General features: G+C 34.8%; 2 protein-coding genes across 2 annotated transcripts; both read right to left on the reverse strand.

Moving 5' to 3' along the window:
* Positions 1 to 21,152: 21,152 nt before the first annotated feature.
* On the reverse strand, positions 21,153 to 22,240 carry LOC141721732 (uncharacterized). The gene is made up of 2 exons (XM_074524832.1): positions 21,972 to 22,240; positions 21,153 to 21,861 (listed from the first exon to the last, which is right to left on the reverse strand). Exons 1-2 carry the CDS (start codon positions 22,238 to 22,240, stop codon positions 21,153 to 21,155), a joined length of 978 nt encoding a protein of 325 aa, XP_074380933.1.
* Positions 22,241 to 22,311: 71 nt separating this feature from the next.
* LOC141721793 (uncharacterized) lies at positions 22,312 to 27,180 on the reverse strand. The gene is made up of 14 exons (XM_074524935.1): positions 27,024 to 27,180; positions 26,813 to 26,929; positions 26,625 to 26,726; positions 26,386 to 26,526; positions 26,139 to 26,228; positions 25,982 to 26,064; positions 25,590 to 25,821; positions 25,094 to 25,528; positions 24,365 to 24,823; positions 24,231 to 24,271; positions 24,084 to 24,180; positions 22,915 to 23,520; positions 22,591 to 22,775; positions 22,312 to 22,491 (listed from the first exon to the last, which is right to left on the reverse strand). Exons 1-14 carry the CDS (start codon positions 27,178 to 27,180, stop codon positions 22,312 to 22,314), a joined length of 2,925 nt encoding a protein of 974 aa, XP_074381036.1.
* Positions 27,181 to 72,089: the final 44,909 nt, after the last annotated feature.

Consider the following 72,089-nt stretch of genomic DNA (forward strand, 5'->3'; position numbering starts at 1 on the left):
ATTGTAATTTATAAATTTACTATGTTTAAATTCTCTAACTTTCTTAAGAGCAAAATACCAATTTTAATATTCAGATGTCATTACCAATTGTAGTATTTGTTGTTAAAATATTTTTTAGGTTAGTGCTTAATATAAATTAATTTGAATAATAAAGTTTGTAAAACCTTTTATAAGGAGTTAATATGTAAATAGTGCATTTTTAATCTGTTTCATTTAAGTGAATAAATACACATCTTAAATTTTAAATATAATGGACGTAGGTGCAAATAATAATTATTTATTACTATACGTAGTTCTTGAACAATGTATTGGTTTGGAAAAAAATTGAAAATTTTAAGTTGAAGATAATTGTTTAATTGCACTTTTTTTATTGTCATAGGAATAATGTGATTCTTTTGTAAAAAGTCTTCAGAATTTACATGATGTACTTACGTTACACTAACCAAACTACATGATTATAGTGTCGAAATAATTCTCCTTTTATGTATTCAATATATTCGTAATGAAGTACAATTAATGTTTCATTTTAAAAAATCTGTATAAAATTTTAATTGTATATTGATTGACATACTATTTTTTTGACATAACTGGAGCCATCATTTGTGGTTTAAAAATAATGTAATCTATGTTTTTTGTAAAAATCATATTTTTTATTTTTTATTCAATTAAAGTCACAATTATGTATTTAAATCAAAGTTATTATTATGTATTTAATTATTTATTATAATTAATACTGATTGGTTGAAGCGTTTTCATCTGCTACCTAACCATTCATCGAAGAGACACGCCTGTTAGATACCGTGTCTTGGTGAACACACAAACAGACCATTGCATGTGATACACCTGGACTATTCATCTCCCAAAGACCTCTATTAAAGCAGACTGCATCTGATTAGAAATGGTCCATTCGTCGTCACCTCTCACTCATATTACTATTTTTCTTCCGCTTCATTCAAGTTCAGATCAATCATAGCAATGGCCTCCACTTCAAAGAACAGGTGATTCTCTTAACTGATACATCTAGATACTTATGTGAATACTCCCATTTCTCTGAATTTGTACTCCCTTTATATGCTTTTTTGGGTTTTCTTACTGTTATATGATTTTCATATTATGCATGTCTTCTTCTTACTCACTTGCATATCTTCTACAACCTTTGTCCTCTTCTCACTTTCATGTGCTGTATAATAGGATGTCCACACCCATATTTGTGTAGATTAATGGTTCATACCTTGTGTTAAATATAGATTAACTTAGGCCTCTTATTAAAATTTGGATTCATGTGTTGTAAGTGCTAAACCTGTCACACCCCCAACTTAACATACAAAATAAATAACTTTTACGATATTTAAAAGAAAGTAAACTTGACCGAATCCAAGATCTTACAGTTTAGGGTTTGCAACAGCCCAACACTACCATCTATTACAACTGATTTTTTTTATCGAGTCCTCACATAAAACTATCTCTTATTCAACCTGAGCTCGGACATACGCATCGGCGTCACAGGTCTTACGTGCTGTCTGCTTGAATCTAACCATAGCTGCTAGCTGTAATATCAGGGTAAAGCAAGGAGTGAGCCAAATGCTCAACAAGTGCTAAATAATACGGTACAAAGCATAAATCGAGATATATATAAAAGAATGACAATGCGAAGACGTAACCAATATTAACAAGAGATAAAACTTTGAGTGATGGCATCAATTGCTTGAATCAAAACATTTTCAAAATCATAACTTAAATAAAATCATTTTATGACGCTACGGATTACAGCCGGTGATCAGCCGCGAAGTAATCCGGAACCTCGCTGGGTTCTAAAACATTAATAGGATCCCTAGGCAACTTTTAAGCCTATAATATAAGTATGGAAAGGACTCGCGTCTCAGTCCAGATCCACTATTCAAAGAAAACATTTATCCCCCTTTGGGACTGAAAATCCACATTTTAATTATTTCAAAAACTGATGCCGATTTATGATAAAATCTCTTAAGTAATAAACATTTTATCAAGGGATTATAGATCAACTTGAAACACTGGAAATATGTCACCAAATCTCAGGGCCATGATCCACTAGACTTTACTATATTAGGGTAATTGAAAGGTTTCCATATACAAGAACTTTGACAAGAAAATTTAGCGAGGCTATTGGATATTATGAAAGAGTAATGCCAAATTAGGCTTAAATCAATGGTTTTCGACAAGGTACAAGTACTAGAACATCAAGAAGATAAGCTTCATAAATACTAGGGGTGTTAAGGTATGAAGAAATGATCTTTAGCTCAAGGTATATCAGGATTGTCGAACTTTAGGGCAAGAAAAATGGTTATCAATCAATTAAGAACAACTTTAAAGAATATCTGGCTTTTAGGTATCAAGGTACAGTTTCTATTGGGGTTCAAACATCAGGGTGAGATGTCAATATTTTAGAAATCAATAGCATGTTAATCAAGAGGATCAATCAAGTATTATATCAATTCTTTATTTTATCATGACAATCCAATTACTTTAATATACTAGCGTGATACGATGTTTGATCTACTTGCAATATGTACTTGATGGTTCATGGCATTTCTATATAATATAAAGATAGATTTAAGAATCACTTGGTTCAAGTATATCAAGATAACTCAGCATAATCGCATCAATATATATGAACTAATTATCACACATTTGCATTGTAAACGAAAAACAGGTTGAATCACTTGCCTTGAAAAAGGCTGGTCTGGTCTGGTCTGGCTGGTAGGAGCAACTGGAAGCTTTACTCGACCTTTATGGAAATTTTACCCTCGTCTCGAGATCCTACACAATTAATAATAACCTCATTATAATATACTCTCACCAACTCAACCTATTTACAACCCGAAATTAAACACAAATGGCACTTAGGCCTATATGCACGAATTTTATAATCACCTCATAAATACAATAGTACACATAGCCACATATACTCACATACCATATTTTAATACTAAATAATATCACACACATCATAATGCAACACTAGGCTTGGATGATCTCGATCCCCAACTAAGTCACTTGATCGCTAAACTAGACAAAGTCTCCAAATTGGGCCTTCTAACTCGATGTGCCTTTACTTAACTATCCAAAAACTATTGACCCTCACTTGGGCCTTTAACTCTAATGGCTTTATACTATCTTTCAACCATAGTGGTCAACCCAAGTCTCACTCATAGGTGCTCGAAACTATGTGGTAAGTGAAAGTGCTCACTGGAGTAAATTTCAGAATGACATCTATGGTTTCTTGAGGGCATTAGACACTTTTAAACTACAATTTTACCTCCAAAACTTCTACACTAGACTCTTCTGACCATAAGGCATCTCCCAAACTCGATGTGGCTCAAGGGTCTAGCTTGGGCCTCCTTGGGCCTAAGCTCAAAGTCCATGGTTCCCCTGTTTTTCTGGGCAGAAAACGCCCTGACTTGAACTAACTTGTGACACATGGTTCTAACTCAAATCCTATAAACTATGGTTGGAAAAACTCCTCTGACACTCCCTCTAACAAAGGCCCAACAGGGCCTAATGAGGGCCTACCCATGACATGGTAAAAATTTCCTATTTCTATGTTGCAACAAAACTGTCCCCTGCTGGACAGATTTTGTGATTCCACTCGTGCACCTAACCAAACGACTTGCAATTCTCCAACAAACACCTAAAACCTTTTATATACTCCTAATTCTAGCTTCTGGTGGCTTGGGCCTCAAAGTGGACAACAATGACATGGTCAAAACTCACTCTAAACCTCAGGATACCAAACTGATTTTCTGCAGAAACTAAGACTCTCCTTTCTCCAAGGTTCTCACTTAACAAACCCAACCACCAACAACCAAAATACCCAAACCATAACTTAACTATGGTGATCTAATGAAATAACTTCCTTACACTCAAAATAGGCGTAGTGGAGATCATCCTTACCTAGGGTGCAACATAGCAAAATAAAGGAAATCACATTACACAAATTACAAGTCATCAAGTTTTCAAGGACAACAACTTTAACCCTTTTGATAAGTATAAATGAGATAACATCACATATTAAGGAGCACAATTCTTAATTAATATCTTAACTTAACTAAAATTAAGGTTTACTAGGAAAATATCACTTCGAATGATCAATAACTTCCAAAATTCAAGAGAAATCTACATGCATGCATGACTTCGAGTCTTTCAAACCAAAACAACATGATTTCCAAATAAATTTTCATTATAAATCAACATGCAAGCCTATCATGGATTATATCTAAATGACCACCTAGCATGCAAAGGTTTTTACCAAGATTTTACTAAGATTTTCATGTTATTATCACAAAAACACACAAAATGAAACAAAGCAACCAAAGCACCATCCATTCGGCTCCTATCAAGTCATGGCCGAATGGATTAGGGTGAAAAAAATTTTTGTAACACACTCATGTTTAGCCATTCTCAGCCCTATGATACTATAACTCATGGTGAAAGCCTTGAATTCACAAGAATCAAGGATATTCACTTTGAGTTTAACAAAAAACATCACCATGCAAAGTCAACACATAAGTTTTCTACTCTAAACTCTTGAGATACACATGAACAACATGTAAGGAGTAAGATTACTTGATTATAGGATGATTATTTGAGTGAAGAAATGAAGAAAGAAGGGGATGGGGACTTCGGTTTTGGAGATTGCCGAGAGGGAGGGGAGAAAGCCGAGAGGGAGGAGAAGAAGAAGAGGAGAGGGAAGTGGTGGAGTGAAAGTGGAGTGGTAATCACTTCCTTGATTTATTTTTATGTCTTGATTTGACTATAATGTGAGTGGGTTTGGGTAATGACAAGAGTAACCTTCTAGCTAGAGTTAGGCTATCTTGCATGCAAGGTCAAGGAGGTAATTTAGCTAATAAATCATGAGTTAGTGGGTTTAGAAATGTCTTCTTTTCCTTGAAGAGTATAGAAAGGTGGTTTGCATGTAAGGGCTTCCTTGTAATTTGCTAATTATTACAACTAAAATTTGTAAAGATTTATTTTTATAAAATAAAATACAAGTTCAAAAATTATAAAATTTATACCATAAAATAACTTGGATTTTCAGAAATTTTATAAAATCACTTTCGAAATTTGTGAACAAAATAACTTTTAAAAGAAAATTTCTCCAAGGTTTAGAATATTCCTTATAAATAAAAAATAAAGGAAATAAATAAACTTTAGATTTGAAAAATCATATACTACATAAAGAAAATTTATAATGCAGAAATTTTTATTTACACAAACGTACAACCATTAAGTATATTTACATTCGGCTCTAATATTATACCAAGTCCATAAATAATATTACACAAAATGCCGGTCGTAACAAAATCGGGGGGTAAAAGTTTGTAGTTTTTCTGGGTTGGGTTCATTCCTCATACTTGTCATATGATTTCTTTCCCTATTATTTCAACTGACTTATGACATTCTCATCGTTTCATTTCCTATTATTACATTATTGGTGAACTTAGATTTGATTTTTTTTATTTTACTCCTATGATATAGCCTTTGTAATGTGTCCTAACAGTGGTAGCAGTTTCGATGAGTGCAAAAGTGCCAGATATGAGAACCGGAGATTCATCAGGTCGGAGAATATGGAAAAAAGCATGATTAATCTCAATGTTAACCTGGAAGCTGTGTCGTGGATGGTAGAGGAGCTGAGGGAGAGCCACATGCAGTTCACTGGGCACATGACGATGCAGCAGGAAGAGTTCAACAATAGGTTCAAGGCGCAGCAACACCTTTTGCTTGAGGAGATTAGGCTTCTGAGGATTGAGCATGGTGAGATCCGCATGAAGATGAATGAGTGGTTTTGAAGGCTTAAGATTGTGGCTGGTTTTATGTTTATTTCTATTTAATACGTTTTAATTACATTTTAATTTTTTGATGAACAATGCCGTTTTATTTTGGATGATCGGATTCAGATGTAAACATATTTATTGGTTTACGCTAATGTTTTATGAATGTGGTTTGTTTCTAAATGTTGTCATTCATTTTCATTTTATTTGAAAACTAATTTTATTGTGTATTACCATGGAAAGGTAATGCTTCATTACCTATCTTTAAAGTAGACATTACTTAGAGTAGGACTACTTGGAAAAATAGTGTTTAGAGGCATTTGTAAGTAACTATTAGTAGGAGGAAGGCCTATAGAATGACGTAATTAGTAAGGCTGATTGGTAGGTAAATATACTCAAGGTTCTGTATACTGAAAGTTCTGTAATTTGGCAGAACTATTACTTCACTTAAACTTACTACTACTCCTAAATATAGATCCTGTTAGTGGCCAATTAGTATTGTACAGCTTCGAGCCGCTCAAAAGGAGTATGCCTGATGTCCTGCCAGATATAGTTCACGATACAACTCCTCTTCTGCAACTTGTACTTCAGTTTCCTTCAACTTCTGTCAAAACTGTTGTCTTACATTGTAACGTTCAAGCTCCTGTATACATATATATATATATATTCTTTATTACATGTACTTCTATATATAATTTAGTTAATCAAATATATTGGGAGATTGAAATGAAATAGTAAGGTCTGATTACAACTAATAAATGAGTACTCTTACCTATTCAGTTCTATATCAGTTTGTGCCAATATTGCTTCTCGTATTAATTTGTAACATTAAATTTTAATTTTTAAGAAGAAGAATATAATTTCTGGCATTAATTTTCTTTATTTTTTTTTAAATTTATATTTCGATTCTGAAATTTAGTTTTATAATTTGGGTTTGGATTTGAATGTACCTTTAAACGTAGAATGTAATATAATTGTATTTGAAAATTATTTATTTCAGTCAAAGTTATTAAAGCGAGCAAAGTTAATCAATTTATTGAGAAAAAAATATAAAAATTGGAGGAAGGAACATGTATTTTATATAACACTATATTTAAAAACTGACAAAATGTTGACATGATTATGAAAGAAGAGACAAATTTGTTTATCCTTATATTATAATATATTACAGCCATAACAATTTGTATGGTTACATTTAATTTTAATTAAGATCTTCATAACTGTGAAATAAAATGGGTGGGTTTGTCAAGTTAGTTGTAGTACCAAATGCGTAAAATCTGAATCCTAGAAATTAGGTAATAAAATTTTTCAGCATAATCATAAGTTAATTTGGTTAAATAGAAAGGTGTGATAAATTTTACAATTATTTATGCCATTACACATACTGTTATATTATTATTATACATATACATGGTCACACTTGTCAAATATAACAGTTTAGGGTGATTACGCTTGAAAACCATAACATTCATTACATAATAGTTTAACCTCCTCACTTTGAAGGTTGGAGGGAAAAGTAGAAGCATGGGGACATAGAGTTTCACATTGTACAGGATGCAAAATGCAAGCAAAATAGATTGTGGAAATCATTAGAATATGATTCTTTCTCCTCTACTGGTTTCATGGATTGGGTTTCTATTTTGTTGCTGGAGACCGAAAGGTAAGATTTGACATCATGTCCAGGTGGTAGCTGCTGCTTGATTCCTGTAAAAGGTAGTCAAGCAAAGAATGGTATTGAGAATATACGTTGTTTAATACTGACAGGGGAAGGTTGGTGTGTAATGCGTTACCGTTGTTGTCTGTTGCTGCATAGAGGATGTGGCCTCTGTTAGATGTTGGTTTGGATCGATGAAGGTTGTGCAAATTTTTGTTGCGAAGTATGTTTTGGCCTTATCCAATACATTGAATTCCTTTATGATAAGTTTGATGGTGTATTTCTTGATAACCAATGCTTTAAACTCTGGAGGGAACGACTTATCTTCTCCCATCTGAAAGTATAGTAAGAAGTTAGCGGTCTTTGGAAGGAGGCATGAAATCATAGGTAAAAGTATTAGATGTTACCTGTTTGAGGAGGTGCACAGCTCTTTTTCCGATGACAGCTCTTACCTCCTGGTCGTTCAGTATGATGTCAATGCAACCCGTGTTATCTGATTCCTTTACAGTTAACTTGAATCTATGTATATTGAAGAGGCCGAAGAAGGTATTAATTTGCTGTCAAATGTAGACATAAAATTCTGTGGTGGAGAAGTTTGTAATCTGTCACTTACATCTTGTCGGGGCAAGGCAGGATAAGATTGCAATGCATACAGTACCATTGATCTTCCTCAAATTCTATTTCTCCAAAGCATTGTGTGCAAATTGTCTTGTACCATGGATCGGTCTCTTCGACCGCAGTGATAATGAGGTGTGCACAAATTTGTCTCTGCAAGTACATAAACTGTAATATTGAACGAAGAAAGAACTGGAACTTGTTTAGGTTTGCATTACCATGATGTATTCCTTCTCCACGCTTATAATCCTCGCAACATTAAGCATTTCCACCGCTACATGTTTGTCCATTGCATACAATTCTTGTTGGAAAGCAGGTTGTTTCAATCTAATGATATTTGGCGAATGTTGAAATTGTTAGATGCATGACATTAGTGTAAGGATTTTGTCAATCTAATTTATTTACTTACTTTTGTCTTAGCTGCATGACACTGTAATGATTGTAGTTGATATAACATTGAGTCCCCCCTACACTTGAAAGATCGACTTGATCTTGGAAGGGAAACATTTGTTTACACATGCACAATGTATATAGAGAAGCGTCAAAAAATGTAAAGAGGTTATGGATTCATCAATACACGGAATAACTTACTACTTTCATACCATTCCACAATCCTACTCGGCTACTTGCAATAATCAGTATAGTAGGTTTTTCATGAGCTTCTTTCATTTGTTCATCAAACATTTCAGCAAATGTATCCCAGAAAGTGACATGGATTGAGGACCTACGCATTATTTCCAGGATATTTGATGATTAAGGACGAAAATAACCTAAAAATTTGGAAATAAAACGTAGAAGGAAAATGTAACCTTCCATCGGTGAGTATTAGCTTAACTTTCTTTTGAGCATCATTGAATTTGTTAACCAAATGTGTGCGTGGCTGATAAAATTTCACAATTCCAATTACATCTGTGGATACAATTATTTGAAATTGTTAGTTTCAGTTCAAGGTTTACATGTTAAAAACATTTATTTATTGATTTCACCTGCCAAGTGAGTTGTTTGTTTTGCAAGCTCCATCAGCTCGCTATGATCATAGAAATCAAAAGTATTGTTTTCAATAGTACATGTACTTTCCTGAATCTTTTTAATTTGAGTGTCTTTTGAGAAAACCAACTACACATTATTTGCGAGGCATAAGAACTTGTCATCGGGTTTGTATGCCTGAACAACAAACTTCATAATGATATAGCACTTGCCCACAGTGAACTTCTCTCTTAGCACGTCATCTGCGTTTCTAGGGATGAAAGCGTGCATCCTGCTATTCTGGGGGGTTTGCAGGAAATGGACATTATATTCTACAGTTGTATGTATAATAGTAAAAGTTTATAACATACTTTACCTTGTCTTCTAAGAGAATGATGTTGAAACTTTTGAAAATCTCGCCTTTTCTTGTAGCTCCTCTCCAAAACCTTGTAACTCTTACTCTGATTTTCCAATCAAACTTCCCAACTTTGAGGCTACTTAGGTCATCATACTTTGCTTTGGACATGTTGCTCTTCACAGGGTAGGTACAATGCTCAATTGTTTGGTGGTTGAAAGTTCTCTGCTGTAAATAACTTTCATTATAGTCATAGAACCATAATGTGTCATGTTTAACACCTACCATAATTTGCACTTATATTTGTTTTGATAACAGCATTTACTTACCCACAACTGTAAATGATGAAGGAAAATTTTATTTATTTTCCTTTGTATTTGATTGTGGTGTGCTTTTAAATTACCTATTTGTTTTTTCCAAATGGCAAAAATGAACAATTGTTGTCTCACACTTTATCTTTTATAGCTTGTACCTGTAGGTGGACAATTTTGCAAATCTTCTATTCTTCTAAGGTGTTTGTAATGTATGCTAATTTCTTTGTAATTACTTGTTGTTTGGCGTCAGCAATATGGGCAACCACTTCTTTCATATCTTATCATAATTAAATGCATTCAATTACAACTGATCTTCTTAACAAAATAGATAATGACATTGTCTGAATAGTTACAACTGCAAACATTGGCTTTACGTAGACAAAATTCCCAATGTAAATCAATTTCCTGAGTCTCTTCACTTAGCCTTCTTTTTCTGGAGAAAGTTTATGGATGGTCAGACAACAAAATTAGGGATATTATAACATGCTGTTAAATGTCAAATTCAGGTTACATACTCTGCCTAATTTAGGCTCCTTCTTAATCTGACCTTCTTCATCAAATGGCACTGGTGCGTGAAGTTTCCTTGCTCGAACCTTCTTGCTTGTAGATTTGGTTGTGTTCAGGGCTTGTATTAATGTATCTTCATTCAGTGATACCTACATGCAAGAAGGTAGTCATACATTACACGTTTTTTAAACTTATATTGTACTTTTCATGCTAGTCTCTTACATTCATAGCTGACATTTTATTTGTATCAACAGTTTGGTTAGAAGTCGGAGTGAAGCTCCCACCAGATTCATTTTTGCTACCAATTCCAGTAGCTTCGTACACTTTTGAAGCTTTCATGATATTTTCCTCTTTAATGATGACCGTCATTTTGTATTTCCGCTTCTCAAACATTCTCAAAAATGGCGGGAATTGTTGTTCTCCCAATTCCTACACGTGTAAATGACTGGTTTCAGTAAAATGTATGTATTAGTTTACAAAATTATTGCAGCACAATGTTGGAGGTTAACCTCTTTGTCTAGAGAGTACAGATCTTCAACAGTTTTCTGTGAAATTTGAGCAACGGCTGCGTGAGGTAAAACTATTGTCAACGATCCAGTGTCATCCGAGCATTTTGTTTCCAACCAAAAACTGTATTACAAAGAAACTGATTATGCATGCAAAAAATGGTCAATGTTCATAGTATTGTAAGTTAATTACTTGTCATATTACCTTCTTCTGGGATGTGGTATGATCCTCTTACAATTTTGACATTTAAATTTGTCAACTATGAATGGAACTTCAAGGAGACATCTTGTGCATTTTGTTAGGTACCAATTACCATCCTCATTAACCTTGTCAATCACAACTTCGCACACAACTTCCCTCTGAAGAGGAATATCATTAGTTAGTTCCTCTCCAATGACAATGACAATACCACCTAAATAATTACAGTACCTGAATATGTGTTTCAGTTAACAGAGTAATATCTCTCACAGTTAGTGTCTGTTTGGTGTCTTGTTCATCATCATCAGACATTTCAGTCATTTCATCGCATCTGAAGGCATTGCATAGAATAAATAGGAAGGTATATTATATTTTCTAAATTTTCTTAAGTAAAAAATTAACCTGTTTATGAGGTCATGAACACTGTAATGATCGGGATTGATAAAAATCCTTGTTGCAGGGTAGTTTGTAAGGTGTGCTCTGCCTATATCCGTAACGCATATTATTACTCAACATTTTAACTTAATTACGTAATACAAATCATTATGAGGGTGCCATTACCCATACCTTCATACAAACTCACTCTAGCACAGCTGATAATAATAATAGGTTCTTCTTCCTCAAGTTGTTGCAGAGCTTTATCAATTATAATTCCAAATTCGTCAAACAAAGTGACAGACACGCAACACCTACGTAACGAAAAGCTGCTTAAGTAAGTAGCCCAATATGTAATTATAAAGAACACTAACACATTGTCGAATTAGAAGACAAACCTCCCATCTACCAAATCAAATTTCAGCCTTTATTTTTCCTGACTATTTTTAGTTGAAGTAATGAGGGGTCTTCGGTTCTTCAAGTAACCAACCATGTCTAAAATTGAAAACATTTTAGTAGTAATAGGTGTTGTTATCAATTATAAAAATAGTATAGCATCCATACCTACTAAGAACCTATTTTCTGTTGCAAGTTTCTCAATTTCAGTCATGTGGAAAAGATCAAAAGCATATTTTTCAATTACTAATCCCGGCTCAGTTGCTTTGCTTAATTTTGTGTCCTTGGTGAAGAATATGTGTTTTTTGTTTCTCACAGGGCGATATGTTTCGTCACCTAAAAATTTCTTCACTTTAAAGTTGTCAAATATGTAAATGCCTCCTTCAACCAAAGGGCAAGTCAACTCCGCACAATATTTTGCATTTGCAAAAGCGTGAATTCGATGGTTCTGCATATTGTGAATCAACATCATATTAAAAGATGTTGTGAAAGTGAGACATGTAGTCCCCAGTTGTAATTATGATGTGGTACTTAGCATATCATCGATGAGCAACATATTAAAACCCCAAAATTCTTGTGTTTCTCTGTTCATTCCTTTCCACAGCGCCTGCACTCTTACTCTACATTTCTAGTCATAACTTGAGCTATCCACATCACTTAAATTATCGTAGTTGTGTAGATCCATTTGTACGTAACTTATTGCTTAAGTATTAGGTACCTGCAGATGCGTTCAATAAATGTGTTCAAAGGTCACTCAAGTAAGACTATTGAATGCAGAGTGTAAGTGCCAGATTTAAAGATTCATACCTGATATGCTGCGAACTGGAGGCGGGGCTTCACTAAGTCTTCAGCTAACTTCTTAATGGTATGTATATTTCAGGCTTCTTAATGGTAACTAAAGAGGTAGATAACCGAAAGCTAATCATGAAGTTCGTACAGTAACACCACATGTTACTTGGTAGATGACTGGTTGAAGATGTGGCACGTAATGGCAGGGTAGATTGTCCAACTTCAACCTAACTGATACAGGGAGAGGTTTATACGTAGGTTTCAATAATATGGTATGACCTCATGGAAGTAAAAAATGGTAAACACCTAGCTTCCAAATTATTCTAATATATTTTCAAAATAAGCTATATCTCGTATAAGTATAATATATTGAAAGTGATGATAATTTTCTAATTCAAATATAGTAATACGTAAATTTATTTGTTTCATAATTTTGGTTGTTGTTTTTATAGTAGTGAACATTTTATTTGATCGAAGTTATATTCTATAAATAATTCTTTCTCACATTACCAAAAAAATTTCAAATTTAATTTACGCCGTACACACTTTGGTTTATTTATTTGAAACTAACGGTCAAATTAATTTTTAATATTTGTAAGTTACTTCATTCAGTTCATTACGTGATTGATATTTTTTGAAATCCAAACGCCATAAATTACATAAGTAAATCGTGTGTTAATGATGTTTAGGAAATTGTAATTTACTTTTTTTTTATTTTTAACTTTTTGAAGAACACAATACCAATTTTAAAATTTGAAAGCTAGGAAATGATTGTACTGTTTGTAATTACAAAAAAATTTTAATTGCTTAATAAAATTATTGAGAAATAATATTTATATTTATAGCTGTTTTATTAAACTTATTAATTTCAAACCTGGGATATCTTAATTTATTGAAGGAATCTGAAAGTACAATTTCACATTAATCTTTAGTTTCGTATGCACGTAGCCACATATTATTATATGTAGTATATAAAATATTTGCCAAATAAGGCATGTTGTAGTTGTACTACTTACGAAATGTAGTCAAATTATGGTTCATACACGCTAAATAAATACATTGAGCAAAGGTTTTTTCAATAGGATGTTTTGAAAATTAAATCGTGTGAGATAATACCGTTAGCAACTACATAAAATCTGTGACTTTGAATTGGACGAAGTAAATATTTCATACTGTAAGTTACGGGCCTGTGGATCTTGGTTTCAACAAATTGCTCGTGCCATTAGTTCAAAATGTAATAGCAGCTTATGTAAAGGGAGGTGCAAAAAGTTTATTACTTTTGAATATACATAGTTCATAAAAACGTATCGGTTGGACAACATAATTAAATTTCCTAAGTTAAACCATATTCTGAAAAGAATAGGACTTATGCTTTTCTTTTAAATTACATCTTCGACATGTACACAATGATTTACCACCAAGTGTGTAGCCAAAGTATTGCGACTTTGGGTTAACTACGAAAAAAAACTAAAAAGTCCAATGTACATAGGTTACATTAACCAAACTATATGATTACGGTGAGTTAATAATATTTATTTTATAAATAAATTATGTTTTTTTAAAATTATGACATTAAATAAATATGTTTTCATTTAGAATTATGTACATACTTAAATTAATAAAATAATATATTAGGTTATATTTTTATCGTACTCGCATATAAAGTTTTCAATATTTCTACATTTTTATTTGAATAAGGGTACAACATTACGTGAAATAAAAATTACTATTATTTTAAACACTATTTTATTGACATTAATGTCGCATTTATTGTACTTTAAAAATAAGGTATTTTATGTTTTTAAAAAAATTTCAAAATCAGAAAGTAATATTTGTAATTAGTCAAATACATTGATAAATTAATAAAGTTTATTATTTTAAATTAAAAATGTCCAAATTAAAATAACAACTACTATTAAGTATTTCATTATTTATTATATGAATTTGTAAGTTTTGTTTATTTCTGCATTTTTTAAAAACGCGGGTGTCAAATTTGGCCAACCAAAAAAATGTGTGTGTCCTCTCACCATTCATTGAACGAACAGACGGTACACTGCATGTGTTAGAGACTATTCATCTCCCCTAATACCTCTATTAAAGCCCACTGCATCATACTCATAACCGTTCATTCATCATCTCCTCTGCATCAAATTTCTTCTTCTCTTACGCCACATCAATCAACAGAGCAATCAGAGCAATGGCATCCCCTTCCAACAACAGGTGAATATCATGACTTGTGCGTGTATATACATATATAAATAAACCTGTTTCTCTGAACTGTTAGTCCATTTTTATGATTATTTAGCGTTTGCAATAGGTTTTATGATTTGCTTTCCATGTCTTCTTGTACGTTCTTTGCATGTGTTGTACAACCTTTGCCATCCTCTTCACTTATGCATGTATATACATATATAAATTGTCCAATTCCTCTGAACTTTTAGTCCATTTGTATGGTTATTTCGCATCTCCTTCATATTTTATGATTTGGTTGCCAGGTCTTCTTCTTACTTACATGCCTCTCTTCTACACCGTTTCTCCTCATTTCACTTCCTTTTGGTATATTAACATGTCCACACCAATATTACTTGTCATAACTTTAGTCACTTTTGTACTTTAATGTTTCATAGTTTATGTAACAGTTAGATTAAGTTATCGCTATTATTAAAAATTTGATTCATATTTTGTAAGTGCCCAATCGAATGGTAAAAGTCGGTAGTTTTACATTGTTCGGTTCACTTCCAATACATGTGTCATATGCTTCCTTTCCCTATTATCTGAAATGACTTTTCACCTTCTAATCGTTTCATTTCCCGGTGTGACATTATTGCTGCACTTATTTTTTTTTACTTTTACTCCTATAATATTGCCTAACCTAATTTCTCCTCCAGTGGTAGCAGTTCGGATGAGTGCGAAAGTGCAAGATGTGAGAACCGCAGATTCCTGAGATCGGAGAATATGGAAAATATCATGACCAATCTCAATGTCAACCTGGCTACTGTGTCGAGGATGGTTGAGGTGCTCGGGGAGAGCCACATGCAGTTCAGTGGGCACATGACAGTGAAGCAGGAAGAGTTCAACAAAAGCTTCAAGGCGCAGCAACAACTTCTGCTTGAGGAGATTAGGCTACTGAGGATTGAGCATGGTGAGATTCGCAGGAAGATGAATGAGGAATTCTGAATGGCTGGCAGTTGGGCTGATTCTATTTATGTTTAATTATGTTTTAATTATATTTTAATATATTCATGAACAATGGGGTTTTCTTTTGATGTTAACAACATTTGGCCTAATGTAAGGAAGTTTGATGGTTATTATGTTGCTTACATTTCTATGTTTTGCATGTCAAAGTTGTTTTTTATTTTCAATTTGTCTGCTAAGTAATCCAATCGTCTGTTACCTCCATAAAAGTCATGCTTACGTGGTTTGTACAACCGTGTGTATGTAATTATCAGTACGGGGAAGTCCAATAGACTGACATTAAAGGTAATTGTACTTGGCAGGTAAAGATACTCAAGGATTTGTTCTATGCATGATCTATTTATTCATTAAAACTTGCTAATTGTGAGTTGTGCTAAACATAATTGTGTCATTAGGCAATTAATATTCTGCAGCATCGAGCCACTCAAAGGAATGATGGCTGATGTACTTCCATAGGTGTTTGACGTCTGCAGTACTCATCTGCAACTCCTACATCTGAAACAGTGGTTGTCTTCCACTCCAAACTGTAAACTTCAGTATGATGTATATATTTATTGTGTTATACATGTACTTGTATACAGATATTTATTAAATACTTAGTTTGGGAGTTTAAAAAGAAAATTATTTTGAAATGAAATAGTAAGGTCATAATACAACTAACATTTCAGTACTCTTATTCCTCTCTATTTAGTTTTCTTGAAATATTATTTATCAAGTACAATTGTAACATTAAATTGTAACTTTTTAAAATAAAATTGAAAGTTGTGGCATAATTGGGCTAAAATTTTCTTTTCCTTTAAAATTTCATTCTAAATTGTATTTGATTTTCTTTTTTGGTTGAACTTTTAATATTTAGCAAACTAACACAATTTATTTAGTAAAGAAAAATTTAAAAATTTGAGGAAGGAACATGTATTCTATAGTGCACTATATTTAATAAGTGACCTACTTTTGACATCGTTATTAAAAAATAAATATTTTAGTTTATCCATGATGAATATTACATGAACAAATTAGTGCTTCTGTCACTTTAGATGACAATATATTACACCCCCAACAATTTATATGGTTCAATTTTTTAAATTGTATATCTTAATGTACTTAAAATGAAAGGGCTGGGTTACCAAACTAAGTTGTAGGACTAAATGCACAATATCCTATTTCGATAACTTATTACATATATGTCATCATCATAAAACAATAACTTCTCAGTAAATATATATTTTTTACTTTCATGGCTAAATGTTATTATGTATATGATATTTTTTGTAAAAATTCAAATTTAGTTTTCACATATATATGAAACAGTTCTTTAAGAAAATTATTTTACAAATTGAAATGAATAATATGTCTGGCTAAAGATTAACATATGAACTGACTGCTCAAGCTGAAGAGCTGGTCAATTGCTCAAATTCTAAATTTGATAAATGAATAGATATATTTAATCATAATAAAAAATTAACTTCTCAGTACATTTATATTCTTTAGCCAAAATTAACTTTTATTTCTAAATGTATTTAAAATAAAAGGGGTGGGTTACTGAACTAAGTTGTATGACCAATTGACCAAAATCAAATTTGATAACTTAATAAATATTTGTAATCATCATCAAATAATATCTTCTCCTTTAATAAATATTCTTTACATTTTTTGTTGAATGTTAGTATATATATGACATATTTTGTAAGAAATGAAATTTAATTTTCACCTAAATATGAAACAGTTCTTTAAGAAAATTATTTGCTAAATCCAAATGAATAATATGTCTGCCTAAAGGTTAACATAAGTGAATTAATATCAACGAATTAAAATAACTTTTTATTAATTATCGAAAGAATAAAAAATTGATTTATGATATATGATTTTGGAAGGAGATTTAGACCAAATGGTTGTAATAGGTAATCTTAGACAATGTATAGTGCCTCCCTTAATTATAGTCGTCAGTCTTCACCGGCCTACATCTTGTTTGTAAAAAAACTTCATATATATATATATATTGATATAAAAATTACTTTCGCAAAATTAATATTTAACATTTAAGAGAAAAATCTATAACAAATCGTGATTTGTTTTAATTATAATTAATAATATGGTTGGTTGAAGATGCATTTGATTTAAATGCTTAAATTCAAGAGACTATGGAAATTCATATATATTATATTAATAAATATTGTTTTTTTCCTTTTTTTCCTATGATGGTGTGCAATATTATAATAATATAAATTATTAATCTACTATTTTGGTTAAAAAATTGTATACTCATTCAAATCGATATAATAAAGAATTGATATAATGTTTGACCGAATATATGGGTTAGTTAAATTCAATAAATGCATAACATAATTTATAGTTATAAAAGATCTCTACATTTTAATTAAAAAAAGTTTAACTGAACCACATACAACCCAATTGCAGTTGCAAGTTCCAGATATTGAACAGGCAGAGGGAGAGCCGAGGAAAGGGGTTGTCCAGTAACTTCAACAAACTGAGAAAGGGGTTTCTTAGGTTATGAGCGGCTCATTGCGCATTGTTAAAGGTAAGATGTTCTTTTTTTCAATCTTTACTATTTGTTCATGTGTGCAATATATATGATCAATTAAACTATTAGACATATATGTACTGACGCAGGAATGAAAAGAATGCAATTGCTATGTACTGTTTTTGTAGAAGCATATAACAAAGGAGAGCTGGTATGTTGTTTCCTACTTTGTGATGACAAATCCTTATATTAAGGCTTGTACTTGTACTTCAGTTCTATTTGAATTTGCTTAGTCAGTATAATTAATCTATTTATATTTTCCCGATTCAGCCTTTGCCTGAGGAGTTTGAAAAAATTGTGGGAAATGAATTGACCGGAACAGTGTATCTCCGGGTTAGAAATGGTGATGCATGGCAATGTTCGTTGGATAGTGCCAATGCATGCATAGGAAGTGTTGGAAAAATTATGGATTTCTATGCAATCAAACCATACAATGTCTTCCTTCTTGATTACAAAGACCATGGACGTTTTCATGTTCAAATATTTGATGGTAATACGGTGGAGATTGATTACCCACTAAGGCCTATTCAATATCATAAAGTGTGCGGTACAGGACGTGATCGGAAAATTATTAGTCCGGCTGAAATTGAGAAACTGGCAGCAAGGTTCTTCTACAATGCAATGGGTGACAGCCGCCTAAGTGACAAAGTTTACATTGAGGGAGAACACCTTCAAAAGAATGCTTACACTCAGGTTACATTTTTCTCAATCGAATGTCAGTTCTGCTTGCTATTTCTACTATTAAGTTCAATTTTAATTCTATATTGGTTAGGTGCTGCCCAATGATGTAATCGCCCGATTAAATGTACATGAACAAATGACCTGGGTTCAGTTATGCCTGAACAAAAGTACTTGGATTATAAACTTTAAATGGGAGAATGGGAATTTGCTCTTTAACAAAGAGTGGACAAAATTCTGTGAATATGTGAACTTGAAAAAAGGGGATGTTTGTGTGTTTTCGCGTACAGAGCATTCGCAGAGGTTGAATATAAGTATCATTGACAATGATAATGACAATGAATCAAAAATTGAAGGTATATTTGCAGATCTTGATCAGACCTCAAAAAACTTTAACTATATATGACAAAATTGTTAACCATGTTGTATTCTTCCTGGGTAGTTCATGGAAGTGAAATTTCAGCCAAAAAATGTTTCAAAATAGTTAGTCATTACATGCTGCATGACGGGAATCTGGTAACGTAATTGCATAACTTACATTTGTTGTAACAATTTTAGGGAGTGGCTAATACATTTATGTTCTTCACATCTATATTTGTATTATATAGGAATTACCATCAAAGTTTATAGACACTTATGGTTCAATGCTGGGTGACAAAGTTAGGCTGTCGTTTGGTGACGGGTGGCAGTACATTGCTAACTTCTCTAAGCACAATAAAAGTTTGTTCGATTTGGATGAAGTTTTCAACAATTATTCTGTGAGGGAGAGTTTTTGGATTTTCTTCGATTGTGTTGGTCCATCAAGTCTATACTTAACAATATTTAACACAAATGGTATGGATATTCTTCATTCTGCACCCACTAAAATGTCTTTGAAAGAGCTGGGGAAAAGACTGTGTTTTGAGGTTACTGATATGTCTACGTCAGATTCAGATTCTTTAGGTACTTTTCATTTTAGTATGTAGTATATTACCAAAGAACCATACAGAATAACCAATTTTGTTTGCTTTATAACAGATGCTCAGTCGGAGAGATCGCCAGGCCAAACAACAAGTACAACAATACTCTGTCCATTTAGGTAGGATGTCTGTTGGCCTTTATGCATAATCAATAGTAATTATTTTTTTTCCAGGATTGGTTAATCACATTTCATCAGGAGGAAGTCAATTACCTGTGATTTTGCATGATATGGCTGAGGCAAATGTCGAGGAAGGTACCTTTGAATTGATGCCTTAATGACTTCTTATAGTTTCATACGTATGTGTATATTTTATGCGGGTGATCGTTGGGATGTATGCAATATTATAACTAATTATTTGTATTCCAGGATTGGTTAATGAGATATCATCGGGAGGAAATCAAATACCTGGGATTTTGCATGATGCGGCTCAGGAAAATGTGGACGAAGGTACATTTCAATTGTTGGGTTAATGACTTGTTATAGTTACATAAGTAATTATAAAATTTCATGCCGCTTCAGGACCCACCCAAGCAAATCCAGAAGTATATTTTGGTGAAGAAGAAAATACCCTTTCCTTCACAGTAACTCTGTTGTCGTCACATGTTGATCAAAGAGGACACGGAGTGGTAAGATTACCTGTACCCAATCCTTGTAAAAATGTAATAATGCTTAATCCGTACTTGTCCCCTTAGCTTTTTTTTATCTTCCATATAGTATTTCCCAAGACACATGCTCCAAGTATTTCGACCATGGACCAAATCTACTCTCATCAGACTTCTATTTGGAGATGGTACTTGGTATGTCGCTGTTCAGCGAAAGAGGAAAACATGCCGATTTGGATTGTGCTGGAAAGATTTCACCTACGACAATAACTTTGTTGCAGGCAACAAACTACGATTCATTTACCAAAATAACTACGCATTCAGAGTTGTAATCCTTACTAAATTGCACTTCCAATCTGGCATGAAGGTTATTTGCACTTGAATTCGGTACTTATTTGTACTTTTGAAGTTTGTTACATTTGATCAACTATTCACATTTTAATTATACCCCCTTTCTTCACCTATTTCTACAGTTATAGGCCTAATTCTTCTTTATTATGTTACATGTAAGATGAAACAATTCTGAATACATTTGTAGAAGAATAAACTACTACCAATCTGTAACGTAATTTACAATATATCCATATTGTTAAGAGCAAAGTATTTAACACGGTAAAACATTTTCCCATAATCAGATTTACATAATTACTTAATAACAATAATGTTTTCCTACACATTTATAAATTCAAACAAACTAAGCCTTTGGAAGGCCGTAAAAAACTTCTTTGTAAACAATGTTCTGGGTGATATTTGTAGCTGCACCAGACTCATCATCAACAAATATAGTGAGGCCAGTGGGTGAGGTTACTCGACTAATAGCAACATAGTACTGTCCATGACTGAGCACTGACTTAGGTAAGTATAGCCCAACTTTCTTCAGGGATTGACCTTGAGATTTGTTGATTGTCATGGCATAGCAAATCTGTAAAGGCATTTGTTTCCGTACGAATTTGAATGGCATCTTTGTATCTGAGGGAGAAAGCTCCATACATGGAATGAAATGCTTCGAACCAACAAACGTACCACAGATTACTTCACACTCCACACAGAATCTCAGGAATTTGGTCACAATCATCCTTGTACCATTACACAAACCTAGGGTTTGGTTCAAATTACGCATTAGCATAACAACAACCCCAACCTTCATTTTCAGATCATGAGGTGGCATCCCAGCTACATTTAAGGAGTTCAAATATTTTATTGGGAAGGCTTCATTCATATCCTCATCTGTCCCACCAAATTCCTCTGCAGCATCAACACTAAAATAGGACACAGATTCTCCGGGGAGCTTGTCTATAATAAACGAATTGAGGTGGCCCACAATCTGGTTGGTAGGGGTCAAAATAGCTCTCTCGCTCAAGTACTGTGTACTCTGCCCTTTGTGAGCAAAATTAGGATACGTGCTACAAATCATGTTATCAACTGTGTTTTCAGTTTGTACGTCACAGAACTGAGACGAAATCAAAATTTGATTTTCAGTGACTGGGAAATTGCAGACTCGAGGTGGACTGACCTGGCCATTACCAATGTCAAGTACCATTTTGAAAACTTTTTAAGCTCTTCACTTTCACTATCACTCTCACCTTGTTTCAAGCGCATATTTTCCGTCAGCAAGAATACTTGGCAAATGGACCACAACCTTGACCTAGTGATACAAATAGCTACAATATCAGCACGATCTCCATACCTAATTACTGGGAGGATTTGACGGAAATCACCACCCAGAACTACGGTAATACCGCCAAACGGCATGGCATAATGTTCTAGATCAACAGCTTTCATGATATCCTTTCACGATCGGTCTAGGCATTCAAATGCGTACATGTGCTGCATAGGCGCCTCGTCCCATATTATTAGTTGTGCTGCTTTATGAGTTGCGCAACATCTGAATCATGGGCAATATTACATGTTGAACATTCATCAAGAAATATTGGAATTTTAAATCTGGAGTGCGCAGTCCGACCACCGGGCATTAATGTGGCAACAATCCCTGAAGAAGCAACTGGAAGCATAATTTTACCTTGTGAACGTAACTTACATATAAGAGTTCTCCATAAGAATGTCTTTCCACAACCCACACTACCATAAACGAAGAAAATCCCTCCAACATTAGTGTCAATAGATCATATTACTGTCTGCTCCTCTGTACAGTCCTGTAGTAGCTTGACAGTTTCATACTCCATCTTCTTGGTGTCATAGCTTGTCTCTTCAATTATCAAATTGTTTGTTCCATTGTTCAAATAGTTGCAAGGAGGTTGAGGCAACTGATCAAATTTCTTCAAGGATTTACCAACTGACCGGAGCAACTCATCTATTTCTGCAATATTTGATATCTAAAACTATTTAACAGCATTCAACCAATTATAGAAAAAATGAAGAACAATTAATGGACTGCATTTTTAGGCCACAAAAATTTTAAAATTTGTCCTACACTCTAATGTAAAAAGGTGTCATACCTCCTAAAGCATAGAACTGCAGTTGCATGTCATTAAGAGTGAATAAGGTATTTGGACAACTTTGACGTCGTCTGAGTAAAATGTCATCAACCATGCTCTTCCAATGTGTACTCCATAAAGTCTTCAAATCAGTGACTTTACAATTGACAATAATATGGACAAAAAGCTGTCGAACCTGGGGAGGTAATCCACCTGTAGAAGCTTGAGTCAACACTTCATGCCATTCTTTATCATCGTCAAGTAAACCATACTCTTTACAGGCATCGCGAAATGTACTGTAATATACTCCATTAACGGTACGTAAAGACTCAAAGGAGGTGGCACCGCGTACCTTCGTAAGCAATAAACGAAGAAACCAAGGCTCACCCGTACTGTGATGCACATAACATAATCTACCTATTTGAAAACTACGCTTCCTCATGGTCCATTTCCTCTCACCATCATTCCACACATAAAAATGTGGGATTTCATCATAAGTGTACTTCCGTGCATTAACATCAACAGAGTTTAAATAAAAAAAGGCTTCCAGTTTACTGAACTTGTTCTTCTCCCTGACAGCAACTTTCCCTAGCGCTTCATTGGCACGGAAGGTGCAGCTTTTGTCACCTGGTAAGTGAAATTGAAGTCTCTCAACAGATATACTTCTATGATGGATAGCGAAGCCAAAAATCCTATAGGCTGATTCAGCACCGCATAAATATCTCCCATCAAAATATGCATTTATCTCATCTATTCCCCCTCATCAGTGTCATTCGCTTGCCTTTTTCTCTTTCTCTGTACATGAATGGTAGCACGATCATGGCCTTTTAAACAGTATTGAAATAAATACTTAAGAATGCGTGCATGACAACATATTTCCACATTCATATGGCGTTGATACTTGACTACGAGATCCCGATTGTATGGTACTACCCACTGGTTGTCCAGCTCAGCCTTCCTTACAACAGTAATGTTTGTCCTGTGTCACATATATATCGGGAAGCCACTGTCATCAAAAGTAGTTCGAGCACAGTACCTGAAACCATTCAATTATTACAAAGTTTAGGTATTAGGGTAACTTACTGGATTCTGAAATGACAGAAAAAAGGGTATGCCTATATCTTACTTTTTTGGAAAATGACGTATGCAACGTAAATATTTCATGCATGGAGACTTTACATTTTGTAAACCACATGGACCGTGGATCATAAATTCCTTCACGGCTGCATAACCAACCGGATCTAATAAAGGATCTGGGATTTCTGCGGATACAAAATTATCCACATTCTGCTTGAGGTTTTTTTTGAATCAGCATCTAGCCATATTAACATATGTACATGTGAAAGGCCTCTTTTCTGAAACTTGACGACATACATAACTGCAAAACGGGAAAATTTAGATTATATTGGCAATATGCAAACAAAAATGTAATTAGAAATTAAACTAAGAAAGTCCTGGTAAACAATCTTACCTCCAATACAAACACCAAAGTGTTTTTTGTCCTTAATATCTAACATTAACTGATCAAGTTTTAGCCTAAACACCCTTGATATGATGTCAGGACAGTTTGGAGCAATGGAACCAGGCACATACTCCATCATCTTCTGAATTTCATCCCAAAGAGAATTAGAGGTCATAGTCAGGAATATGTCAGGATGTCCGATGTAACGGCATACGGCCAGCGCATCATGAAAATTTTGTTGCATGTATCGCTTTGAACCAACGTAGCCAGCTGGAAGAACTATACCTTTACCGGTATTTGAACTGTCCACATCACCTCTGCTAACAGATCTATAAATATTGCTGTATAATTCATTCCGTAAAGTAGTTTGGTGAGTACGGATCCACCATAGTCGTGTCTGTTCAATGGTAGAAAAAGCATCTACCATATACTGTTGAAATAGTCTTCCACCTAGCCGAGGAGTCAAACCTACAATACAACTTTCATTATTTATTTTTGGGGAACATAAGAAACATATATTAATTTCTAAATATACCTTACCATTAGACTCTCTAATTTGGAAAGTATATGAGTAGTAATTCTTCAGAGGCAAAAAGCCACGTGGTTTGCAAGAACTATCAGCAGCCTTTTGAAATTTAATCTTAGGGTGAAATCCATCTTCTCCACGTGGAAGGAGTAAAGGGTACTATAAAGCCATCAACTTCGGATGAACATAAGAAACACAGACTAAACCTTTACCTTTTTCATTAACAACTATATCACGGTCGCCACAGGTTTCTTCAGTGTCACCAACCATAATGCCAGTAACTTCATCAGTGCTAGAAATATGACATTCTCTTCCACTCTCAGATCTGATAACTTTGAGTGTAATCTGCAGCTCAACTATTTCATCGCTTTCATACAAATCACGCTGCGGCCTAAACTCACCAACCAATTGATTAGTTTCATCTAACATTGTTATAAGACCTCGTACAACCTCTTTATCAACACTTTCTCGGTCATGAACACTAACCCAACGAAGACGATTATCAACTTCGTTAATGGTGTCATAAATGTAAAGTTGACAAAATTTGGGGGTTTCATTGTCATTCGTTATTAAAGATCCAAAAACATGGTGGTTCTGACCATTTAATCTGTATACATAACACGCCCTTCCATTGTTAATTGAATGATCTATGTTTCCACCAGGCAAAAATTGCATTGTAGAGCCGTATCAATCTATGAAAAGTAGGACCTCTTTTCTTGTCGTTGTATAAATCCAGCAAATACTCAGGGGTAGGAGGGATTAGAGGCAATCTCACAGCACCTTTCATGCAACAAAGAGAAAATATAGGACATCCTTTAGTCACATCTTTATTTACCCTTTCTTCCTTCCACATCTGAGCATGACATTTGGAACATATGGCAGTAGGACCACCCAAAGAAGCATACTCCTCAGGAACGACACGTCGCGGTGCACATCTGTTCTGCATCAAATTACAATCCGAATTCATCCCATCAACAATGACTTCATCATCACCATCAAGAGACCAACTAAGACAATCTGCATCATCTGCATTTTTTTATTTTAGTTTGACAAAATTAAATGTGGATACTTTTTTAGGAGTACATATTTGTTTTTCTTACCACTTGATTTACAATCCCTTGCTTCATATAATCTGATCCTTCAGAATCATCAGACAAAAACGAAGGAGCAACTACATTCGGACCTACAAGAAAATATTAAATGGTAAATCATAATTACGTAAGACATAACAATGACGCAATATGACATTCATTTCACCTTCATTAAAGTCATTACTTTCTTCCTCATCATCACTAACAATCTCATCTGCGAATAATTCTCTACCAAATCCAAGATAATTTTCCTTCCCTTTCCGGTTCAAAGGTTCAAGTCCATTTAACGAAACATCATTAATGTTTGATCACGTTTCCTCTGTTTCATAATTAAAACAACTATTAATTAGTTATTCCTGTTACCATAAGGATAGACAGAAAAAAGCTTAACAATACTAGAATCTAATATTTACCTCTCAACATATTTCTAGAAAATGAGGCGCTACCTGAATTTGTTACATTTGATAAAAGAGTTATGTCCTGACTACCTTCAAGAGGATTCATGTAGTTTACTCTGCTATTTGATCGGGGAGTAACAACAGGACTACTACATTCTACCAACCAAATATTAAATGCATTACTGCTTCATAAACATAAAATATCAGTTGCTTTGCAAGATAAACACAGAGTAAATTAAGAAAACAAACTGTACTTACAGCTGTTTGATTCAAGTGGCCTGACCTAGGCAAGTCACCAAGTTTCCTCCTCTTTCCCACCAACCTAACAATATTTGACGTGGATTCCGTCAACATACCTGCATTACAGAAAAAACAATGGGTAGTCAGAACATAAGCCTAAGTATGTTTGCGGTTTAAATTTTGTAAGAATTAGAATCTGTACTTTTAGGTGTTTTGTTTTGGCCCCCACTACTAACTATTGCTGGGGTAAACAGAGGTGATCGGTTCGTCTTGGTTGACAGAGTATGAACGTTGGCCATTGATCCTGTTAACACGGGTGCTGAACAAACACAAATAGAAGTCTTACTTATATTCACACATACAAAGAGAAGGTATTCAATAACAACAAACTTACCTGTGGTAGTACTCCTTACCTGTGGAAGAAGATAAAGCACAACGATCAGCAACACCAAACTCGACAACCAAATTCTCTTTGTTACGATTCAATTGTTTCATTCTTCTGTACTTCCGACCATAATCTGCATTCAAATCTTCCAGGTTAAAGAACTTGTCACCTTCTTCACCACCCATACCTTGCACAATGAATCAACCCGTACTCAAATTGAAGAAACAGGTAAGAAGACACAGGTAGGAAGCTATTCAAGCTACTCAACTACACACATGTATACACAATATTCAAGTGGGTGAAGACACTATTCAAAAGAGAGGGAGAAGTCACTAATTAAGCTAAACAAACTAATTAGAATTTGAATTTCAAATTCAAAAGTGTATAGGACACATTCTTACCTTCCAAGAGAAGCTTCAAAAGATTTCAACATAAGCTTTCTTCTCATCCAATATATTCTTTATTCTCATCCAATATGTAATTTTAAAAAACTAATTAGTGGTAACTTTAGTAATTTTTTACAACTTGGTGGGTACAATGCTAAAAAGGGGTGGAAGTTACAATTCAAAAGGGCCAGTGGGAACTATTATATACATAGATATATATATATATATATATTGTTAGATTACACAACAATGTAGAAGGGGGTTGAATACAGTGTTAATACAATAATCGATTTAACACAAGTATGTAACAAAGATCAAGTATATTCAATAAAGTCTGTTACAATAAGAACTGTTGTTCTCTCTCAGTGATGAACAAATATCACTAAGAGCTGCTAGGTTACAATATATAATTTTCTCGATAATAATAACACATATAGTGTAAACCCTAAGTCTGTGTTTATATAGTACACAATTACAAGATAACTTCTAATTGATATGGAATACAATTCTTTCACCTAAAATATATCAATCAGATATCTTCTACAAGTCTTCCAGTCTTCTAACTCTTTTCGTGCATATCTTCTTTTGTTTTAGTCTCGATCTTCTACTGTAAATCGGCTTCCTTCCTTATATGAAAGTCTTCCCGCACTTAAGTTCTGATATGACCTTAAGTTCTGATATTAAATTCTGACTTCCAGTAAGTCCTGATTTCAGTAAGTCCTGATATGTCCTGTTTGTTAAGATCTGAAAACTAAACATGAATCATATTAGACAAGATATCTCAAATATATCTAACAATCTCCCCCAACTTGTAAATTAAGCAAAAAATACAAGTTAATAGATTTGATGATGTCAAAAACATTTAAGTACAAATGCAATAAGAGTTTAACTAGATAACTAACTACAACTTACAATCCTTGTAGCTTTTACCAATCTCACTGAGTCAATCTAAATCCATAATGATTCTTGACAAAGCTTGATATCAGCTTTTCTTCTTTAATCCTCGGGACTTGAGAGAGTGTAATCTTGACTTGCTTCATCTCTTCATTCTGACTTCCAATCTGATAGATTGCAGTCCTTGAAACAGAGATATGGTTTCTTTCTAAACCATCATTCAGTCTTATTACCCTAGGATGAGAAGAATCTTCATTGTAGCACATACATTTCTCATTCAGTAACACTTCAAGCTTAGTCGAATTCTTCTTCATTGGAATTTCACTTCCATCATCTTCAACAATATTAGGAATGAATTCTGTAACTCTTGAACCAAAAATTCTTGCTTTATCTCTTATGGTCTTCAATATGAAGTTTGACCATCTCCCGGTAATATCAGACTTTACCTCTAAAAGGTAATGAAAGAATTAAAGTTTTTCAATGATTTGTTTACCACATCTGATTCTGACATCTGATATGTCCTTCGATCTTCAAGAAATAGAATCAGATTTTCCTTAACATTGTGCTTGTTATGAGCATCCAGTACCACTTCAACAGACATAACCTTATCAAGATGTTTCTGTGTAATATCTTCAAGCGGTCAGTCAGTCAATAGAAATGGATCTCTAGTAGCAACTTCATATCCTGTTTTGATCTTAGCTTCATCAGAACCTAGTCCAGCCCTGTCTCTTGGTTCTCTAGCATTTAACCCAATAGTCATGAAAGTAGACAGTAATTGGTTTTTCTTTGGATCTGATGGTTTGACATTTTTCCACAGAAGTTTCTTTTTATCAGCTACTTCTATTTTGTCTAAATCAACTTGAGCACTGTCAGAGGTTGACTTGATGACTTTATCAGAACTTGTTGTTTCAGTTATAGCTTGCTGTTCTTCACTCTGAACAACTTGAGCCTTGTCAGAGGTTGTCTTTGATTCTTCATAAATCTTCCCTCTTCAGAGTTTGAACATCTTCATCTTCAGCAAGACTGTCATCAGTAACTTGAACCATTTTGCACACTGGCTTTATCAGAATTTGAGGAATTTTCATCTCCAGTGGCTTGGTTGGTTCATCAACTTTTCCTTTCCCTTTGTCTTTGGGATCAATCTTAGATTGTGATCTAGTCTTGGCTTTAAATGCCTCAGAAATTGACTTCTCCTTGATCACAATGCCTTTTTCCTTAAGCCTTGGATATTTCTTTGCAACAGAAGCTTTTGGCTTTAGATTTTTCTTTTCAGCTTTAAATCTACCTTCTTCCTCCTTGAGATTTTCTAAATCCATTCCTGGATTATGTTTCAGAAATAATCTTCTAGAAATTTCCTCATCAAGTGTCTGAATCTTGGGATCCTTGGAGTAGACAGTAGTCTGCTTTCCCTTGAGCTTCAGAGTTTGCATGAACTTTTGAGAATCTAGACTTCCACCTTGTATCAGAACATCAGGCTTTGTCATCAGACTTTGCTCATCAGAACTTGATATCATATTTTGAGTTTCAGTACTTGCTATCAAATTTTTAGTTTGAGCAGCTTCAGAACTTGTCTTCTTTTGAATAGAAGATTTGCTTGCATCAGTAATTAGTTTCCTAGAAGAAACCTTGCTGCTTTGCCCTTTACTTTGAACTTGACCTCTATCCTTGCTAGGGTTTCCCTGGTCATCAGCTTCATCATCTTTCTTCTCCAGTATTTGATCATTAGAGCATTTAGACTTAACTATCTTCTCCCCCTTTTTGGCATCATCTGATAGTAGGAGTGAGAGAAGAAGTTCTACTGAAGATTGAATATCATTCAATTGAGCCTTTTAAGAAACTTGATTTTCCAGGACCTCGGAAATTTGGGCCTGTTGCTTCTCTTGAGCTTTCTCAATTGCTTCTACTTTCTCAAGTATAACTCAGGATATGTCGATTCAAATTCAATATTTGTTTGTCAAATCAGCATAAATTATTAGTAACCACAATTTTAATCAAAACATTCATCAATAAATACAGTTCAAGTAGATGAAGTAAAGATTAACAGGCTTCAATAAGAACATTCACATGCACATAATACGAGATAGACAAAGACTAAATCTTGCAATCAAAAGAAATTCCATTAACATATCAAAAGAGTACATTTTATGAAATTTGTAGATTATATGCAAAAGATTACACGATAATCCTAGTCTAAGATTGTCAACATTAACAACCTTGGTCTAAGAAGGAAAGTTATCGATTAGTTCCTCCTACTGCTTTCAAATAGCACTCCAAGACGGATGATCCGTTCTTGTTGAAAAAGAGCCTCTCTCCATTCTTCTTCCAGGTGATCAAGATGGAGTTGATAGTCCATCTGAAGGAACAAGAGATTTTTCTGAACCTCTTGTGGAACCAAGTTCCATATCTCATCAGGAATGGCAGTGACGTGCCATTCCTGTTCCCAGTCACCATAACTAAACTCGACGTCGAAGTTTTCATAGTTCATAAACATGTTTACAAGAGCCATTTTTATGAAGGAAGAAAATGGTGAGAATTAAAAGAGAGAGAATGATTTTGTGTGAGAATAAAAGATGATATGTCTGAGATGAAATGTCGGTTAAATAGCCAATGGAATATCAAGGGACTAGAGGACTGATTAGTTATTAAGTGTAGAGTTAATGATGCCTCGTCTCCCTAGACCGATGTGTAATAATAATTCAGTAAAAAATTAAAGCAGGAGTTAATGGGCCCGAGAAATAAGTAACAATTACTGTGCACATGCAGCTTTTTAAGACAAACACGTTTACCACTAACCCAAATGATTATGACTGTTTTTATCTCACCTAATTATATTCTGATTAAATATGACTGTTACAGTATTTACCATAAATAAGTCAAGTAAAGAATAATGCCACGTAAGCATCAGAGTTTCCATCAGAATTTAATATCAGAACTTGACTATTATCAGATTTTAACATTCATCAGAACATGGTTTCTGTACTTAAAATGTGAATATTTATATCTGTGATTCTTCATACAAATACTGACTTGTTTCTTCAGAGTTTAATCATCAGAACTTCCATCAGAACTTGTCCTCAGAATTTATGCAAATGACACTTAATTTAGTTTATCTGAAACAACTTGATCACCACAGTAATTTTCATCATTTATATGGAGTGATAGTGTTGTGAATATGTTGTGTACTTGATGATTACCTAAACAAAACATCTAAGTAGATTTTACTTAGTGAAATAATGTAGCACTCGACGGATAAGAATTATAGTCCCGACGGATAACTCATTTTAGTCCCAACGGATGATTAACTTATTATCCATCGAGTGAGTAGCTTATATAATAATAAGTTTGTAGCACAGTGTTGTATGCACCTTTGTATAGAATCTGTAGTAGCATATAAGTCATGTTGACTTTAACTAGATATGCATAATAGGTTGAATAACTGTACATAAGCAATGTCTTGTAATTCTGTATAAGTGAAATGAAGTCAAGTGCCAAAATAGCTACCAACGGATGATTAACAAAGCTTCGATGGATGACCAAAATAGCTACCAACGGATGCTTAACAAAGCTTCGACGGATGATCAAATGACTATCAACGGATGTTTAACATAGCAGTCGACGGATGATCAATTAAGTCATCGACGGATAATCTGAAAGTCGACTGATGATCATATCAAGATTCAAACATCAGTTGAACAGTGAAAGCTGACACACAGCCGTTGAGTTGGATACAAGTACACTGTGGAAGCCCATTAACTGGGTAATAAAGGACGAAAAGCAGCAAAGATCAAGACTGTTAGATTTTATATTTGTTCAGTTCTTTTGACTTTGTAATCTTGGTAATATATAAACCAAGAGAGTAGCAAATAGAAAAATAACTGAGATAGCTAAGAAACAACAACAGAGAAATCTTTGTAAGCACTATCTTTAGCATTTTCTGTGTTCTTAGCAGTTCTATTTTTGTAAGCAGCTGTGAGCATTTCTGCACACAGAGTCCTCTCGATATATTAAATATATCTCTGGTGGAATTGTTTAAATCCACCAGAAAGTTTTTAAAGACTCTTGTTTTTAATTACTTATGTTTTGATTCATTCAAGTTTACATTCCGCATTGTGCTAATCAAAACAAATATATCCATAATCGAGTTGAACATTTTTATTTCAAGAAAAAGGTTCAAGAATTCCATTCAACCCCCCTTCTGTAATTCTTGCTATATTGTTAAGGGACTAACAATTGGTATCAGAGCAAGCTCTTAATCTACAAAGAGTTTAAAGATTAAAACAATTCAGCAAGATGAACAAGAAAGATGTTGGAGTCAAGATTCCTTTTCTTGATAAAGATAATTACCATCATTGGAAGGTAAAGATGCATCTTCATATGCTTTCTCAAGATGAGGCCTATGTGGACTGCATAGAAAGAGGCCCCCACGTTCCAATGAGAGCTGCAACAGGAAATGAACCATCCATTCCAAAGCCAAGGCATGAATGGTCTGATCCTGATATTGAACAAGTCAGGAAAGATAAAAAGGCTATGAACATTCTGTTCAATGGTGTTGATCCAGACATGTTTGATAACATCATCAACTGCAAGACTGCCAAGGAAGTTTGGGACACAATACAGATAATCTGTGATGGTACTGAGCAAGTAAGAGAAAATAAAATGCACCTCCTGATTCAGCAATATGAGCATTTTCACAATGAAGAAAGTGAGTCAGTCACTGACATTTTTAGTAGATTCCAAAAGCTACTAAATGCTCTTAAATTGCATGAAAGAGTCTATCAGACTAAAGACTCCAATCTGAAATTTCTCAGATCTCTTCCAAAGGAATGGAAACCAATGACAGTCTCATTGAGAAACTGACAAGATTATAAGAAGTTTACTTTGGAGAGACTGTATAGCATTCTGAAGACCTATGAGCTTGAGATAGAGCAGGATGAAAGAATGGAGAGAGGAAAGAAGAAAGGAGGATCCATTGCACTAGTGGCTGAACTGGAAAAGGAGAAGGAAGTGAAGATGGAAGCTGTGGAATCAACTTCAAAGGCCTGTGAAAGCAAGGGTAAAGGGCTAGCTGCAGAAAGTGAAGATTCATTGAGCCAAGATGACATGGAGGACATTGATGAGCACCTAGCATTCCTTTCAAGAAGATTTGCCAAGCTCAAGTTCAAAAAGAACTTTGGAGCTGCCAAGCCAAATAGAAACATGGTGGATAAATCAAAATTCAAGTGTTTCAAATATGGCTTGGCAGGGCATTTTGCAAATGAGTGTAGAAAGTCAGATTCCAGTAAGAAAAGGTTTGAGTCTGTGGATTATAAGCAAAAATACTTTGATCTACTCAAACATAAGGAGAGGGCTTTTATTACACAAGAGAATGACCGGGCAGCTGATAGTTTGGATGAAGATGAGGATGTCAACTATGTCAATCTAGCCCTTATGGCCAAGTCTGATGAAACAGAGACAAGTTCCTCAAGCAATCAGGTAATCACTACAAACCTTGCACATTTATCTAAAGCTGAGTGTAATGATGCAATAAATGACATGTCTACAGAATTGTATCATTTGCGTGTTACACTTAAGTCCCTCACTAAAGAAATTGCTAAAATCAAAGAAAACAACTTGTTTTTGAGTGAGAGGAATAATGTGCTTGAGTCTCAGTTTGTTGAGTTTGAGAAACTAAAAATTGAGTGTAGAATTGCCAAGGAGGAATTAACCGAGTCCTTGAAAAAGGAAGAAATTTTAAAGAAGCAGCTCGATCGTGAACAAGAGGTGATTAAAGCATGGAAAACATCCAGAGATGTTCATGCTCAAATCACCAAGGTTCAAGGAATTGAGTCTTTTTGTGATGAAGCCTGGAAAAAGAATAAGGAGAAACTAGAACCTATTTTGGTAGATGGATTGCTGACAGATGTAGACTCGACGGATGATGAGGACTATCCGTCGGATAACAAAAAGTGTTATCCGTCGAATGATAAAAATCCTCATCCGTCGGCTGTGAGCAAACCCATTAGCAAAGCCAAATTAACCAAGCTAAATGAAAAGTATGGGTCTGTTTCCAAGAACTTTGTTTCAGGAGAGTCAAGTCAAGTCAAGAAAGGGAAAAAGGTTAATATTGGTCACATGACTGTCAAACAGTTAAGTGACAGACTTGAGAAGATAGAGGTAAAAACAGAGACTAAAAAGAAAAACAATAAGAATGGTAAAGTAGGGATTAACAAACATAATAACTACACACCTGACAAATATGCTCCTAGAAAAATCTGTGTCAAGTGTGGTAGTGTAAATTATTTGTCTGTTAATTGCAAATCTGCCATGCCTACTCCCATGTCTGTTCAGCCTCAATTCTCTAACATGAATGCCATGCCTCCCATGCCTGTTAATGCTATGCCTACACAGAACATGAATGCACAGTTCGCTAATATGCCATTTGCACTTAATCCATATTATGCTGCATACAATATGCCTCAAATGCCATTTAGCATGCCTTACTGGAATAACATGTTTGCACCAAGCATGCCATTTCCTGTTAGCCATAACATGCATGATAATTCTGTTGCATCTAGTGGTTTCAAAGGCCCAACCCAAATGACTAAGGAAGAATCTGAAATTCCTAAGTCAAATGAGTTAAGACCTAAGAAACAGAAGAAGAAAGCTAACAAGGCAGGACCCAAGGAAACTTGGGTACCAAAATCAACTTGATTTGATTTTGATGTGTGCAGGGAAACAGAAGGAATCTTTGGTACTTGGATAGTGGTTATTCAAGACACATGACTGGTGATTCTACCCTGCTCACAAAGTTTGAAGAAAGAGCTGGCCCAAGTATCACTTTTGGAGATGACAACAAAGGTTATACTGTGGGATATGGCTTGATTTCAAAGGATAATGTCATCATTGAAGAGGTTGCCTTAATGGATGGTCTCAAACACAATCTGTTGAGTATCAGCCAGCTTTGTGATAAAGGCAACTCAGTAACCTTCAACAAAGAAACCTGTGTTGTGATTAATAATCAAAACAACAAAGTGGTTCTCACTGGTGTGAGAAGAGGAAATGTGTATCTAGCTGACTTCAACTCAACTAAAGAAGAATCTGTAACTTGTCTTCTTAGTAAAGCAAGTCAAGATGAAAGTTGGCTATGGCACAAGAAGCTATCCCATTTGAACTTCAAGACCATGAATGAGCTGGTAAAGAAAGAGCTAGTTAGAGGCATTCATATGGTGGAGTTTACAAAGGATGGACTGTGTGATGCCTGCCAAAAAGGGAAGCAGATTAAAGCATCATTCAGGAAGAAACTTGATTCAGCAATTGAAGAGCCTCTACAACTGCTTCACATGGATTTGTTTGGACCAGTCAATATATTGTCAATCTCAAAGAAAAGATTTTTCCTAGTAATTGTAGATGATTTCTCAAAGTTCTCTTGGACCTATTTCCTAAAGTCCAAAGATGAGGCTAGTGAAATAATCATCAATCACATAAGGCAAGTTAACAATCATCCTGATTTCAAAGTTAGAAGAATCAAGAGTGATAATGGAACTGAGTTCAAGAACTATGTCATGAGAGCATTTTGTGAGGAAAATGGAATCTTGCATGAGTTTTTAGCAGCAAGGACTCCACAAGAGAATGGAATAGTGGAAAGAAAGAATAGATCTCTTATTGAAGCTGCAAGGATAATGCTTGAAGAATCAAAACTACCAACATACTTCTGGGCTGAAGCTGTAAACACTGCATGCTACACTCAGAACATCTCTCTGATTAATCAAGCAAAATGCATGACACCTTATCAACTGTTCAAAAACAAGAAGCCAACTCTGAACTTTCTTCATGTCTTTGGCTGTAAATGCTATATTCTGAGAAATCAAACTGATCAAAATGGGAAGTTTGATGCTAAAGCATATGAAGGAATTTTTGTTGGATATGCTGTTGGTAAAGCATATAGAGTCTACAATCTAAGAACCAACATTGTTGTTGAATCTATACATGTTGTGTTTGATGATAAAAAGATTGAAGGACTAAAAGATGGATATTACCATGAGAGCCTCAAATTCGACAATGTTGAGATGGTCAGTGATGAAAGTGATGATGAGAGTGATCAAGAAACAGTGTCTAAGGATAATGCAGACAAATCTACTATAAATGAAGCACAAAACTCAACATCCGTCGAGTTACATAATGCTTCATCCGTCGGAAGGCAATCTGTATTATCCGTTGGAAGATAACCTGCCTCATCCGTCGGTACTCAAGATTTACCATCCGTCAGGTTATCAAAAGGAGCAGGAAGTCAAGGCAGATCACCCATAGAAAGCACCCCAATCTCAAATTAAAGATCCACAAACTCAGGGGGAGTTTCTAGCAATCAAAATTCAATCAGACATCAAGACAACATTGAGGTCTCTTCATCTAGGGCTAATCTACCTCAACCAAGAAAATGGACAAAAGATCACCCCTTTGAACTGATTATTGGTGATTTTTCTTCTAGAGTTCAAACCAGGAGAGCAACTCAAGAAGAATGTCTATACAGCAGCTTCCTGTCTAAGGAAGAACCAAAGAAGGTAGAAGAAGCCTTGTTAGATCCTGATTGGATTTTAGCTATGCAGGAGGAGCTAAACCAATTTGAAAGGAATAAAGTATGGAAGCTGGTACCCAAGCCTACAGGAAAGAATCCAATAGACACCAAATGGGTATTCAGAAATAAGATGGATGAAAATGGCATAGTAGTAAGGAACAAAGCAAGATTAGTTGCTAAAGGCTATTGTCAGCAAGAAGGAATAGATTTTGATGAAACATTTGCTCCTGTTGCAAGACTTGAAGCCATCAGAATCTTCTTAGCCTATGCAGCCCATGCCAATTTCAAGGTCTATCAGATGGATGTCAAAAGTGCCTTTCTGAATGGAGATTTGGAGGAAGAAGTGTATGTAAGTCAACCTCTTGTCTTTGAAGATCCAAATTTCCCAGAGTATGTCTATTATCTACTAAAAGCACTTTATGGACTGAAGCAAGCACCTAGAGCCTGGTATGACACTTTATCAAAGTTCCTTTTGGAAAATCACTTCACAAGAGGTACTGTAGATAAAACTTTATTTTTCAGAAATGTGAATGGCTCTAGCATACTTGTTCAAATTTATGTAGATGATATTATTTTTGGCTCTACAGATGAGAAACTTTGTAAAAAGTTTGCCAAACTGATGCAAAGCAAGTATGAAATGAGTATGATGGGAGAACTAACTTACTTTCTTGGTTTACAAGTTAAGCAAGTTAGTGATGGAATATTCATTAGTCAAACTAAATATATTTTTGATCTTTTAAAGAAGTTTGATCTAATGGATTGCACATCTGCAAAAACTCCCATGGCCACTGCAACTAAGCTTGAACTAAACATTACTGAAAAGTCTGTGGATATTTCAAGTTATAGGGGCATGGTTGGCTCACTTCTATACTTAACAGCTAGTAGGCCAGATATAATGTTTGCTACATGTTTGTGTGCTAGATTTCAGGCTGATCCTAGAGAGTCTCATTTGATAGCTATTAAGAGAATCTTCAGATATCTCAAAGGAACACCAAACCTTGGCATTTGGTATCCTAGAGATTCTGGCTTTGATCTAACTGGTTATTCAGATGCAGATTATGCAGGTTGCAGAATTGATAGAAAAAGCACAACAGGAACCTATCAATTTTTGGGAGACAAGCTTGTGTCCTGGTTCAGTAAAAAGCAAAATTCAGTTTCTACTTCTACAGCTGAAGCTGAATATATTGCTGCTGGCAGTTGCTGTGCACAGATTTTATGGATGAAAAATCAATTGCTAGACTATGGTTTGCAAGTTGAAAGGATTCCTATTTTCTGTGACAACACAAGTGCAATTGCCATCACTGAAAATTCAGTGCAACATTCAAGGACAAAGCATATAGACATCAAGTACCATTTCATAAGGGAACATGTAATGAATGGTACTCTAGAGTTACATTTTGTTCCAAGTGAGAAGCAACTTGCAGATATTTTTACCAAGCCACTGGATGAATCCACCTTTTCTAGGTTGGTAAGTGAGTTAGGTATGCTTAATTACTCTTGAATTTATCTGAATTATTTTACAAGTTCAAAAGTAGCCAGAAATTTAACTGATTTTTAGTCTTGGATGAAAATTTTGGCTAAGTCAAAATTTGCATCTCGACGGATGACCATTATCCATCGAGTTGAGTCATCCGTTGATATACAAATTGTAAATAAAAATCAATTACTTTTCTGGAGTATTTTAAAGCTCGACGGATATCAACTTATCCTCATCTGTCGAAGTGTCTAAATCTTAACCGTTAATTCCCTGAACATTATCCATCGAGTATACTTACAGTTTGTAAGCATTACACGACGGATAATGGGTAGAATTTTTACAGTTTATTTTAAAACGGCTATTTTAGACAATTTCTATTGGGTAATTTACTTCTCTTTATTATTTTTATCAGTTGATTTTGAGTAAAGTATAAAAGCTTATTTCATTCTAATCATTTTCTTTTATCATTCTCAAATTCAACTGTGTTACTTCATTCTCTCTCAAGCAAAAATTCTCTTTCTCTTCAAGCTTTTCTTCTCTAATAATGGCACCCGTAGTTAAGATCATGTCACGGACTGGGTTCATCTATGAGAAGAACAACTTCACTGCCTTGGTCAATAAGGGGATTCAGCAATTTGAAGACTATCATAAGATGATGGACTTCGTGCATAACTGCAAGTTAAGTTTTGCAATGTTGGAATCACCCACAATTTATTGTGAAGTTGTTGAGGAGATGTGGACAACAGCAATCTACAACTCTACTGACAAAACCATCACTCTAACCATCAAAGGTAATGATTTCTGTATCAATAGTGATGTAATAAAAGCATGTTTCAAGATTCCTAATGATAATGTAACTGCACCACACACTAACACTGATATTGTCAATATGCTCAATTCCATTCATTATGCACTTCCTACTGCAAAACTAAGTGAAATTAGAAGACTAGGTCTTAGGAAGGAATTGAGTTACTTGTGTGATGTAGTAACTAAAGTCTTTTCTGGAAAAATCAGTAATTTTGATTCTGTGAACATTTTCATGCTTAACATGCTATACATGCTAGTTACAGACAAATATTACAATTTCAGTGACCTTGTTGTGTATGAGTTAGGTTTTAAACTAGGTGACTTAGCCAAAAGAGGAAAGAATATTTACTATGCTAGATTTTTTTATGCTTTTGGCTAACCATCTTTGTCAAGAGATTGAACTTGAGAACCCAAACAACAAATTAGCTTGTTGGGTTCAAGAGAGAAGAATCATTGCAGACTTGAACAGAGCCAACCATCACAAGGATGTGCCAATGTTCTATTTTCCTGTAATGCTGACACCTCAGGTAAGTGAGGTAAGTTCATCCAGACCCTCAACTATTCCAATCTCTTCTATTTCTTTGACTTCAGGCTTAGCTATGGCAACTGTGATAATGACCAAACAGTTGCCTACCAAAGCTGCCAAAACAACTGCAATTTCTAAATCCAAATCAAAGAAAACCCCCTCTGGTATCTCTCAAAAGGTACCAGTTGAAAAATCTACCAAAGCCAAAGAGTGGAGTGTGAAGGAGGGTAAGATAGGTGAGGGAAGGGGTGAACATCAAAGAAACCCGAAGGATAAGGTTGGAGAGTTGAGTGAATCCCAGCCTAGCCACACTGCAGTTTCCCAACAAACTGTAGTGCTTAAAAAGGACAAAAGCTCACTTCTAGCTGCATCCTCCCAAAAGGATGTGGCTATTGAACAAAGCTCTCATCCAAGAGCACATGCCAAGAGGGTTAGGGACACAAGTTCACACCAAACTTACACTAGAAAGAAGAAATCCAAAACAACTGGGGATGCACAGGGCACACACTTAGTGCAAACTGGTGCTAAAGACACAGTCCCTACACCTTCTCAAATTCAGATTGATGTGGCTCCAATAAATGTGGAGTCACAGCCAAAATCTCTCATAATAGAAGCCACAAAAACACAATACTCACCAACTAACTCACTGGAAGTGGACATGATAAACACTTCAATTCCTGATTCCCCTTCTTTAACTCTGTTGGGGAAGCCAAAATCTAGTGCAAGTGAGCATCATCTTTTAGATGATTTGTTGGCTCACTTGCCAATTCTTTCTGATTCTATTGTGACATCTGTGCCTCAAATAATTTCAATCAACACAGAGTCAACAATAGTTTCTCTTCCTACCTCATTCATTTCTACTCTCTCGATGGATATTGCTCATCCGCCGAGTAGTGATTGTATCCCGACGGATAAGCTTAACAGCAGTTATCCGTCGGATAGCTTTACCACTCACCCGACGGATATCACTTATCCGTCGAGTGTCTCTACATAACTTCAAACTTCAATAATTTCAAGTGCAGAAGATTTGGTGGTAATACAATCACTCTTAGGACTGAGAGAGGAGAGTGCATTGAGTGAGAGGCTGGGTTGCTCCCAGGCAAAAGGAGAGGAAAAGAGTGAATCTCAGCAATCCATTCATTCAGGATTGGCAAAAGTGAGTGAGAGGAGTCCCACCTTAGTAGGTGAAGGTGAGGGTGTGAGGGTGGGGAGCCAGGGTGAAACCCTGATGCAACAAAAGAGAGAATATGAAAGAAAGGCAGGTACTGGAGAAATAAGGATGGAACCAGCCATTGCTAGTGAGTCAATGATTGTGGATGATGCTGAAAAGGAAAGACAATTTCAGCAACATTACAAAGCTGTAATTGATAATATTTCCTTGGATGCTAACACTTTTACTCACCCTGTTTCAGCCTATCAACTGTTGGCTGCTCAAGGCAATGTGGAGGCAGAGCAGACTTTGAATTTAGTGCACACCACATAATCTCTTCAAAGAGATAAAGCTGCTGTGAACAGAATGCCTTCTCAAGCTGGAGAGCCATCTGAAGAATTTGGAGTAAATTCTGATGATGATGACTCTGGTTCTTTGGATGGAAGCATGAACTTAGGGGGAGCTGAAGGCCCAAGTTCTGCTTTAAGTTTACCTAAATAGGCATGGGCAAAGGGATTTTCACCAGTGCAATTTGAGGTGTCTTTGGTAAAACAAATAATAGTTATTCAGCAGGCCCTTCAGGAAGCTTCAGATGCTGGTACCAAGGCTGTTCACCAAGGCTGTTCTTCAAGCTCACCTAGACTCTTTACATTTAATGAAGATCCAACACTCAAGACAGAATCTCAGTATGGATGAATTGAAAAAGGATATAGCTGACTTAAAGACATATAACTCTGAGAAGCTGGATTCAATAATGCCATATGGTACCATGCATGATCTATTACTAAGATTAAGAAGAGAATCAGATTTTGACAAGAAGATAGCCAAGCTGGAGAACAGAGTTCAGGTTATTGAGAATTCAGTGGCTCTACTTCTTCAAAATCACAGACTCAGACAAATCTTCTTATGCAACTGGCTAAAGCACAAGGCCTAACTCCTCCACTTGATGATAACAAAAAGGGGGAGAGAGAATCAGGTAAGGGGGAGAAAGGACCAACTGAGGGGGAGAAACTTCTAGTTCAAATCAGCAAAGTAATTGTACCTTCAATTACTATCTCCAAGCCACCAGTTGCAGATGGTATAGATCTTATAAATGCAGCAGCAGCAAATTTGAAAGATGCTGATAAAGGAGAGTTGACTCTGATCAACTGGAAAAAGATTGATGAGGAAATACATAAAAAGTTTCAATTAGTCAAGGAACCAGATCAGTCAGCCATCCATCACTCTCATGTCAAGCCAATCAATGTGAATGAGATGAGCATGGACTATCTGGAGAAAGGACAATCTTCCTGCATCAAGACTACAAAGGCTGAGATAATTCTTAAACCAAGGGCAAACTATCCAAAGTTATCTTTGAAGAACCCTATGGATTCTGTGTATGAGACACCCAAGCCTGATGAAAAGAAGTTTTTGTCAAGATCTATTCTCCTCTACAAAGATCCAGCTGATTCAGCCTCAAGAAAGAGAATTGCAAAGATATTCAGAAATGGGAAGGAAATTTGTGTGGTAGCTGGACATCCACAATTTGCTCATGCAAAGGAAGAAGAAAAAGCCAGATTGAAGCAGGAAAAGAGGCAAGCTGCTCTAGATGCAAAGAAGTCTAAACAAAAGAAAGAACAGTTTGCTATCTTGGCCAAGCTACAGGCTGTGAATTCTTCTCAACAAATTCCCTCTCAACCATCTCAAGCTATTGAATCAGAAAAGAAGATTGAAGAACAGAAGAAATCCTCAAGAAAGAAAGAAATGGCTAAAAGAACAAAAAGAAAGTTGGATGTTGTTGACAAGGAATTGGAAGATCAATTTCCAAAGGAATCCACTCAAGCTGAAACTCAAGCATCAAAGCCCTTTGTGGTAATATATAAACCAAGAGAGTAGCAAATAGAAAAATAACTGAGATAGCTAAGAAAAAACAACAGAGAAATCTTTGTAAGCACTATCTTTAGCATTTCCTGTGTTCTTAGCAGTTCTATTTTTGTAAGCAGCTGTGAGCATTTCTGCACACAGAGTCCTCTGGATATATTAAATATATCTCTGGTGGAATTGTTTAAATCCACCAGAAAGTTTTTAAAGACTTGTTTTTAATTACTTATGTTTTGATTCATTCAAGTTTACATTCCGCATTGTGCTAATCAAAACAAATATATCCATAATCGAGTTGAACATTTTTATTTCAAGAAAAAGGTTCAAGAATTCCATTCAACCCCCCTTCTGTAATTCTTCCTATATTGTTAAGGGACTAACAGATAGTGTGTGCATTAGCAAAATATCAGATAAAGATTAAAGTCTGAAAAACTTCAGTACATCTTAGAAATAAGGCATAACTAAGAAAAGTGCTTAAAATCTGTCATTAATAATGAAGTCTACTATAGGATAAATTTGTGCATGAGTCCACCTCAACTGTTTGTGCTCATTTTATGCATCTTTTAGAATTCTTTTTCACAGTGGCTCCTCAGTGTAAATGAGTCACAACTGCTTATCAGAATTTATGCTATTATCATAATATTTCTCTAGTAATCAGAGAATGTGAAAAGTCACCAAGAAAAAATATTTGCTTTTCTGATGCATATTACTTAATACCAACAATGCACTTGGGTCTTCCCTTCCACATATTTACTCTAGATCTCAAAGGAGTACCTGACTTCAATTTTTTTTTTCTTTTCTTTTCTTTTGATAAGTGAGGCTTATCAAGCATGTGGTTCATCCTTAAGATTTACTGTCATCAGAATTTGACAGATAAGAAGCAAGAATCTAGTTTGTGACTTAGTAATAAGATACACAAAGTAAATTTGACTAAGCTCAAAATCAGAATTTGCTTGTGTTAATGAATTTCCACATAAACAACTAATTCAGATATGGGATTTCTAGTATGTTAAAGACTACTAGGTCAGCATCTAGTACAGTAATCATCATTGGATTGAATAGTTACAGAACATTTAAATCACTATCAGAGTATATAGATCCACATCAGATTATAATCAGCATTTAATGAATTATAATTGAAGCACAAATTACATGAACATAAGAGAATCTATAAACGCTGATCATAAAGTCTGATGCATCAAAAACAAAAACTAAGCAGATTTAGAGAAAGAACCTAAAACCATGCCAAGTTCATTTACCAGTCTTATAAAAGTAGCTTCACATAGTGGTTTGGTGAAGATATCTGCTAGTTGTTGATCTGTTGGAACAAAATGCAATTCCATTATACCTTCCATCACATGTTCCCTTATGAAATTGTACCTAATGCTGATGTGCTTTGTCATTAAGTGTTGAACTGGATTACCTGTCATAGCAATAGCACTTTGATTATCACAGTAAATAGGTATTTTAGAAAATTCTAACCCATAATCAATTAACTGATTCTTCATCCAAAAAATATATGCACAACAGCTTCCTGCAGTAATATATTCTGCTTCTGCAGTTGATGTTGAAATTGATTTTTGTTTCTTGCTAAACCAAGAAACTAACCTGCCACCAAGAAATTGGCTGCTTCCACATGTGCTTTTCCTGTCTATTTTGTGTCCTGCAAAATCTGCATCGGAGTAACCTATTAGATTAAAATCTGATTCTCTAGGATACCACAATCCTAGATCAGCTGTACCCTTGAGGTACTTGAAAATTCTTTTCACAACTATTAGATAAGGTTCTCTTGGATCAGCCTGAAATATTGCACAAAGACAGGTAGCATACATGATATCAGGTCTACTTGCAGTTAAATAGAGTAAAGAGCCAATCATTCCTCTATAGTTAGTAATATCTACTGATGAACCAGTTTCTTTATCTAACTTGGTTGTAGTGGCCATGAGAGTGGATGCAGTTGAACAGTCTTGCATTCCAAATTTCTTGAGTAAATTTCTGATGTACATGGATTGACAGATAAAAGTACCTTCTTCATTTTGCTTGACTTGAAGTCCCAGAAAATAACTAAGTTCTCCCATCATACTCATTTGATATCTTGACTACATTAGCTTTGCAAACCTTTCACAGAGTTTGGCATTAGTAGAACCAAATATGATATCATCAACATATATGTGTACCAAAAGTAAGTTCTTTCCATGGTTGAGGTATAACGGTGTTTTATCAATTGTGCGTCTGTGAAATCCACTTTCCAGAAGGAATTGAGCTAAAGTCTCATACCATGCTCTAGGAGCTTGCTTAAGTCCATAAAGTGCTTTATCTAGCCTGTAGACATGATTTGGAAATTTTGAATCTACAAAGCCTAGAGGTTGTTCCACATAAACCTCTTCTTCCAATTCTCCATTGAGAAAAGCACTTTTCACATCCATTTGAAAGACTTTAAACTTTTCGTGAGTAGCATAAGCCAAAAAGATTCTGATGGCCTTCGATCTAGCAACTGGTGCAAATGTTTCATCATAATCAATACCCTCCTGTTGAGAGTAGCCTTTAGCAACCAGCCTTGCTTTGTTCCTTGTAATTATGCCATCACTGTCAGCTTTATTTCTGAACACCCATTTTGTGTCAACTGATCTTTTCTTTGGTCTTGGCACTAGGGTCCAGACTTTATTTCTTTCTAATTCATTTAACTCTTCCTGCATTGCTTGCACCCAGTCAGTATCTTGAAGAGCTTCTTCCACTTTCTTTGGTTCAGTCTGAGATAGAAAAGAATGATAGAGACAATCATTTGATGTTTCTGTTCTAGTTCTGACACCTGCTTCAGGATCATCAATTATTAAGTCAGGTGTATGTGATTTGGTCCACTTTCTTGCAGATGAAAGTTGATTTCTAGAACTGGATCCTCCCCCATGATCCATGCTATCTCCATCAGCATTTTCTGATGCCCCCCTGTAGTTATGCTCTCTGAGACTTCAGAATTTGAGTTAGATCCTTCAGGATTTGAAGAATCAGAGTTTCCAGAATTATCAGAATTTGGCTCATCAGAACTTGATGAATCAGAACTTGAAGAGCCAGTGACAGGTTCTGATGCTTCTTGAGAGTCTTGAGTTATGGTAGGATCTTCAGCTAGCTCCCCCTGGACAGGTGCATTTTCCTTTGGAGTTGTTACCACAGTTTCAATGACAGCAGAACTTAACCCATCAGAACTTACAGGATCAGAGTTTAAGTTATCAGAATTTACAGTATCAAAATTTAAATCTTCATTTTCAGTAATCTTCTTATCATCAAAAGATACATTGATAGATTCCATGATAACCCTTGTTCTTAAATTGTAGACTCTGAAGGCTTTTGTGGAAAGTGGATATCCAACAAAAATTCCTTCATCGGCTTTTAGATCAAATTTTGACAGCTGTTCAGTATGAGTCTTAAGAACAAAATACTTACATCCAAATACATGAAAGTATTTCAGATTTGGCTTCTTTTTCTTCACCATCTCATATGGTATTTTTCCATGCTTGTTTATGAGTGTAACATTCTGTGTATAACAAGCAGTCTGCATAGCTTCATCCCAAAAGTAGGTTGGTAGCTTTGCTTCATCAAGCATAGTTCGTGCAGCTTCAATGAGAGTCATGTTCTTTTTTTCTACAACTCCATTTTGTTGTGGAGTTCGAGGTGCAAAGAATTCCTGTTTGATTCCATGCTCTTTGCAGAACTCTTCCATAATTGAATTCTTGAACTCAGTGCCATTATCACTTCTTATAATTTTAACAGAATCTGTGACCAACTTATCCAGCTGTCTGACATGATCAGTTAGAGTAGATGTAGTTTCATTGTTCTTGTGCAAGAAATACACCCAAGTGTACCTTGTGAACTCATCCAGTATAACCATAGCATATTTCTTCTTTGCAATAGACATGACATTGACTGAACCAAATAGATCAACATGCAGTAGGTGATAAGGCTCAAGAATTGAAGATTCAGTTTTGCTCTTGTATGAATATTTTCTTTGTTTTGCCTTTTGACATTAATCACAAAGGCCATCAGGAGCAAATACTGATTTTGACAGTACTCTCACAAGATCTTTCTTTACAAGCTCATTTATGTTGTTGAAATTTAAATGAGAGAGTCTTTTGTGCCAATTCCAGCTTTCTTCAATTGATGCTCTACTCAACAGATAGATTGCAGAACCATCAGAACTTGTTGAAAGACTGGCTTCATAAATGTTACCATGCCTCTAACCTTTCAGAATCACTTTGCCTGTAGAATTGCTTACAACTTCACAGTGTTCTTCAAAGAAATCCACATGATAAATTTTGTCACATATTTGACTCACACTTAGCAGATTGTGTTTAAGTCCTGAGACAAGAGCTACTATTTCAATGATGACATTCCCAAGATTGATATTGCCATATCCTAGAGTTTTTCCCATGTTGCCATCTCCATAAGAAACTCCTGGGCCAGATTTGTCCACAAAGTCTGATAGAAGGGCTTTATTTCCATGTCATATATCCTGAACATCCGCTGTCCAGAACTAGGATGTTTTTCCTGTTGCCCTGCAATCACAAAGACCACTAATGGTTAGTTTTAAGGATCTAGACTTGCTTGGATCCTATGGCCTTTTTAAGTTTGTTAGCATTTGCAGCGGATTTAATTTCAGAGTTTATGCGAACATCCTTTTTATCAGAGTTTATATCAGACTTTGCATCAGAATTTACACTAGAAGGAATAATACTAACTTTCTTTAAAGAAGGTTTTATTTGATAATAATCATTGTACAAACTATGATATTCCTTACAAGTATAAATGGAATGCCATAAACTACCACAATGAAAACAAGGATTTTGTGGCTTAAACCTAACAGACTGACTCTTAACTCCTGATCTAGGAGGTGAAGAGTTTATATCTTTATTCTTCCTGCAAAAAGAAGCAAGATGGTTAGAGTTTCCACAGTTATAACATTTCTTTCTAGGAGCATTAGGAACAGGCATATAATTATTGCTTTTATTCACACCTTCCTTTCCATTCCTATTTTTCCTAGCTTCCTTTACCTTGTTGACATTCCTAATCTCTTTTAGCTTATGCTTAAGCTGCTTCTTCATCATTAAGCATATGTTGACTTCAGCTGGTTTATCCTGTTTTAATTTGTCAGAAGTTGACTTATCTTTGACTTCTGTAACAGACTCTTTCATCTTTTCAGAATCAGACTTTACAATTTTTGCTACAAACTTAACAGGATTTACCTTTGGCTTAGTAGTCTATTTAACAACAATTGGCTCAATATGTTCAGTTCCTTTTTCACTTTTATCATCTCCATAACCTAAGCCCTCTTTCCAGTTTCCACTACTTAATAAATTCTGAGTTGTTCTGCCAGAGTTAGTCCAAGTTCTGATAATCTCTCTTTCCTTTTCTAAGTCAGCTTTTAGAGATTCATTCAATTTTAACACTTCATCTCTAACATATAAAGCATCATCTTTTTCTTTCTTAGTTTGATGAAGAAAAACTAACTCCTTTTCTAAATAATCATTTCTCTTTTTATAAGCAAGATTTTCAGATGTTAATATTTCACATGTTAAAGTATGATCTCTATAACTAATAAACATGGTTTTAAGATATAATCTCGACTCACTAATATCATCAGTATGGAAGGCATAAGTTGTTTGAGGTACCTTTAATTCAGCAGTTTCAGGACTGCTATCAGCATTTGCCATCAGGGCATAGTTTACCTCATGTTCAGAATCTGAAGTGTCTGTCCAGCTTTTCTTCTTTGTGACAAGTGCCATGCCTTTGTCACTTTTTCCTTTCTTGCAGTCAGGAGATATGTGGCCTCTTTTACCACAGTTGTAGCATTTGACATTTGAGTTGTCTCCTCTGTCAGCTTTCCTCCCTTGCCTTCAGACTTTCTGAACCTTTTCTTATCAGAATTTCCACTTTTCCTGGAAAATTTTTTTCCTTTTTGAATTTCCTGTAGGCTATTTTTGTGATACCCTACACCATAAGAGCACACAATTTCATCATCTCTTCATCATCATTCATTTCAGGTAAACTTTTAGTTTCTGAATCATCATCATCAGAATCTGATGACTCTGAATCAGACTTTATGATGAGAGCCTTTCCTTTACCCCTTTTTGAGGCAGCCATTTTAGGAGATTCCTCCTCAGCCTTAAGAGCAACTGTCCTTGACTTTCTTCCATACCTCTTGCTCTTTTGATCCATCTCAAGTTGATAAGTATTGAGCATACCATAAATTTCATCAAGAGTAATTTCAGTAAGGTCATTGTTGTCTCTTATGGTAGTAGACTTCAAATCCAAATTTTCAGGAAGAGCTAAAAGGAATTTTAGATTTGAATCTTCAAGATCATATTCCTTGTCCACAGTGACAGATCATTCAAGAGTTTGACAAACCTGTCATATAAGTCAGTTAAAGACTCATCAGCTTTTGAGTCAAAGTGCTCATACTCTTGAGTGATTATTATCCTCCTGTTCTTCTTGATTGCATCAGTTCCCTGGCATCTTGTCTCCAAAGCATCCCATATCTCCTTTGCAGTTTTGCAATTAATTACCCTGTTTGAAATGACATTATCAATAGCACTATGCAACAAATGCCTTACCCTTGCATCCATGGCAATAGATGAGATGTCTTCAGCTGTGTACTCACCTTTCTCCTTTGGTATGGTCATTGTTGGTTGATCAGCAACTACAACAGAGAGCTTGGTAGGCTTATGTGGTCCTTCATTAATTATGTCAAGGAATTCTGGATCTGTAGCTTCCAGAAACATAGCCATCTTCACTTTCCATATGGGATAATCAGAAGGTCTCAGTATGGGAACCCTAATAGTCTCATATCGACTATGGGTTTGAGTCTTTTGAGTTTCTTCAGTTTTGGTGGGCTTGGTTGGAGTTTGTGCTTCTTTAGACATGATTGTTTGGATCTTTACTGTATGTGTGTTAACAGATAAGCTCTGATACCAATTTTTAGGTCACACAACATTGTAGAAGGGGGTTGAATACAGTGTTAATACAATCAAATTGATTTAACACAAGTATGTAACAAAGATCAAGTATATTGAATAAACTCTATTACAATAAGAACTGTTGTTCTCTCTCAGTGATGAACAAATATCACTAAGAGCTGCTAGGTTACAATATATAATTTTCTCGATAATAATAACACATATAGTGTAAACCCTAAGTCTGTGTTTATATAGTACACAATTACAAGATAACTTCTAATTGATATGGAATACAATTCTGTCACCTAAAATATATCAATCAGATATCTTCTACAAGTCTTCCAGTCTTCTAACTCTTTCCATGCATATCTTCTTTTATTTTAGTCTCGATCTTCTACTGTAAATCAGCTTCCTTCCTTATATGAAAGTCTTCCCACACTTAAGTTATGATATGACCTTAAGTTTTGATATTAAGTTCTGACTTCCAGTAAGTCCTGATTTCAGTAAGTCCTGATATGTCCTGTTTGTTAAGATCTGAAAACTAAACATGAATCATATTAGACATGACATCTCAAATATATCTAACGTTATATATATATATATGTTTGTAAAGTGCATAATGATGATAATGTTACGGACCCATTGACTACGGATTTGTCGCATCATAAGCACCATGGTCATACTAGTTCCCTAGATATTAGTTACATTGGCGATTGGCTCTAGTGCAAGTGGGAGATTGTTAGTGTTTATGCCCTAGAGGCAATATTATTATGTTTTGGTATCAGACGTTTGGATTATTAATGTTGATGTTCTACCGATTATTTCTTTTATAATTTATTATACCTTAAGTTATTGCGATATAAATGTTAGATGAATAAATGTCCTTAGCGTATGATATTAATTATGAGAATAATATCAATATTCGTAAAGGTCTCTAGTCGAGCAATACTATTAAAGGACAATAATAATGCATTATGACTGGTGTGTTTTTTGACTGATAATCACATCTCATTACTCGTAGGTATAGTGATAATACAGTCGAAAATACTGGCACATGTAAATGTAAATGGTGCTGGATATACCCAATGTGAGATTCTACATGTCTGTTATGTCATAAGTAATTTGCACAGTGATAATGATGTAATGTTCCTTAGACTATAAATCATTATATATCTATACGAGAATTATTGTACTTTGATTACATTAAAAGTTAACTTTGACCGGGTAATGATAAAAGAGTACTTCAGGTATGTTATGAATCGTTTGAAAAATATGAATGATCTAGAAAATATTTAACCTTCATATTTTAGGAGTGATATTATTGGCTTCTTATGTGAGCTGGACTATGAAATGCGTGATCGCGCTCAAATGTTGATTTGATATGATAGTCTACTCATTGAAGAAGGAAACCTCGATTAAATAATGACGGGGATGACACATTACATGTCTGTAGTTTAATTTATAGTATGTGTTGAAAGGATTTTATTATATTGTATATTATTCACGAAAGGTTTAATCGATCACCGGTTTAATTATTATTACTTGGGTAGAAATAATGTATTACTAGATGTCGCTCATTGTTTGCGATTTTAAATTATATTTAAAGTTCGTTACCAATGCAATAATAACCTATAGGGTGACACACAAAGAATGCTTGAAGGATTATTTAATTTAAATTAGATTTAAATTAAACTAAAGTTATTCATATTATTTATAATATTAATTGAGTATAACTTAATTAATTATATAAATAATGATATTCAAATTTTACAAATATTAATTCTAAAATTTATTTATTAAATAATTAAGCGGGACCTGATTATAATACAAATAGGAATTTCGAATCAATAATAACTCCTAATTAGTTAAGAGTTATAATTCGTTTTCCAATTCTCTATATAATATCTCATATGACTGATTTTATGAAAAGACTATTAAGAAAAACTCTAGCCATCAAGAGAGAAGATGGAGAGAGCAAGAAGAAATGACTTTGTGCTAGTATACATCTGATCCTTAAGTTCAAGCATTCGTGTGAATACCGATAAAGCGTAGATCGCGAGTGCATGATGCATGATGATTGAAGAATCTTTGAATCTCCATTAGTCAACTAATTTGTAAGGTTTCTTAAGGTAAACAATCTGATCTATGAATTAAATATTTGTTTTTCGCATGGACTTTGCATAGGGTTTAAAAATTTTTGGGATTTTATGATTTTTAGTTGCAGTTTTCATTACGTTTCATGCCTCGAAACCCTTCAAATAGATTCAGTGCGCTTGACAAAATCTCCTTATTTCAGTTTGTTTACAACCCTAACCAAGCTGAGTCAAGTTATCCACTAATATTCGCATATATATTTTACTCTGTTAACCTTACAGTATAATTTATAATTTTATAAGTTTGTTTGTGCTAAGTTTTATAGTTTTACATATAATCTGAGATCAAATACTAGTATTTATCATATAATGATATACACACTCACATATCTATATAATTTTATTTTTTGAGGTCTAGTTTTAATAACATATCCAATTTCATTTTAAATAATTGAGACATTCATAACTTTAAAGATAGTTCATTACTTTTTAAATTATCAGTGCCGAAATTTTATTATATTTTGATGTTTTACTTCAATTTGATTTTTGCAAATTACAAGTTATTTAATAGTTTTTATGAGAATGTAAAGAATTAGAGATGTATAGCCCATGTTAACAATGTTTGATAGTTTACTAACGAAAAACTATGTAATTTATTTTGAAAAAACTATGTATTAAAGACATTTCAATGGGCAACGAGTTTCCTGATGAGTAACCTGACAAACTTCTCAGCTTACCACCAGACCGACAAATAGAGTTTATGATTGATTTAGCCCTTAGTGCTGAACCTGTATCGAAGACCCCTTATAGGATGGCGCCAGTATAAATGAAGGAGTTAGCGAAGCAACTCCAAGAATTATTGAACAAAGGAGTTTAAGACCTAGCGTATCACCTGGGGAACCCTGTGCTGTTTGTAAAGAAAAAGGACAGAACCATGAGATTTTGTATATATTATCGAGAGATTAACAATTTAACCATTAAGAATCAATACCCCGTTCCTTGAATAGATATTCTATTTGATCAACTTAAAGGAGCTGCATACTTTTCCAAGATTGACCTGTGATCGGGATTGTTAGGTCACACAACACTATAGAAGGGGGTTGAATATAGTGTTTATACAATCAAATCGATTTATCAACACAAGTATGTAACAATAATTAAGTATATTCAATATAATAAACTCTGTTACAATAGAACAGTTGTTCTCTCTCAGTGATGAACAATATCACTAAGAGCTACTAGGTTACAATGTATAATCTTTCTCGTGAATGATAACACATATAGTGTAAACCCTAAGCTGTGTTTATATAGTACACAGTTACAAGATATCTTCTAATTGATATGGAATATAATTTTGTGTCCTAAAATATATCAATCAGATATTATCTTCTACAAGTCTTCTAGTCTTCTAAATCTTTATGCATATCTTCTATTATTTTTGTCACAATCCTTTCCTGTAAATCAGCTGCTTTCCTTATCTGAAGTACCCGCACTTAAGTCCGGATATAAATCCTGAAGACCTTATGTTCTGATATAATTTCTGACTTCAGTAAGTTCTTATTTCCAGTAAGTCCTGATATTAAGTTCTGAAAACTAAACACAACAGATTAGACATGACATCTCAAATATATCTAACAATCTCCCCCAACTTGTAAATTATGAAAAATATACAAGTTAATAGATTTGATGATATAAAAAATATTTAAGTACAAATGCAATGAGAGTTTAATTAGATAACTAACTACAACTTACAGTCTTTGTAGCTTTTACCAAATTTACTGAGTCAATCTGAATCTAAAGTGATTCTTGACAAAGTTTGATATCAGTATCTCTTCTGCATTCCTCAGGACTTGAGCTAATGTAACTTTGACTTGCTTCAATTCTTCACCCTGACTTTCAATCTGGTAGATTGTAGTCCTAAGTACTGAGATATGGTTTTTTTCCAAACCATCACCAAGTCTGATTACCTTTGGGTGAGATGAGTCTTCATTATATCACAGACATTTCTCTTTCAGAATGACTTCAAGTTTAGCAGAATCCTTCTTCATTTGAATTTCACTTCCATCATCTTCAACTATATTTGGAATGAATTCTGTAACCCTTGATCTAGAAATTCTTGCTTTATCCCTTATGGTCTTCATGATGAAATTTGGCCATCTCCTAGTAATCTCAGACCTTATCTCCAAAAGATAATGAAAGAATTGAAGTTCTTTCAGAGATTCATTCAGCACATCTTATTCTGACATTCTGTATGTCCTTCCATCTTCAAGAAATAGAATCAGTTTTTCTTTGACATTACTTTTATCATGAGCATCCAGTACCACTTGAACAGATATAACCTTATCAAGGTGTTTCTGTGTAGCTTCTTCAAGAGGTTTGTCAGTCAATAAGAATGGATCTCTAGTAAGTACTTCAACTCCTGTCTTGATTTTGGCTTCTTCAGAACTTAATCCTGCTCTGTCTCTTGCTTCTCTGGCTTTCAATCCAACAGTCATGAAATCAGATAACAATTGGATTTTCTTAGAATATGATGGATTAACATTCTTTCATAGGAGTTTTCTCTTATCAGTAATTGTCAGTTTGTTCAAATCAACTTGAGCACTGTCAGAGGTTGATGTCTTGATGACTTAATCATAACTTGTTGTTTCTTCTGTAGCTTGCTATTCTTCACTCTGAAAAACTTGAGCTGTGTCTGAGGTTGTCTTAGATTCTTCAGTTATCTTCCTTCTTTTCAGAGTTTGAACAGTTTTATCTTCAGTAGCTGTATCATCAAAAACTTGAACCATTTTGCACACTGGTTTCATCAGGATTTGAGGAATCTTCATCTCCTGTGGCTTTGTTGGTTCATCAATATTTCCTTTCCCTTTTGCCTTGGGATCAACTTGTGATCTTGTCTTGGGCTTTGAAGCCTCAAAATTTGACCTTTCCTTGATCACAATGCCTTTTACCTTAGGCCTTGGAGGTTTCTTTACACCAGAAGCTTTAGACTTAAGATTTGTCTTCTCAGCTGCAAATCTAGCTCCTTCCTCCTTTAAAGACTCTAAATCCATTCCAGGATTATGCTTGAAAAATAGTCTTCTAGCAATTTCTTCATCAAGTGTCTGAATCTTGGGATCTTTATAATAGACTATAGTCTCCTTTGTAAGAACTTCTGAGAGTCTTGACTATCACCTTGAATGAGAAGATCAGAACTTGATATCTGATTTTGATTATCAAAACTTGCTATCAGAGCTTGAGCATTTACAACTTCAGAACTTGTCTTCGTCTGTGTAGAAGATTTGCTAGAGTCAAAAATTGGTTTCCTTAAAGAAACTTTGCTACTTTGCCCTTGACCTTGATTCTTGCTACCTTGACCCTCGCTAGGGTTTCCCTGGTCATCTCCTTTATCATCCTTTTTCTTCAGTACTTGACTAATTGAGCATTTGGACTTCAATACCTTCTCCCCCTTTTTGGCATCATCTGGTAGGAAAAAAATAGAAGAAGTTCTACTGAAGATTGGATTTCATTCAGTTGAGCTTGTTGAGAGGCTTGATTCTGCAGGACCTCAGTCAATTGGGCCTGTTTCTTTTCTTGAACCTTCTCAAGAGCCTCTACTTTCTCATGAATAGGTCTGATAAACCTGTTCTTGTCCAGCTTGATCATCAGGTCCAGCTTATCAGTATTTTCCAGTAGTTTATCAACTTTGGCATGAGTAATGGAGTGTTGACCTTGAAGGCTTTTAGTACTGGGAGCTGTGACTTTAAGTTATGCTTTAAAGTCAGAATTTGTCATCAACTCATCATCTTTAGAAATATGATCTGACAGAACTTTGGAGCTTGGAATGAAATCAGATTCATTCCACTTCTTGGTCCATTAAACTCTTCTATGAGTTTCTTCCCATGGAACAGGAGCATCTTGTTCAACAAACTTTTTAATCAGTGCCTCCTTTCCAAGAACTTGAGCTGGTATGTTAACTGGAGCTGACTCTGCAGAACTTGCAAGAAACTCATCATCTTCTGACATCACAAGTGTGTGTGTGGCTGTTAGAGATTCTGGTACAACTTCATCTGTTTCTACATCCAAAATTGGAATGTTTGGAACTTCAGCATTTATTGGAGAAACAGGTGGAGTTGTCACTTGTCCTTGTGGTGCTTCCAGAAACAAGACAGATGGAATGATCAGCCTATGAAGGTCAATTTTAGGACTTAATCCTGAATCTTCAACTTGAACATTTTCTTTTATTGGAGAGATATGAGGTGTGATCACTGTATCTGAAACAATGTCTTTAGCTTGAGGTGGAGGTGGCAAAGCTTCAATAACTATTAATCTTGATGAGATCAGAGATTCCTGATCCCCTTCCTCAGCTTCTATAGCATCCTCAGATTGAGGTTGTGCCATATGTCTTCCTGCTCTCATTTTCTTTGATCTCCTAGATGGTGGAGGAGTTGCTTGAGCAACATCAGAACTTGAAGTTCTTTTCCTCTTTACAATACTAGAACCCTCAGCTTCAGTTTCCTTCTGAGAAATATCTTTTTCAGCTGCTACTGTCACAGGTTCTGATGCATGAACCTGTACTTTCTCCTCTTCTTCATCAGACTCATCCCTTAGAATCATCCTTCTTCTCCTTGGTGGAGATTTAGGAACATATTTTGCCCTTAAAGGTTTGGGTCTAGATGTTGTAGCTGATAGTTGTGTTTGAGAAGATTGAGCAGGTTGGAAATAAGTTCTGATGGTTGGTTGGTGAGAAGTTTGAGCTGGTTGTGTATTCGTTGTAGGTGCTGATGGAGGTTGTGATGGTGCTACATCTGGATATATGGTACTGTATGTGAGAGGATCGGAATTTACTAAGAACTGTTTGACTGATTGAGGAATTTGGAGGGGTCTTAGTACATTCTTCTTATTATCAGTAGATAATAAGTCAGTGAAAGCCCTTTTGTGAAGTTTAAAGGGTTCAATTGTCTCACTAAAGTTTTGAGTTGAATCAGGACAATATAAATTATAAATAAGTTGACAAAATCTAGCAAAATGGACTATATTGCTATCTTTTTTCATCCTATCACCAATAAACCCTAAAATAACACTTGCATAATCAAAATGTGTTTGATTCAAAAGGGCATACCCGATTTGCTGACTTATTATGGGTATTGCATCAAAGTTTGAACACTTGTTGGTAAAAGCTTTTGTAATACAGTCAAAGAAAATACCCCACTCCCTCCTGATGTGGGGTCTCTTTAATTGTCCCATCTTTGCCAAAGACTTTTCATAGCCTAGATTTGCCATCATTTGTTGAAGAGTTGGCTCCTCAACTGTTGAATTGAAGGTGAATTTTCTGGAAAATGTAATGCTTATCGAAAGGTTGACAAAGTCACCACATGCTCATCTTCCCCTATTGTAAATATAATACTGGGGGACCTAGCTTTTCCACCATCATCATAAACACCAGTCCTCCAAAACTCCACAATCTGCTTGCCTGAGAGAACCTGGGGTTGGGTCAGTGCATAGCCTATTTCACTTCGAGCAAGAAAGTATTGGATGAAATGAAGTTCTGAAGGAGCCTCGTCCTTAGAAAGAATAGCCATGTAGTTATTAGGAACAAACTTGGCTCCATCATAGATTAGATCTTTGGGTGCCATTTCTGTAAAGAAATAAGTGAGAAAATGTGTGTTCACATGGTGTTTGTTAAATTGCCTGTAAGAAAGTCCGTCAGAAAATAAAGAGTAAAAGAGAGAGAGAGAGAGAGAGAGAGAGAGTAAAAAAAATAAGAGAGTAAGTAAGAGAGAAAGTAAAAGATTTGGGTAATTTTTTGTCTCTAATATTTATACTCTTTCCACTCAACGACTCTTTTTGGAAGTAAAACAGACACTTTACACCTGTCATCCAGTAAATAGTCAAAACAGTAGTTAGTGGGCACGGGAATTAAGCAGTAATTATTGCTCACGTGATGTTACCAAAACAAACACGCAACCCATAAACCAAATGATTATCACTTTTTTATCTCACTTAATTATTTTCTGACAAAATATAACCATTACAGTAAACACTAAAAATTAGCCAAGTAATTAAATAATGCCACGTAAGAATCAGAGTTTCCATCAGTATTTGCATCAGAACTTGACTATTATCAGAATTTAACGGTCATCAGAACATGGCTTCTGTGCTCAAAAAGTGAATGACTGTGTCTGTGATTCTTCACAAAAATACTGACTGGTTTCTTCAGAGTTTAATCATCAAAACTTTCATCAGAACTTGTCCTCATAATTTATGCAAATAATACTTAACTGTTTATCAAAAAAAACTTAATCACCACAGTAATTTTCATCATTCGTATGGAGTGAGAGTGTGTGCATTTGCAAATGATCAGATAAAGATTAAAGTCTAATAAACTTCAGTATATCTTATAAATAAGACATAACTAAGAAAAGTGCTTAAAATCTATTTTTAATTTTGAAGTCTACTATAGAATAAATTTATGCAAGAGTCCACCTCAACTGTTTGTGCTCATTTTATGCATCTTTTATCATTCTTTTACAGTGGCTTCTAAGTGAAAATGAGTCACAACTGCTATCAGAATTAATGCTATTATCAGAGTATTTCTCCAGTAATCAGAAAATGTGAAAAGTCACCAAGAAAAATTTATTTGCTTTTCTAAAGTATATAACTTAATACCAGTAATGTACTTGGGTCTTTCCTTTCACATATTTACTCTAGATCTCAAAGGAGTACCTGACTTTAATTTTCTTTTCTTTGTTTTCTTCAGATAAGTGAGGCTTATCAAGCATGTAGTTCATCCTTAAGATTTACTGACATCAGAATTTGACAGATAAGAAACAAAAATCTAATTTATGACTTAGTAATAAGATACACAAAGTAAATTTAACTAAGATCAAAATCATAGTTTGCTTGTTTTATTGATTTCCACATAAACAACTAATTCAAACATGGGATACATAGTTTGTTAAAGACTACTAAGTCAGCATCTAACAAATAATCCTCATTGGAGTGAATAGTCACAGAACTTTCAAAATACTATCAGAGTATATAGAATCATATCAGATAATAATCAGTATTTACTATATTATAATTTAAGCACAGATTACATGGAGATATAACAATCTGTAAACACTATTCATAATGTCCGAAGCATAAGAACAGAAACCTAAACAAATTTTGAGAAAGAACCTGAAACCATTCCAAGTTCATTTACCAGTCTTGTAAATGTAGCTTCACATAGTGGTTTTGTGAAGATATCTGCTAGTTGTTGATCTATTGGGACAAAATGCAATTCCACTGTACCTTCCATCACATGTTCCCTTATGAAATGGTACCTAATGCTGAAGTGCTTTGTCATTGAGTGTTGAACTAGATTACCTGTCATAGCAATAGCACTTGGATTATCACAGTAAATGGGTATTTTAGAAAATTCTAACCCATAGTCCAGTAGCTGATTCTTCATCCAAAGAATCTATGCACAACAGCTTCCTGCAGCAATATATTCTGCTTCTGCAGTTGATGTGGAAATTGATTTCCGTTTCTTGGTCCAAGAAATTGGCAGCTTCCACTAGTGCTTTTCCTGTCTATTTTGCATCCTGCAAAATCTGCATCTGAGTAACCTATTAGCTTAAAATCTGATTCACTAGGATACCATAATCCTAGATCAGCTGTACCCTTAAAGTACTTGAAAATTCTTTTTATGGCTATTAGATGAGGTTCTCTTGGATCAGCCTGAAATCTTGCACAAAGATAGGTAGCATACATGATATCAGGTCTACTTGCAGTTAAATCGAGTAAAAAGCCAATCATACCTATGTAGTTAGTAATATCTACTATTGCTCCAGTATCTTTATCTAACTTGGTTGAAGTGGCCATGGGAGTGGATGCAGTTGAACAGTCTTGCATTCCAAATTTCTTGAGTAAATTTCTGGTGTACTTGGATTGATTTATGAAAGTACCTTCTTTATTTTTCTTGACTTGAAGTCCCAGAAAATAGCTAAGTTCTCCCATCATACTCATTTGATATCTTGACTGCATTAGCTTTGCAAACCTTTCACAAAGTTTGGCATTTGTAGAACCAAAGATGATATCATCAACATATATTTGTACCAAAAGTAAGTCTTTTCCAAGGTTGAGGTAGAACAGTGTTTTATCAATTGTGCCTCTATTAAATCCACTTTCCAGAAGGAATTGAGCTAAAGTCTCATACCATGTTCTTGGAGCTTGCTTAAGGCCATAAAGTGCTTTATCAAGTCTGTAGACATGATTAGGAAATTTTGGATCTACAAATCCTAGAGGTTGTTCAACATATACCTCTTCTTCCAATTCTCCATTGAAAAAAGCACTTTTCACATCCATTTGAAATACTTTAAACTTCTTGTGAGCAGCATAAGACAAAAAGATTCTTATGGCTTCCAATCTAGCAACTGGAGCAAATGTTTCATCATAGTCAATACCCTCATGTTGAGAGTAACCTTTAGCAACCAGCCTAGCTTTGTTTCTTGTAATTATGCCATCACTGTCAGTTTTGTTTCTGAACACCCATTCTATGCCAACAATGGATATGTTCTTTGGTCTTGGCACTAGGGTCTAGACTATATTTCTTTCAAATTCATTTAACTCTTCCTGCATTGCTTGCACCCAATCAGCATCTTGAAGAACTTCTTCCACTTTCTTTGGTTCAGTCTGAGATAGAAAGGAATGATAGAAACATTCATTTGATATTGTTGTTCTAGTTCTGACACCTGCTTCATGATCTCCAATTATTAAGTCAGGTGTGTGTGATTTAGTCCACTTCCTTGCAGATAGAAGTTGATCTCTTGAACTGGATCCTCCCCCATTATCCATGCTGTCTCCATCAGCATTTTCTGATGCTCCCCCTGAAGTTATGCTCTATGAAATTTCAGAATTTGAGTTGGATTCTTCAGGAATTGAAGAATCAGAGTTTCCAGAATTATCAGAATTTGGTTCATCAGAACTTGATGAATCAGAACTTGAAGAATCAGTGACAGATTCTGATACTTCTTGAGAGTCTTGAGATGTGGTAGGATCATTAGCTTGCCCCCCTGAACAGGTGCATTTTACCTTGGAGTAATTACCACAATTTCAATGACATCAGAATTTAACACGTCAGAACTTACAGGATAAGGATTTAGGTCATCAGAATTTACAGAATCAGAATTTAAATCTTCATTTTCAAATCTCAGATGATCATGATCATTGAAATCTTCAAGTCTAGTAATCTTTTTATAATCAAAAGAGATATTGATAGATTCCAAGACAACCCTTGTTCTTAAATTTTAGACTCTGAAGGCTTTTGTGGAAAGTGGATATCCAACAAAAATTTCATCATCAGCTTTTAGATGAAATTTTGACAGCTGTTCAGGATAAGTCTTAAAAATAAAACACTTGCATCCAAATACATGAAAGTATTTCAAATTTGGCTTCTTTTTCTTCACCATCTCATATGGTGTTTTTCCATGCTTGTTTATGAGTCTAGCATTCTGTGTAAAAAAAGTAGTCTGCACAACTTCAGCCCAAAAGTAGGTTGGTAGCTTTGCTTCATCAAGCATAGTTCATGCATCTTCAATGAAAGTCTTGTTCTTTCTTTCTAAAACTCCGATTTGCTGTGGAGTTCCAGGTGCAAAAAATTCCTGCTTTACTCCATGCTCTTTGCAGAACTCTTCCATGATTGAATTCTTGAACTCAGTGCCATTATCACTTCTTATTATTTTAACAGAATCTTTGACCAACTTATACAGCTATCTGACATGATCAGTTAGAGTAGATGCAGTTTCAATATTCTTGTGCAAGAAATACACCCAAGTGTATCTTGTGAACTCATCCACTATAATCATAGCATATTTCTTCTTTGCAATGGACATGACATTGACTGGACCAAATAGATCAACATACAGTAAGTGATAAGGCTCAAGAATTGAGGATTCAGTTTTGCTCTTTAATGAAGATTTTCTTTGTTTTGCCTTTTGACATGAATCACAAAGGCTATCAGGAGCAATTACTGATTTTGGAAGTCGTCTCACAAGATCTCTCTTTACTAACTCATTTATGTTGTTGAAATTTAAATGAGAGAGTCTATTGTGCCAATTCCAGCTTTCTTCAATTGATGCTCTACTTAACAGACAGATTGTAGAACCATCAGAGTTTGTTGAAAGTCTGGCTTCATATATGTTACCATGTCTGTAACCTTTCAGAATCACTTTGCCTGTAGAATTACTTACAACTTCACACTGTTCTTCAAAGAAATCCACATGATAACCTCTGTCACGGATTTGACTCACACTTAGCAGATTATGTTTAAGACCTGAGACAAGAGCTACTGATTCAATGATGACATTCCCAAGATTGATATTGCTTTATCCCAGAGTTTTTCCCATGTTGCCATCTCCATAAGAAGCTCCTGGGCTAGCTTTCTCCACAAATCTGATAGCAGGGCTTTATTTACAGTCATATGTCCTGAACATCCACTGTCCAGAACTAGGATGTTTTTCATGTTGTCGTGCAATCACAAAGACCACCATTGGTTAGTTTTAAGGACCCAGACTGGCCTTTTTAAGTTTGTTAGCATTTGCAGCGGATTTAATTTCATAGTTTATGCTAACTTGCTTCTTATCAGACTTTATATCAGACTTTGCATCAGAATTTAAACTAGAAGGAATTACACTAACTTTCTTCAAAGAAGGTTTTATTTATAATAATCATAGTATAAACTATGATATTCCTTACAAGTATATAAATAGAATGCTATAAACTACCACAATGAAAACAAGGATTTTGTGGTTTAAACCTAATAAACTGACTCTTAACTCCTGATCTAGGAGGTAAAGAGTTTATATCTTTATTTTTCCTGCAAATAGAAGCAAGATGGTTAGAGTTTCCACAGTTATAGCATGTCTTTCTAGGAGCATTAGGAACAGGCATATAATTATTGCTTTTATTCACACCTTCCTTTCCATTCCTATTTTTCCAAGCTTCCTTTACCTTGTTCACATTTCTAATCTCTTTCAGCTTATGCTTAAGCTGCTTCTTTGTCATTGAACCTATGTTTACTTAAGCTGGTATGTCCAGTTTCGATTTGTCAGAAGTTGACTTTTCTTTGACTTCTGTTTTAGAATCAGACTTTGACACATCAGTTTTTGCTACAAATTTAACAGGATTAACTTTAGGCTTTTCAGCTTTCTTGGTAAAGTTTGGTTTAGATGACACAACTTCCTTTTCTTCCTTATCATCTAGGTAACCTAGACCTTCTTTCCAATTTCCATTTTCTAAGATTTTCTGATTTGTTCTTCCGGATTTAGTCCAAGTTTTGATTATCTCCTTTTCCTTTTCTAGTTCAGATTTAAGAGATTTATTCAATTTTAGCACTTCATCTTGAACATACAAAGCCTCATCTCTTTCTTTCTGAGTTTGATGGAACATAACTAACTCCTTTTCTAAATAGTCATTTCTGTTTCTAAGAGCAAGACTTTCAGATATTAATCTTTTGTTTGTTAAAGTCTGATCTCTAAAACTAATGAACATGGTTTTCAAATATAATCTTAGCTCATAAATATCATCAGTATGAAAAGAAAGAGTTGATTGAGGTACCTTTAATTCAGCAGTATCAGTAATACTATCAGCATTTGCCATCAAGGCATAGTTCACATCATCTTCAGAATCTGAAGTGTCTGCCCAGTTTTTCTTTTTTGTGATAAGTGCATGTCCTTACCACCTTTTCCTTTCTTACAGTCAGGAGAGATGTGGCCTCTTTCACCACAATTGTAGCATTTGACATTTGAGTTGTCTCCTCTGTCAGACTTTCCTCCTTTGCCTTCAGACTTTCTGAACCCTTTCTTTTCAGAACTTCCACCTTTCCTGGAAAACTTCTTGCCCTTTCTAAATTTCTTGTAGGCTATCTTTGTGATACCTTTCACCATAAGTACACACAGTTGCATCATCTCTTCATCAACATCAACTTCAGATAAATTTTCAGATTCTAAATCATCATCATCAGAATATGATGACTCTGAATCAGACTGTATGATGAGAGCCTTTCTTTTGCCCGTCTTGGAGACAACAACTTTAGGAGATTCCTCCTCAGCTTTAAGAGCAAATGTCTTTGACTTTCTTCCATGCCTTTTGCTCTTTTGATCCATCTCAAGTTCATGAGTCTTGAGCATACCATAAATTTCATCAAGAGTAGTTTCAGCAAGGTCATTGTTGTCCCTTATGGCAGTAGACTTCAAATCCCAATTTTCAGGAAGAGCTAAAAGGATTTTTAGATTTGAATCTTCAAGATCATATTCCTTATCCACCAGTGACAGATCATTCAAGAGTTTGGTAAACCTGTCATATAAATGAGTTAATGACTCATCAGCTTTTGAGTCAAAGTGCACATACTCTTGTGTGAGTATAGTCTTCATGTTCTTTTTTATTGCATCAGTTCCCTGACATCTTTCTCCAAAGCATCCCATATCTCCTTTGCAGTCTTGCATCCAATTAACCTGTTTGACATGACATTGTCAATTGCACTATACAGCAGATGCCTTACCCTTGCATCCTTGGCAATAGATGAGATGTCTTCAGTTGTGTACTCACTTTTCTCGTTTGGTATCATCTTTGCAGGTTGATCAGCAACTGCAACAGAAAGCTTGGTAGGCTTATATGGTCCATCATTAATTCTATCAAGGTATTCTGGATATGTGGCTTTCAGAAACATAGCCATCTTTACTTTCCATATAAGATACTCAGATGCTCTTAGTAGGGGAACCCTAATACTCTCATATCGACTGTGAGTTTGATTGTTTTGAGTATCTTGAGTTTTGGTGGGCTTAGGCGGGGTTTGTGTTTCTTCAGACATGATTGTAAACTGGATCTTATTGTTTGTAAATCAACAGAGAGGCTCTGATACCACTTGTTAGGTCACACAACACTATAGAAGGGGGTTGAATATAGTGTTTATACAATCAAATCGATTTATCAACACAAGTATGTAACAATAATCAAGTATATTTAATATAATAAACTCTATTACAATAGAACAGTTCTTCTCTCTCAGTGATGAACAATATCACTAAGAGCTGCTAGGTTACAATGTATAATCTTTCTCATGAATGATAACACATATAGTGTAAACCCTAAGCTGTGTTTATATAGTACACAGTTACAAGATATCTTCTTATTGATATGGAATATAATTCTGTCTCCTAAAATATATCAATCAGATATTATCTTCTACAAGTCTTCTAGTCTTCTAACTCTTCATGCATATCTTCTATTGTTTTTGTCATGATCCTTTCCTGTAAATCAGCTGATTTCCTTATCTGAAGTACCCGCACTTAAGTCCTGATATAAATCCTGACGACCTTAAGTTCTAATATAAGTTATGACTTCAGTAAGTTCTGATTTCCAGTAAGTCCTGATATTAAGTTTTGAAAACTAAACACAACAGATTAGACATGACATCTCAAATATATCTAACACGGATATCATGAACTGAAGACTAAGACAGGGGACATACTGAAAACAACTTTTAGGATAAAGGTATGGATACTATGAGTTTTTGGTAATGGCATTCAGGTTAACTAATTTGCCGTCTGCATTTATGAATATGATGAACAAAGTATTCAAGAAATATATGGATAAGTTTGTTATTGTGTTTATCGACGATATTTTGATATACTCCAAGATGAAAATGGATCATGCAGAGCATTTAAGAATAGCTTTTGGAAGTGTTGCAAAGAGAAAAGCTATACGTGAAATTTTCAAATATGAGTTTTGGTTAAAGGAAGTGTAATTCTTAGGTAATAGTGTAAGAAATTAAGGAATCCATGTGGACCCGACAAAGGTGGAGGCAATAATGAACAGGGAAAGACCAAAGACCCCCATATAAGTAAGGAGTTTCATGGAATTGGCAGGATATTATCGATGATTTGTAAAGGATTTCTCCATGATTGCGATATCATTGACGAAGCTAACTCGAAAAAGCAAAAAATTTGAATGGATAGAGAATTGCGAAAAGAGTTTCCAAGAATTGAAATAAAGGTTGGTTACAGATCCAATTTTATATTTGCCCGATGATAAAGAGAAATTTGTGATCTACAGTGATGTGTCTCATAAAGGACTAAGATGCTTCTTAATGTAACATGGGAAGGTGATAGCACACGCCTCGCGCTAATTAAAACCCCACAATCAACGATATCCAACTCACGATTTGGAATTGGAAGCTACTATTTTTTCCTTAAAACTCTGGCGATATTATCTTTACGGAGAGAAGTGTGAGATTTTCACGGATCATAAAATCCTGAATTACATTTTTACTTAGAATGAATTAAACATGAGAAAAAGGTAGTGCTTGGAGTTAATAAAAGGTTATATTTGTACCATCAGTTACTATCCAGGGAAAGCCAACATGGTTGCAGATGTATTAAGTTGAAAGGAGAAGATAAATATGTTTACAGTAGCCAAGGAATTATCAAGAAAGCTAGAAAAAATGGAAATTGGGGTAATAACTCCGGATATGCTTGCAGAATAATTATATGACATGAAATTTCAACTTGAGTTACTCGATAAAGTCAAGAAATTCCAAAAGGAAATAATGGATCAGAGGATGAATGAGTTGACGGGAGAAGAATTCTGCATGTAGATGGATAGTCAAGGAATTTTAAGATTTTCCTCAAGGATTTGGATAACAGATGTAAAAGAATTAAAAGATGAAATTTTGCAAGATGCACATAGTTCTAAGTATTCATTTTATTAAGGAAGTATAAAAATGTATCAGGATCTAAAGGAAATTTTTTGGTGGCCTAACATGAAAAAGGAAATAGCATAGTGGGTAAGTAAATGCTATACTTTCCAGAGTAAAAAAAGAATACCAGTGATCAAGCAGATTACTTCAACCATTAAGTGTTCCTGAATGGAAATGAGAACATATAGCTATGGATTTCATAGTAGGACTTCCGAGGACTCGAACAAATCATGATGCTATTTGGGTAATTATAGACCGATTAACTTAGTCCGCCCATTTCTTACCCATCAATGAGAGGTATTCACTCGACAAATTAGTCAAGATGTGTGACACCCTCAAATTCAGGGTTAGGAATGAGGACCCACAGCACTAATATATTAATATAATATAACAATATAAATATAATACACCCCGAAAACTACTAGGATCTAAACAGGATAAAGTATGAGACAAGATTACAACTACCAACCAGAATATTATAAATACAACCCTTATATATAAATACATCAAAAATGTAAGATTCTGAATTGGAATTGCCTAATAACCCAAAAGTATCTGAACCAGCTATTACAATTCCCACCAACTATCGTCGCTTACTCATGCAACATCTACCTGATCTAGCACCTGAAATCCGACGGTACGGAAATGACCGCCAAGAACACTCTTACGAGCGGTGCGCCTAAAACTGGCCATATTCTTGCTTAACTGCCATGGCTAGATCAACAAAAATAAATGAGAAAAAAGGCTCAACAAGTAACTATTTAAACAATTCTAAATATCAAGACAGTAGAGGCATTCTTATTCTCAATAAACTAGGGGGTATTATTATAACAATATCTAGGAAAGGGCTTTAAAAGAGGGTTTCAAGGCTTTCAAGATTTAAGCTTTGTATATCAACATTTATCAAGATCAAATGATAGGGTTCTCAGAGATATTCTCACAACTTTTAAGAAGATCAATCCAAGCTTTGAATATCAAATGTCAAAATAGAATGACATTGTTCTCGTTTAAGTTTTCTTACAGCTTTAAGAAGTTCAATTCAAACTATTCAATTTCAAATTAAATGCAATAAATAACGCTCATTGCACAATTAAAAATCTTTCACTTTTATTTTAAAAACATTGAAACCTTCATTGGAATATCCATCTTTTAATTATAATACGGGTGATTAGCCCGTATTGACCTCCATCCGGCCATTAAGGTACCTATGGCATTACTGGACTAGCCCTGCTAGCCTCCTATATGACTAGACTAGTCCCACTAGCCTCTTATGTCTCTATCCAATCTTTAGAAATTCATTAAAAAACCTTTATACTCCGTAATAAAAAACTGCCATTAATTACACACGCGCAAGTAATGGCTCGACTGGAGGAAGAATGGTTAGAGCTATCATTGTCGGAGCTAGTTGAAGAATGGTTCTCAGAAGTAGTATTGGGCTTGGAAAATGTAGAAGCTTTAACTAAATTGTTTTTATCATTACTAGTAATTGAAATCATTTGGACTCTTTCAAGTCGAAAATCATTCTTAGGTTCAATTCAAGAATTCAAGAGGAATAAGAAATTGGAAACGAAGGAAACGTAAGTTGGGGAAATAATTCATCATCAGGAAAAGGTATTAACAAGGCTGTTGTTAGGATTGTTTCAAGGAACGGTACTTTAATATGGCACAAGTTTACTATCATAAGGATGTAGGTTAACAAGGTATTGGGTAGGAAAGATTCATTACGTCACTTAGGGTCAAAGGATTGTAAGGATAACAAGAAATAAAGATAGGGTGTATGTACTTGAAACAAATGAACTAATAACAGGGTTTATCACAAGGTTCAATAACAGTATTAAGAAGATGTTTTACTTTCTCAATGCATAACATCAACATCTCTCTATGATCAAATTACAATAGAAGGCACAATTAATTGCCTCACAAAGCTTTGCTTTTTCATGGGATTTGAGCTATTGCCACCTAAGACCTCTTTTCCTTTCCTAGCCTGAATGCCTTCGGTTTTCAAATCTACGATCCATCGATACTCTTGTTAGATATATTTGATAATGTCATGGCTAATATGTTTTATGTTTAGCTTTCAGATCTTGTGTGAACAGGATAGATCAATACTTAACTGTTGATCAGTACTTATACTGGAAGTCAGGACTTAAGGATATCAGTACTTGTATTATCAGGATATAATCATCAGAAGATAGATATCAGAACTTAAGTGCTGAAGGACAATCAGATAAGGACAGTAGCTGATTAAAGGAAAGAAGATCGAGATAAACATAAGAAGAGATATGCATGAAGAAGGAATTCCGTGAAGAATGGAATACTTGGAATAGAAGATATCTGATTGATATATTTTAGGAAGCAGAATTATATTCCATATCAATTAGCGATTATCTTGTAACTGTGTAGTATATACACACAGGCATAGGGTTTACACTATAAGTGTTATCATTATCGAAGTTATTATTCTATATAACCCTAGCAGCTCTCGTGATATTTGTTCATCACTGAGAGGTAACAGTTCCATATTGTAACAGAGTTTATTGTTTCAATAAAGTTTGTTTTTTGTTACTTAAGTTCTTTAAGTTCGATTTGAGTGTACTATACACTGTATTCACCCCCTCTACAGTGTGTGTGTGACCTAACAATTGGTATCAGAGCCTATCTGTTAACATACATACAGTTAAAGATCCAAACACAATCATGTCGGACACAGAAACTCCAACTAAGCCTACTAAAACTGAGGAACCATCGAAGACACAAATTCAGAGTCGGTATGAGACCATCAGAGTCCCCATACTAAGACCATCTGAATATCCCATATGGAAGGTAAGGATGACCATGTTCCTGGAAGCAACAGATCCAGAATACCTTGATAGAATCAAGGAAGGTCCTCACAAACCAACCAAACTCGCTGTTGCAGTTGCAGGTGAAGCAGCAATGACCGTACCAAAGGAGAAGAGTGATTATACTACTGAGGACATAGCATCAATTGCTAAGGATGCTAAGGTACGACACTTACTGCATAGTGCCATTGATAATGTAATGTCAAACAGGGTAATCAACTGCAAGACTGCTAAGGAGATATGGGATGCTCTGGAAACAAGATGTCAGGGAACTGACACAATTAAGAAGAACAGGAAGACAATACTCACTCAAGAGTATGAACACTTTGACTCAAAGACTAATGAGTCATTGAATGATTTATATGATAGATTTGTCAAACTTTTGAATGATTTGTCATTGGTTGATAAAGAGTATGATCTTGAAGATTCAAACCTTAAGTTCCTGTTAGCTCTTCCTGAATGCTGGGATTTGAAGGCAATGACAATAAGAGACAACTACAATCTTGATGAAACAACTCTTGACAAAATCTATGGAATACTCAAGACACACGAGCTGGAGATGGAACAAAGAAGCAAGAGGAAAGGAGGAAAGTCAAGGACAGTTGCTCTTAAGGCTGAAGAAGAATTCCCCAAAGCAACTTCCTCAAAGAAAGACAAGGGTAAAGCTCTTTTCATAAAGTCTGATACTGAGTCATCAAGTTCTGAGAGTGATGATGACTCAGATTCTGAAAGCTTGCCTGAGACTGATGCTGATGAGGAGATGATGAAACTGTGTGCTCTTATGGTGAAAGGAATCACAAAGATTGCATACAGGAAGTTCAGGAAGGGAAAGAAGTTTTCCAGGAAAAGCATAAGTTCTGATAAGAAGAATTTCAGAAGATCTGAAGGCAGAGGAGGAAAGTCTGACAGAGGAGATTACACCAATGTTAAATGCTATAACTATGGTGAGAAAGGCCACATATCTCCTGACTGCAAGAAGGTAAAGGGTGACAGAGGCAAGGCTCTTGTCACAAAGCAGAAAAGCTGGACAGACACTTCAGACTCTGAAAGTGAGGAGAACTATGCATTGATGGCAAATGCTGATAAAGAAAGTGCTGAGAGCAGTTCTGAAGCTGCTGAAACAAAGGTACCTCAGACTACTTATGCTTTTCATACTGATGATATTAATGAGTTGAGAAGATATCTTAAAACCATGTTTGTTAGTTATAGAGATCAAACCTTAACATGTGAAAGATTAACTTCTGAAAATCTTGTTTTTAAGAAAAGAAATGATTTCTTAGAAAAAGAGTTAGTTATATTCCATCAAACTCAGAAGGATAGAGATGATGCTTTTTATGTTAGGGATTAAGTGCTAAAAATGAATGAATCTCTAAAAACTGAGTTAGAAAAGGAAAGAGAGATAATCAGGACTTGGACTAACTCTGGCAGAACAACTCAAAATTTGCTAAGTAGTGAAAATTGGAAAGAGGGCTTAGGTTATGGAGAAAATAAGAATGATAAAGGAACTGAAGAAATTAAGCCTGTTGTTAAGCAAAAGCCAAAGTTAAAACCTGTTAAGTTTGTAACTGTAAAGTCTGATAATGAGAAATCAGAAGTTAAAGAGGAATTAACTTCTGACAAACTAAAACAGGAAAAGACAGCTGAAGTAAACATAGGCTTAATGACAAAGAAGCAGCTTAAGCATAAGCTGAAAGATGTCAAGAATGCAAACAAGGTAAAATCACCTAGGAAAAATAGGAATGGAAAGGAAGGTGTGAATAAAAGCAATGATTATAAACCTGTTCATGATGCTCCTAGGAAAACATGTCATAACTGTGGAAGTTCTAACCATCTGGCTTCTTTTTGTTTTCATTGTGGTAGTTTATGACATTCCATTTATACTTGTAAGGAATATCATAGTTTGTACTATGATTATTATCAAATAAAACCTTCTTTGAAGAAAGTTTCCATTGTTCCTTCTAGTATAAATTCTGATGCAAAGTCTGATAATGTAAATTCTGATAAGAAAAATGTTAACATAAACTCTGATGCTAAATCCGCTGCAAATGTTAACAAACTTAATAAGGCCAAAGGATCCAAGCAAGTCTGGGTCCTTAAAACTAATAATTAGTGGTCTTTATGATTGCAGGGCAACAGGAAAAATATTCTAGTTCTGGACAGTGGATGTTCAGGTCATATGACTGGAAATAAGGCCCTGCTATCAGACTTTGTGGAGAAAGCTGGCCCAAGTGTTTCTTATGGAGATGGCAACATTGGAAAAACATTGGGATATGGCAATATCAATCTTGGGAATGTCATCATTAAAGAAGTAGCTCTGGTCTCAGGACTTAAACACAACCTTCTGAGTATAAGTCAAATCTGTGACAGAGGTTATCATGTTGATTTCTTTGAAGAACACTGTGAAATTGTGAGTAAATCTAAAGGCAAAGTTGTTCTGAAAGGATATAGACGTGGTAACATTTATGAAGCTAAGCTTTCAACAAGTACTGATGGCTTTGCAATCTGTCTGTTAAGTAGAGCATCAATTGAAGAAAGCTGGAATTGGCATAAGAAACTCTCTCATTTAAATTTCAACAATATAAATGAACTGGTCAAGAAAGATCTTGTGAGAGGATTCCCAAACACAGTATTTGCTCCTGATGGTCTTTGTGATTCATGTCAGAAAGCCAAACAAAGAAAATCTTCATTCAAGAGCAAGACTGAATCATCAATTCTTGAGCCTTATCATCTTATACATGTTGATCTATTTGGTCCAGTAAATGTCATGACTATTACAAAGAAGAAGTATGCGTTGGTCATAGTGGATGAGTTCACCAGATACACATGGGTGTATTTCTTGCACACAAAAAG

This window comes from Apium graveolens, chromosome 1 (genome assembly GCF_009905375.1).
Source record: "Apium graveolens cultivar Ventura chromosome 1, ASM990537v1, whole genome shotgun sequence".
In the NCBI taxonomy this organism is placed as follows: Eukaryota; Viridiplantae; Streptophyta; class Magnoliopsida; order Apiales; family Apiaceae; genus Apium; species Apium graveolens.

Coding starts and splice junctions, on each gene's coding strand:
- LOC141721732 (XM_074524832.1), bottom strand. CDS start 22,240: ATGAAAGCTGTTGATCTAGAACATTATGCCATGCCGTTTGGCGGTATT. Junction 21,862..21,971: donor TTGACATTGGTAATGGCCAG/GTCAGTCCACCT, acceptor CATGATTTGTAG/CACGTATCCTAATTTTGCTC.
- LOC141721793 (XM_074524935.1), bottom strand. CDS start 27,180: ATGGGTGGTGAAGAAGGTGACAAGTTCTTTAACCTGGAAGATTTGAAT. Junction 26,930..27,023: donor TGCTTTATCTTCTTCCACAG/GTAAGGAGTACT, acceptor GTGTTTGTTCAG/CACCCGTGTTAACAGGATCA. Junction 26,727..26,812: donor CCAAAACAAAACACCTAAAA/GTACAGATTCTA, acceptor TCTGTAATGCAG/GTATGTTGACGGAATCCACG.